Here is a 72,089-nt window from a genome sequence, read left to right as displayed (position 1 = left end):
GCAGAAAGCAATGGCAAACCACTTCAATAGTATGCCAAGTGTCATCACGGACCAATCCAATGGCGGAGAGAATGCCCTCTTAGAGCCTGCTACCTGAAGGAGGAGGTGGAATGTCCGGGTAATGACTACATATCATTACCACATAATTAACTACACATATTGCATTAAAGCTTTGTGTTATTTGCGCTGTGATCACTTGAATGCAAGACACACATTAGGTCATGAAACTGCAGCAGAAAACCTTGAGAATGCAGTGCTATCATTATTATTGCTTCATTATATTACAGTGCATTGAAATATTAATTTTGTGATAATGCAGTAAAGACTTTGTTATCTTTCTTGTTTCTCAATCCTTAGTTCAAAGCTCCGTGTTTTGTTAATATGAACCCTGTTTATCTGGTCCTTGTGACCTTCCATGGGCTAATAAAATAACAATCTTCAGGTTCAGTTATACTTCTGAAATAGATAAACAGGTGATAGGTTTTGGAGTTAGAAATTTAAACTGGCTCCATAACAATTAACTTTAACGTTAAACTTCTTAGGCACGTCAACAACAGGTTCCAAAGCGTATTGACAGCTCACAAAATACTTTTTGAACTGTTGCCACTGCTTCATTGCAGGAAAACGCAGCAAGCAGTTCCCACAAACAGCAAGGTGCCAATGATCAGATCATCTGGATGCCAGGGAGAATGCCCCTGTTAGGGGAGATTTTTCAATCCATCTGCAAGAACAAATGGTTACTTCTGTTTTTTTCCAAGTGGATGACAACTCTAAGCCCTGCCTCAGTACTGCACTGGGTGTGTAAGCCTGCATTTCATGCTCAAGCCTCTGGAGTGGGACTTGATCCATAGCCTTACACACGGACATACAAATTAGGAGAAGGAGTAGGCCACTCGGCCCCTTGAGCCTGCTCCTCCATTCGGTAAGATCGTGGCTTAATCTTCAACCCCACGTTCCTGCCGACCCCCGATGACCTTTCACCCCCTTGTTGATCAAGAATCGATCTCGCTCAGCCTTAAAAAATTCAGAGACTCTGCTTCCGCTGCCCTTCGAGGAAGAGATTTCCAGAGACTCACAACCCACTGAGAGAAAACATTTGTCCTCAGGTCTCTGTCTTAAATGAGCAACACCTCTGACCCCTAGTTTTGGATTCTCTGACAGGAGGAAAGCTTCAGACTGAAGAAGCAAGAGTCCGATCCACTTCAACTACAGCTGAGGGCTGGACTTAAAACAGACTTATAAAATACTTAGAATTGAGTTTTTGAGTGGTTATGTGCATTTGTTGACACTTTTCTGATTTTCTCTCCGCCATATAAAATAATATTCAAAGCTTTAAATGTTACCCACACACTCCAGAGCAATTTGTGGGTGGAAAGCAAATTCGCTGACACAGTACATCTGAATTGGCTATAATAAAGTACCAAGGTATTTTTATTTGGTAAAAAGGTATGGGTCTATCACATTAGGGTTACAAAATGACAACAGAGCAGAGAAAACAGGAGAAATGATGCCACTGGAGAGACTTCTCACAGCATGCTTGCTGTTAATAAAGAGAAATAACAACAAACATTTTATTCTTATTCAAAGTGAAACATGCAGAGATGAGCCATTCATTCAGCAGGGAGCTGAAAGGTAGGCATGTTGCTGATCCAAGTGGCACATTCTATAAAATGGTGTTGACTGATTGCACTATAGTTTCTGAAGCAGCCAAATGTGAGGGGAACTCAAACTGACAGCAACAACCTCACTGTGTACATGTGCAGTCCAACAGCTTGCATTTGTAAAATGCCCCAAGGTGCGACAATATTCTGAGGTCAATGGGCGGCACAGTAGCATGGCGGTTAGCACTGCTGCTTCACAGCGCCAGGGCCCGGGTTCGATTCCCGGCTTGGGTCATTGTGCGGAGTCTGCACATTCTCCCCGCGTCTGGGTGGGCTTCCTCCGGGTGCTCCGGTATCCTCCCACAGTCCAAAGATGTGCGGGCTGGATGGGTTGGTCACGCTGAATTGCCCCATGGTACCCAAAGGTTAGGTGGGGTTGCTGGGTCACAAGGATAGGGTGGGGACGTGGGCTTAGGTAGCCCCGCTTCACCTTGGTCCCTGATTGGTTAGGTGGGTCATGTGACCCTCTTGGCAGATCGGCTCATAGAAGGGACGAACGCCACCCAAGGGATGAGGGTTTCTAGTTCTTGGATGTCCACTTTAATTCAACTCGTTTAGATTTGCCTCAGGTGCAGCAGGATTTCTGCTCAGAACCTGCACTTTCATCCAGGATCAGTTTTTGGATCCACCATGCAGTATTCCTGGGAGCCATCACCATTTATGCTACTCTCACGAGGTCACTTTTATGATTCTGTTTTATATAAAAATGTATTTTGAATGATTATGAAGTAAGGATAATTAGAAAACTAAAGAAACTGCCATTGTTCTGTTGGAGCAGAGAAGGCTGAATGAAGATTTGATAAAGATGTTCAAAACCAGGAAGGAATTTGATAGGACAAAGAATGATAAACTGTTTTCTCTGACAGAAGGGCTGCTCACCATTATGTTCTATTTCAGAAAGCCAGGCAGTGTGGATTGGAAACGGAGCTGGCTCTTTACGCAATCTACAAACCCTAATCGCCGCAGTGTTGTAACCTCAATGGAGGACCCGGGACCAGGACTGTCCGATTTCCCTACTTCCCTTGACCCCCCCGAAATATGAACTTCCCCTTAAAGGCAGGCAGGACTTCCCCTTTAAGGGGTGAGGTTTCCCCTTTACAAGGAGAGTCCAGCTGTATAAAAACCCCGGCCTAGCTACAGGTTGGGGAAGAAGACCGTGAGGGGAGTATTGTAACTGTATCGGAATAAACCTTGGGCGGGTTTCTCCGGTCGCCAACGCCGAAAACGTGTTTGGTGATCGGCCGGAGAATCCCCGTTTGCGCTGAAATCGGGGGCGGCGCCGCTTTTGCGATGCTTTGCCCCCTCAAGTATACCGCACGCCATCAGGGCGGCCTCACAACGTCACCTAAGGCCCTCCGCCAACGCTCTGCCCGCGAAGGGCCGAGTTCCTGACAGCGTGGAACACATATCCTGTTTTGTTCATGAACACAGCGTGGCGGCTGTGGACTGAGTCCAGCGCTATCGGGGGTGGGGGGGGGAGCCGTTCCACGGGCAGGTGGTCTTTGATGGGGGGCTAGGGACATTGGTGTGGGGGGGGGGGGGTGGTACGGGGATGGCGAGCCTGGTCACAGGGGGGCAGTTTTTGGCAGGCCGGGTCCACGCCGGGCCGGCACCATGCTCGCGTGCGCATGCGCGGCCACGGACCTGGCCATTCTGGCTGTATCCGGCGGTATGTGCCTGCTAGCCCCCCTCCCCCCCACCCACCAGACAGAGGATCGGTGCAACTTGTGCGCTGTTTTTTCGGGCGTAAAATGCCACTGTTCCCACGCCGGCGTCAGGACTTAGTCTTCACATCGGAAAATCCAGCCCCTTGTTCTTTCATTTCTACCATCGTCTCTGCGTTCTGTTTATCCTGAATTCAACACACAGTTTTGGCCTGTTTCAATTCATACAGGAGGTGAAGTCACCCCTCAGTAAATGCCCACCACCTGAATAGAATTAAACATTTAATTAATATACAATTAACCCAAAAGGTATCAATTTAAGTTATTTAGCAAAGGAGCCAGAGTAGACATGAGGACAGTATTTTTCCTGCATAAATTGCTATGGTTTGACAGGACGGTGAAAGTACACTCAGTAGGGGCAGCACGGTAGCATGGTGGTTAGCATAAATGCTTCACAGCTCCAGGGTTCCAGTTTCGATTCCCGGCTGGGTCACTGTCTGTGCGGAGTCTGCACGTCCTCCCCGTGTGTGCGTGGGTTTCCTCCGGGTGCTCCGGTTACCTCCCACAGTCCAAAGATGTGCGGGTTAGGTGGATTGGCTATGCTAAATTGCCCGTAGTGTCCTAAAAAGTAAAGGTTGTTGGGTTACGGTATAGGGTGGATACGTGGGTTTGAGTAGGGTGATCATTGTTCGGCACAACATTGAGGGCCGAAGGGCCTGTTCTGTGCTGTACTGTTCTAAAGTTCTAAAGTTCTAGTGACCTTCAAAGGGATTTGGATAAATGCTTGAAGGAGGAAAATTTGCAGGGCTCTTGGGAAAGAACAGGCCAGTGGAACTAATTGGTGACTCTTTAAAGAGTATGAGGTCAATGGACCGAATGGCCTCTTTTGCTTCTCTGATTCTACATCATACAACACAGAAGGTAGCCATTCAGCCTGTCTTGTCAGTTTTGACCCTGTGACAGAGCCATCCAATTTGTTCCAGTCCACTGCTCTTCTCCCCCAAAACCCTGAAAATCAGACTGTTTGTATGGCAAAATGTCTCTGAGCTAGCCTTCAAAAGGGCTATGGTTACTGGAGGTGACAACCCTTTGCCCACTGAACGAAAACATAAACCTCCCCCCGTCCTCCGCCAAAAGAAAAAATCTCTCCCCTCCAAAAATCAGTTTCTGGGATTGCTTTCAAACGATGACAAGGAACTCTTTGGAATGGAATGGTGCGCCTGATAGATTCATTGTCACTTCCTAAGTGTCTGCGATGATCAGCCAGCTCTGAGGACTCTACTCAAACATTAGCCGTTGTTAATGTAGATGGCAAACTTACCACATCACCCCCCCCACCCCCCTCCCCCAACCCCCCGTCCCCCGTACACAGCAGCTGTGATCCTTTTTTTCAAAAAACAACCTTTAAAATCAAATCAAAGTGTCAATAGATTGCTAACACAGAAGTATAGGTTTGATTCCTTGAACAGCAGATAACATAGATTCTTCAGGGACAGCGCAATGAACACTGTCTGGTCCACTTAATGGCTTCAGACCTGGACAATAGACATGAGGAGACAGGAGTTTTTTTTATAAAGGTAGATAGAGAGAAACTGTTTCCACTGCCTGGAGGGTCAGGACCACTCTCTTGTTTAATATCCGTACAGTCTGGATATCCCCAGTGTGAATTATCCATTGGTAAGAATGCATTACTGAGCAGCAGGTTGACCTGGCTGTTGCATTCTCCTCTCTGATTAAAGTATCAGTGGGGGGCAATGGGTGGACTCTCATCTGAATGGACATGCACACAGTGCAGCGCACAGTTAACTAAAAGTATCAATGGGGGAGCTCAGCCCCGTGTTTTGCACAGCCTGAAGCATGTTGGAATTCTTAGTCACCCCCTGCACGTCGATGTGACCACATGTGCGGGAAGTGGCGCTGGTTAAACCAGCTTGAGAGCCGGGTTTCGGAACTTGCGCGGAGGCCAGAGACACAGCGGTGCATCCGCGGGGCAGAGAGACTTGTGGACAGTACCTTTTTTAGACACCCTGCAGTTTAAGGAAGTGCAGTCAGAGAGGGAATGGGTGACCCCCCCCCCCCCTCCCCAGTCAGAAGATAGAGGGCCAGCAGATAGCCAGGAAGGCCGCTTAGCTGCACAAGGAGAGAGGAGTAAGAGTGGAAGAAGCAAGAGGGAAGTGGATTAGAAATTTAAAAAGGAAATAGTTGCCTGGGGGTGGGCAAGAGTAGGGGGGGGGGGGGGGTGAGGATAATTGTAGACAGCACTTTCAAGGGGTTAGCACATGCACAATGGGCCTAATGGTCACCTGGGTTGTATGATTCTATGATTCTACCTTGCCATTTGCAACTCCATGATTTTCATTCTGTTCATTTCAAAGGAACTTATTCTCCAGCTGGTGACGATGACAGTTCACTTTGTGAGTTAACATAGAATGTGTTGTGCCCCTTTATTGGAGGACAGCTTGGAAATAATCAACCAAAGAATAGTTCCCACCAGGTGAGGATGAAATATTTAGTAGCTACTGCGTCACTCCATTTAGTGCAATGATGCTGCTCATTTTAGATGGTATTATCAACACTAACATTTGGAGGGAGAGGATGTTACTAGTGATCAGAAACTGAACTGACCCAGCCAAATAAATGCTGTGGCTACAAGAGCAGGTCAGAAACTGGGAATTCTAAGGTGAGTGACTCACCTCCGGACGCCCCAAAGCCTGTCCACCATCTACAAGGCAGATGTCAAGATGGGAATGGAATACTGCCCACTTGCCTGGATGAGTGCAGCTCCAACAACGCTCAAGTAGCTCGACACCATCCAGGATACAGCAGCCCGCTTGATCACCCCATTCAGCACCTTGAACATTCACTCCCTCCATCACCAATGCACAAAAGCAGGAGTGTGTAACACACACCTCCTTCCACAGCACCTTCCAAACTCATGACCTCTATCACCTGAAGGACAAGGGCAATGGGTGCCTGGGAACGCCACCACCTACAAATTCCCCTCAAAGTCTCAAACCATCCTGACTTGTGACTATATTGTTGTTCCTTCATTGTCACTTGATCAAAATCCTGGAACTGGTATCTTAACAGCACTATGGGTGTACCTACAGCACATGGACTTCAGTGTTTCAAGATGGCGGCTCACCACCATCATCTCAAAGGGCAATTAGAGATGGGGAACAAATGCTGGCTGCCAGCAATATCCATACCCCATGAAAGAATTAAAAAAAAACTCCTGGCTCACAACAAATGGCAGGCAAATTCCCCAAATGTGGAAATTCAATCAAGTTTAGATATGTTAATGCCAGGAGTGGTTCAAAACCCATCAATCCATATTTTAGTAGGGTGAGGACCAAAGGAGAATGTTTGGCCTAGTAGGTCAAAAGTTTCTTCACAAGACATCACTACACCATGCCATAAATATTGCACATGTGTATCCCATGTTATAAATCACAGAAAGAGGGCAGCACGGTGGTACCGTGGATAGCAGTGCTTCCTCACGCACCAAGGTCCCAGGTTCGATCCCGGCTCTGGGTCACTGTCCGTGTGGAGTTTGCACATTCTCCCCGTGTTTGCGTGGGTTTCACCCCACAACCCAAAGATGTGCAGGGTAGGTGCATTGGCCACGTTAAATTGCCCCTTAATTGGAAGAAATTAATTGGGTACTCTAAATTTAAAAAAAAGAAATCACAGAAAGTTCAAAGTTTGCAATCATTATTTCTTTAAGTGGAATTAACATAATAAGGTGCAAATTCCTTCCCCTGCCTAATCTTCCCCTATGCATATTGCTCAGGCAACATTTAATGCTGAGACGGTCGAGACAAAAGCCTACTCCACTCAGGTCTTCTGCCTTGAAGAAAATGTCTTGACACTTTAAGTTAAAATGTACATACAAATTGCTGGCGTTTAGACTGCAGGCATTAAAAGAGAAATAAAATCATTAATCAGGCAGATTCATTCAGTGGAGTTGAGTCTCTTCCAGAGAGATGCTTCCTCCGGTTCGTCTTCAATGGCAATGTCTCCTTCTTCAGCATCACTCACTAATGACTATGATTGACACCAAAGAAATTTAGCGTCACTGGCCACGGGTTCCATGAGTTCTTGCATGGCATCTCCGACTGCACTCTTGGTTGGTGTTTCTGGGGGACGAGATTGATCATGGGAGGAAATATCATGTGGTCAGCAAAGGACCAGGATTAATTTGTCAACTTGCTTTGGGACATCACCACCAGAAATGACCAAACATTGTAGACGTGCCCTTGGGAATTTAATGGCCTGCACACATTTCTACTTCAGGATTCTATGCCATTGTTGGCCTTTTCTGATGGTTCTGCAGGTGGGTTTATTTTTGAGGTCACCAATCTTGGCTTCTGTCTTCCTCCTCAAAAAGCTGAGAAGGCCTTGTTTCTCGCAAGAGATGTGTCTCACCTGGAAAGTAAGGAATACATTTTACAAAATGTTTTGATAGCAGCCTCCCACACACCCTCTGATCATCTAGAGTAAAGTAAAAAGAATAGCATTGTCTACTGATGCACAGATGATGCAATGACTACAATCAAAAGCATCTGGAAAGTTGGGGAGCGCCATAAGCTGCCTTTTCCAGTTGGTGTTGGATAAGTAATTGAAGGGACATCTGGAACCTCAGCAATAATGTCTGATACTTATACCCAGGAGAAGCCTAATGACTGCATGACCATTTTCACCTGCACAGACTGAATGTTTATCCTTGGCCTCAAATCTGGCTGGGCCCAGGCATCACGAGGATTACATCCCTGTCAAAGAACAGCCTCGCACCAGCCAGAACTGACTGGACCATTGATAAGTGTTGGGGGATTTAACAGATTGTTTATTTTAAAAAGGTACAGGTGTGATGTGAAGGAAAGGGGAATGCACTCTATTAAATCCACCCTTTGTCTGGATGTTAGTTGTTAGATTGAATTCTAGCGAATCGCTGAAGTGGTTAGGACAATTCAGGATGGACAAAAATACCAGAGATGCCTTAGGAATGCACCGAGAAAGTGTTGGTAATTTAAGTGAAACAATTTTGAGTTCAATAAAACAAATGGCTATTTGGAGAGCCTGTGTTTGATATCAACTCAATAAGTTCACTGTAAAAATAGCACCGTGGATGACACATCGACACCACCAGCTCCTATGCTAGCTAAACTGCTGGCCTATGTGTTCTCTTGCTTCTGGTCCAACTCCTCCGGCATTGTCAGACCTAATGCTGCTGCATCCGCAGGAAATCTTGTCCCTCTGCCAATATCATCCGCTTTGCTTACCACGAGAGCACCGCCTGCTCAGCTATAGTCTTGATGCCAACGTGAAGTGTTAGTGTTGCATCTGTGCAGCAACATCTCTTAGAAACATTAACTGGTAGCAGGAGTAAGCCATTTGGCCACTCAAGCTTTCTGTTTCTGCTCTTCCATCTCAATTCCATCTTTCCGCACTATCCCCCTATCCTTTCATTCCCCTAGTAGCTAAAAACCCATCAGTCTCCGTCTTGAATGTATTCATGTTCCTGTATACATATTCATGTATGTATCAGCTGGAGGTTTAGGAAAAGTGACAACAATGCATTGGTTTTATTAGTTAAATTAATGCTTAATGTGCAAACTTACTATGCATTTAACACACTCGATTTCTGCACCAGCTCAAGTACTCACAGAAAATCTGGGCCCTTTAAAGAGTTAATTCTGTAGTTACTGATTGCCCCCTTTCAAATGTGAGAGACCTGCTGACAAAGCATTCTATTTAGTTAATAATCAATAGACTGTCAAGGAATAATTGGACTTGGGAATGTATTATTTCAGTGTATTCCAGTGGACAGTGCTCAAATACAGCTCAAAGCTGTGTAGTTTTCATTGGTAACAGCAGACTAACTAACTTTAAAACTCCAGCCTGAACATTGGTGATATGGAAATTATTTCACTATCGGGTACACATCCCCCATGGACCTTGCTGGTTATTTATTGCAAAATGCTATTAAATGTGGAAGGTTGGGGAGGGGAGAACCTTACTGCAAGCACACTGTCCCAAAATAAGCTTGCATTAAAGAAAGAACCTGCATTTATTTAGTATCTGCCCTAGCTTCAGGATTTTGCAAGTTGCTGGTGCAGTCACTAATGTTGAGGGGCATGGCCGCCAACATGTATGCAGCAGGATCCCACAATGAGCAATGAGATAAGTGACCTGATAATCTGCTTCAGTAATGTTAGTCATCGGGAAACTGTTGGCGAGGACACCAGGAAAACTCCATGGCACTTTGTTGAATAGTTTATGTTCACCAGAGGGACTGGATAGGAGCATTGTTTAATGTCTTGTTTGAAGCACATCACCTCCCTTGGGACAGTATTGAGATGATAGTGTGGATTGTGTCTGGATGTTGATATTACATTCATTTTGAGATTTTCTATAGGGCAGGATGCTCGAGATTTTCTGATTGTAGATCTCTTCAGCGCAGCACATGGACACATCTGCTGGCCACATTTATGGTTGAATTTCACCTAAATGGTGTCATTTGATTTGTACACCTTTAGAACCCACCTAACTCTACATTACAAATAGCACTCAAAGCTCACAATACATAAGAACATAAGAAGTAGGAGTAGGCCATTCAGCCCTTTAATCACACGCCGCAATTCAATGAGATCATGGCTGATCTTCTACTTCAACTTTCCTGCACTATCACCATATCCCTTAATGCTTTTAATATGGAGAAATCTATTGACCTCAGTCTTGAACCTACACAACGACTGAGCCTCCATACTCCTCTGATGCGGAGAATCCCAAAGACCACCGCCTCCTGAGTAAAGAAATTCCTTCTCATCTCAGTCCTAAGTGGCCTGATCCGTATTCTGAGTCTGTGCCCATCGGTCCTAGATACCCCTCAGCCATCTACCCTGTCGAGCCCTGTAAGAATTTTGTACGTTTGAATGAGATATTCTCCCATTCTTCGATACACCAGAGACTAAAAGCAGTCTATTTAATCTTTTTTCATTTCAGGATTAGTTTGGTGAACCTCGGTTGCACTCTTTATTATTCGTAACTCCAAGCGCAAACACAGGTACACCTGGAGAAATCTGAGCATTTGTTATATTTATAAATGATGGGACCAATTAAATGGGAAGTGCCCCAGTTGGAGGAATAAAAATTCAGAAAGCTTTTGGAGAGCCTTAAACACGCTCTGAACACATCAGCAACCTTTGTCATGGCTGAAGGGGCAGGGGTTTAGGAAGTGACAGGTCAAGGCGAAGAGATAGGGAACAGGCATGAGTCTGTAGATCAATGTGAGAGCAGCCAAATCCTGTTTCATTGTTACTGAATTCAAAGTGGTGCTGGAGGTGGGAATTATGAGATGGACTCTGATTTGTCTCACTCCATGGCACCATGTCCCATGTCAGTGCTGCAACATGTCTGCCAGTGGTTTCAGCCAAATTCCATGTCCTATGACCAATACCCGCTTCATATGCAAGCCTTTTTCTAAGCGGCCATATGCCTTGACCGACAGTGACATAGCTCAGTATCTGCTCCTCTGCGCATCCAAACCCTGGGAAAGCATCCTCATTTAGAGTTGAATTTCCCAGAGTCTGCAGAAATGGATGCTGACTACATGATCCAAAGATGTGCAGGTTAGGTGGATTGGGCGTGCTAAAAAGAAAATTTCCCCTTTGTGTCCAAAGACGTGCAGGTTAGGCAAGGTTACAGGGATAGGGCCGGGGAGTGGGCCTGGGCCTAGGTAGGGTGTTCCTTTGGAGTGTCGATGCAGACCCGATGGGCCGAATGGCCTCCTTCTGCACTGTATGGACTCTATGGATTCCATGTGGGTGCAGCCAACCAGGAAAGGCTGACAGCACAGAAAAGGTTCTTCGGTCCATCGCATTTGTGCCGGTCAAAAGCAACACCAAACTATTCTAATCCCATTTTCCAGCACTTGGCCCATAACCTTGAATGACTTGACATCGCAAGTGCACATCTAAATACTTCTTAAATGGTATGAGGATCTCTGTCTCCACCACCTTTTCAGGCAGCGTGTTCCAGACTCCCACCACATTCTGGGTGAAAAAGGTTCACCTCACATCCCGCTAAACCTCCTGCCCCTTACCTTAAATCTATGCCCCCTGGTCATTGATCCCCCCACCAAGGAAGAAAGTCTCTTCCTTTCTACTCTATCTATGCCCCTTATAGTTTTATACATCTCAATCATGTCTCCCCTCACTCTCGCTGCTCCAAGGAAAATAACCCCCGTCTATCCAATCTCTCTTCATAGCTAAAACACTCCAGCCCAGGCAACATCCTGGTAAATTTCCTCAGAACCCTTTCCAGTGCTATCACACCCATCCTATAATGTGGATTCCAGAACTGCACTCAATACTCTAGCTGGAGCCCAACCGATGTTTTATACAGCTCCAGCATAACCTCCTTGCTCTTGAACTCTACGCCTCAGCTAATAAAGGCAAGTGCACCACATGTGTGATCTGTTTTATGTTTGGTTATGCCCCCGTGACGCATTTTGAGATGTTATCTGTATTAAAGTAATTCTATAAATGCAAATTATTGTTGAAGATGCACTTTTGGGGTGGGATTTAACTAATTGGAACAAAGTCCCCGAGCGAGCACATTTAGCTGCGTGTTTCCCAGTGCTCACAGTGCCGAGAAACACATGGCTATAAAACAGCACTTGCGTTAGATAGGGGGCCTCAGCGGGGAATGTGCGGCCGGGATGGGATACCATTTTTAAATGGCATCCTGATCTCTGGAGCCTCCGAAGCGATCCCTGACCCCTCCAAGCCCCAATGCATTATGGGAAAGCCCCCCCCCCCACTTCCTCCTCAAACACCCGCACAGGGCAATCCCAGATGGATCATTACCGTGCATAAATGCCAGCTAATTTCCAGCTCCATACCTGCATTTGGGTACTCTACAACATGCATCTTCAACAATAATTTCTTCCCTACCTTTCTTGTTTTTTAATTAGTGTCTCTTCCCCTCTTTAGGTCATCTGCCACCCCACAATGCAACATTGTGCATTACGACTTGGTCGATGGAGGACACAGCTGCACCCCTGGTCTCTGTTTCTGTCACTCTTCCAGCAAATCTCAGGAGTATATGAAGAAGTGTTACTTCAGCTGGGGGCCTCCTTTCCTACCCACCGGCCCCTGTAGCCCTGCGCCATGTTGCGTCGGGGCCGGCGCGTTGAAGGAGGCCACTGCGCTGTCCTTGTTGGCACCGGTGCAACTGCGCATGCGTGGATCCCGCGGCGCACAGTTCACGCTGGGATCTGCAGCTGGAGCAGCGTGAACCGCTCCAGCGCGTGCTGGTCCCCTGTAGGGGCCAGAATTAGACGTGGGAGCTGCCCGTTCACGCCGCCGTAAAACGCGGCGGTGTTTACGACGGCGTGGACACTCTGCCGCGGGATTGGAGAATCCCGCCCAAGATTTCTCCAGTTCTGTGAACAAATGTGCTGCTGATCAGAAACGTCATGAAAGAAAATTTCTATCTATCTAATCCCAAAATATCACAAAGTGCTTTACAGCCAATTAATTACTCTTTGGAGTGTAGTCACCATTGTAATGCAGAGACCATGACGGCCAATTTGAGTACAGAAAGGCCCCACAAAGAGTAATGGAATATAAAGCGAGAGAGTTTTTCTTTAGTTCTTGGTTGAGGGATAAATGTTGACTAGGGGAACTTCGCTATTCTGCTTCGAATAGTGCCAAGGAATCTTTTAAATCCACTTTAGAGGGTAGGTGGAATCTCAATTTACCTTTCATCTGGAATTGTCACCTCTGACATTGCAGCATCCTCCAAAGTTAATGTTCAAATCAACAGGGTCTATTGCTTTGTTAAAATATAACCAGATTAGAACTAAAAATACATCAGATATGCAGCCATTAACCCAAATAGAGGAAATATGAAGCTATTAACTTCAAATTCCAAGTACACAAAGCATACAACCATTAATCCCACATCTAATCATGTACAACACATAGTCATTGATTTCAAGTTATATCAAGAGCACCTAGTCATTATCCCAAATATATAAAACCTGCAATCATTAAGATCAAACACAAAAAATATGCAATAATTAATCCTTTCACCGATTTACAGTTACTTTCAAATTGAGTACACAATTTCACACTTATCTGTGCGTTTCTTCTATGAACAAGAGGGATGATATATCTCTATGAATCATCTTGGATAGTTTACACCAATTGGGTGGATGCATTTAAATAAAATAACTTCATGGTGATGCTCACTTCAGCCTCATTTGTGTTCAGCAGAAGTTGCATCTGTTACTCAATGGATGTCTCGGATTGCTGTGGGCTGTGGCGATGATGAAAGTAAATTTGAAACTAGATTGCTTCAGGTTTGACTGCAATGCTGATGAGGCATTCGCCACAGCACCACAAATGTTGGCAGCGGGTTCTTCCAATTGACCAGCTATGTGCTTCCAAACTCTCAGGAGAAACGCCGAGTAGAGGGGTACCCAAAAGAAAGCCCATGGAATTAGGGCCAGTCAGAGAGCTTCCACTAACCATGGGAGCTACGACAACAGGCTGAAAGTATAGAGCGGGATTCTCTGTTAGCCAATGGCGAAATCACAGCAGGCAGCGGTTTGATGCCAAATCACGATTCTCTGTCACTTCGAAAACGGCATCATTGCGTGTCACTCTGCGCATACTTTAAACACCGTTTGCATATCATTAGTGGGCCCACCCGCGATTCTCCCCCTCCGATGGGCCGAGTTCCCGAGCGCATGGTCCACGTGTGCTTTTAAAAATCATGAACCTGGCGTGGTGGCTGCTGAGAGCCGGGGGGGGGGGAGGGGGGGGGGGGGGGTACGGACCATGTCCAACATCGCCATAGTTTGCCGACAGTCGTGCAACTGGCCGGGGGGGCTTCTGCCGGGGCTGGGGGGAGTAGCGAAATGTGGCCAGGGGGTGGGTTCTGAGGTCGGGGTGGACGGACATGGAGCACCATTGCCGCAGCCGGCAAGGCAGTCATACAGCTGCCCACGCCGCTAACAGCCCACTTTAAACCTAGTGCCAGAGGTCGTATAGGTATCCCCCCCAGGGCATATGCCTGGGTGCCCTCTGGCCTCAGCTGATGCATCAGCTGAATGGGCACAACTAGTGCTATCCTTTTGGCTTCTGGTGTGGTGTGGGGAGTGTTCATCTGCAGCTTGTAAGCCTCCTGAGTGTCAATCACGGACCCGGCCAATCACGCACCGTTTTTCATGGGAATCAACTGTGTTCCACGCGGCACCAGTGCTAGCCCCTCAACGGTAACGGAATCTGTCCAGGTGCGGCGCCGGTCCTTCTGTTGTAAAAGTCCACGGATTCTCCGTTAGCGCCAGAACTTAGTCTCAGAAACGGAGAATTCCGCCGTAGTGCTTCTTGAGAAGTTTTCATGCTTCCCCGCGATGTCCAGGTTTAAACCTAATGTTCTGTTTACTGATACCCAGTGGTTTCTGATTTCTGTAGCAGAGACCACATTCCAGCCCTTTCTAGTGCAGGAAATCCCAATGCTTCTGGCTTTAGGCAGGAGAGACACATTTCATTTGAGCTGCTCCTGTTCATTGCCAAGGCAGAATGTGAGGGAGAGAAAATATAAGCTTTCTTCTGTTCAACTTTGATCATATTGTCCTGTGGTTCTAGTCTCTTGATCATAGTTTTCAGTAGGGGGGGGGGGGGAAGTCAGGGTGTGGAAAGTGCACAACACCTTAGGAAAGAGGGGGTGGGGGGGGGGGGGGATTCAGCGCAGGTTCGCCACAGTGGTACCTGCTTTTGGAGGGTTGAAATATGTCGATAGGCTGCATAGCTTTTCTACTGACTTTTCTACCTTGAAAATGGAAGATTGAAGGGGAAACTGATTGAGATGTTTAAAAAGCAAACAGAAAGGACAGATTGCAAGAAACTGTTTTCCTCTGGTGGGGGAACTTGGGAACTCCAAAATGCTATGGATTCTGGGATCATTGGAGTCTTCGGGTTTGATATTGATGGATGTTTGTTGGGTCATTGTATCAAGCGACATGAAGCAACAGTGGGTAAAATGGATTTGAGGTGCCGATCCGCCATGATCTAATTGAATTGTGCAGCAGGCCTGTGGGACCGGATGGCCAACTCCTGTTCCTGTGGTTAAACTTATGGGCGGCACCGTAGCACAGTGGGTAGCACTGTTGCTTCATGGCTCCAAGGTCCCAGGTTCGATTCCCGGCTTGGGTCACTGTCTGTGTGGAGTCTGCACTTTTTCCCCGTGTCTGCGTGGGTTTCCTCCGGGCGCTCCGGTTTCCTCCCACAAGTGCTGCTAGGTGAATTGGATATTCTGAATTCTCCCTCAGTGTACCCAAACAGGTGCCGTAATGTGGCGACTAGGGGCTTTTCACAGTAACTTCATTGTAGTTATAATGTAAGACTACTTGTGACAATAAAGATTATTATTATTATTATGGTGTAGGCCTATTGACACTTCAGCCTTGATATGAAATACACATTGGTACACATTGTGAAAAGTGACAGTAAAGTAAAGGTAAAGTCGCCATAGTCCCATGTGACCATAGCTGTTTTTCCCTCTTTGAGAGTGGTAGCTGAGTGATGGTGATTTAACCTGATGATCACCACGCCTCAGGCGAGGGACAAGGTTGAGCAGGCGGAGCCTTCATGACTGACCTAAATCTGTACTGGGATTGAACCCGCATCTGCTGGCAAACCAGCTGTCCAGCCAACTGTGCTAAAAGTGACAATATAACTGCAGCAAGGTAGCATACGTGGCTAGCACTGTGGCTTCACAGCGGCAGGGTCCCAGGTTCGATTCCCCACTGGGTCACTGTCTGTGCGGAGTCTGCACCTTCTCCCCGTGTCTGCATGGATTTCCTCCGGGTGCTCCGGTTTCCTCCCACAGTCCAAAGATGTGCAGGTTAGGTGGATTGGCCATGCTAAATTGCCCTTAGTGTCCAAAAAAGTTAGGAGGGGTTATTGGGTTATGGGGATAGGGGGGGAAGTAAGGACTTAAGTGGGTCAGTGCAGACTCGATGGGCCGAATGGCCTCCTTCTGCACTGTATGTTCTATGTTCTAACTTCTGTCGATATGATGCAAGTTGCCCCATTAACACTGCTCACATTGAGACTGCAAGTGTGATTCTAGACTGCTATTCAGCTGTAGTTAAAATATGCCAGGATACAAAAAATGTTTTTTAAAGACACTTAGAATAGTGTTAAAATTTAGATGGCCACATTGCGCCGCCCTAACTTCAAAGATCAGTACCGGAAACAGCAGAGCTCTGCACAGGCGTCTAAACAATTTAGCAACAATTGTTCAAATGCCAATCTTAACCACAAGATACCTGACAGTGGTGGATGCCGAATAACTGCAGCCAAATATACCGGGGTTGAACTTTTATTTTCACTGCTTGGGCAAAGTGATTAGGCGAGCAGATTGCCCTCCTGTTCTCGAACTTTTGTTTCAGTGGAGTGAATCACAGAGCAACAGATTTGTTATGGCGCAAAAGGAGGCCATTTGGCCCATCATGTGCGCTGGCTTTCCACATGAGCATTATGACATGGTGCCATTCTCCTGCCGTTTCCCTGTAACCCTTACAAGTTGTTTCTGTTCAAATATGGGCGGCATGGTAGCACAGTGGTTAGCACTGTTGCTTCACAGTGCCCGGGTCTCAGGTTCGATTCCTGGCTTGTGTCACTGTCTGCATGTTCTCCTCGTATCTGCATGGGTTTCCTCCGGGTGCTCCGGTTTCCTTCCACAAGTCCCAAAAAACATGCTGTTAGGTGAATTGGACATTCTGAATTCTCCCTCTGTGTACCCGAACAGGCGCCGGACTGTGGCTACTAGGGGCTTTTCACAGTAACTTCATTGCAGTGTTAATGTAAGCCTACTGGTGACAATAAAAATTATTAAAAGTCCAAAGATGTGCGGGTTAGGTGGATTGGCTATGCTAAATTGCCCTTAGTGTCCTAAAAAATAAGGTTAATGGGGGGGTTGTTGGGTTACTGGTATAGGGTGGATACGTTGACTTGAGTAGGGTGATCATTGCTCGGCACAACATTGAGGCCCGAAGGGCCTGTTCTGTGCTGTACTGTTCTATGTTCTAAATTAAGTTATTAATTAACGCCGTCTTGAATGCCTCGGTCCACCACACTTCCAGGCAGTGCGTTCCAGACCCAAACCATCCGTTGCGTGAATAAAGCTTTATCCCGCATCACATTTGCTTCTTCTGCAAATCACTTTAAATCTGTATCCCCTCGTTCTCGATCCTTTTACGAGTGGAAATGGTTTCTCCCTATCTACTCTATCCAGCCCCCTCATGGTTTTGAACATCTCTATCAAATCTCAATCTCGTCTTCGCTTCTTCTCTCCAAGGAGAACAGTTCTTGATTAGAACACCGTCAGGGTTTATATTGGGCCGACAGACCACTATGCCAGATTACCATCCAGATTATGAAGGTGAAAATCTATTTAATTGATCTTGATATAACCAACTCTGAGTTGCCAAAGACACATTTTAGCTTCCTTTTACGGAATAAAAGATTTTAAAAAAATAACTATGAATCTGTTTGTGACAAAGAGACAAGCATTATACAAAAGTGCCGCCTTTGTGGTGTAGTTCAGAGAGGGTGGTGTTGCATTACCACTCCATTCCTCAAAGGCAGCACTTTTTTTTTCTTCCCTTCTGTAAATCATTTATGGATAACAAATGCTTAAATTAAAAGTGGTGAGGATGTAAGAAATTCTTCTGCTCCTTTGAGAGCAAATGGCTACCCACACAATATGTAACCGTTAAATTAAGATAATTGTGTAACTGGCTCTTTGTGCTGGTGACTGGTGCGTTCACCACATAACCTGTCAGTTAGTGCCCTGAAGTCATAGTCACAGTTGTCATCCGATTCTTTGAAAAGGCTTTTTCTCTCTTGTTGCCTCTGGTCAGTATTCGACTGCTCCCCTGGAATTCCCAGACCAAAGAAATGGAAATGGTATTCCCATGTCTTGATATATATATATATATAAAATATATATGTCTTTTTTTTTAAAGAGCTGAAGTGAGCATTATAGTCAGTTGTTCTGCTGTGATTGATACTACACCATGTAGGTGTAATGAAACGGAGGCTGTCTGCTTTGCACCTGTGATTTATGAGGGCTAAACTTGAGATGAGAAAAGGCCCCATGCAGGGAGCCACATCTTTTCCCACAAAGCAGAAATGGTCATCCATCACACACTGTGCAAGAGTCCAACACCGGACGGCTCATCAGACGAGCCAACGCTCTCTTTGTTGTGACTTCTAACAAGTGTTGGTTCAGCAGAAGTGTATTTAGACCGACGGACCTTTCTCAACAGATTGGTAGTGGGTCATTGATTCTTGCTGCTGCTGCAGAGTATGGGGCAGGAGCCCGGGGGTTATTATTCATGCAATATTAATGGAAGTAATGACTGGTGCTTGAACTATTTTGATCCTGCCTAGACTTCACTCAAGGCCATTTAAATGAGAAAAAAAAACACGATTCCAGTATTTTTAAACAGGTGTTGATTTTGGACTTCAGCTCCCTACCTATTGGTCCCAGTCTTTCACAAGACAATAAATCACTGCACACGAACACAACTAAATCCTGCTGTGAGGTGATCACGAGAATTGAGCATTTTCTCTCTTTGTGCTTTTGGAGTAAATGAGATACACAGGTTAATTGAACACAATTAAAAGGCAGTGGTAGATCATTTTCTCCCCAGAATATTGGATTATTATTTTTCTTTCTGTCTAAGTTTCTCCTTATGACAAATAATAAAAACCTGCAGACAGAACAGCATCACAATTTGATCCCAGACTTTGGCCAATGCTCCTGTTGATCATGAGAGAGCCTTTGGATAACTCACGTTTCCCTCCCAGTGGAGCCTAAATCAGTCTTCTTATGCCTACATGAAGCATGAGACTCGGATTGGTAAATCACCTTGTTGGGAATTGAAGGCACATTCCTGTTATGTTCTATCATTGCCTCTTGGAACAGGGTTAATGCACCAGAGCACCGTGGAGGAAATGCATCAACAACCTGTATCGTACCAGAAATGTGTCCACTGCTCCCTTTCGCAACCTGCTCCGAGGACATAAGTGACAGGGACCAAGGAATAACTAGCCCTCTGATTTTCCACCAGGCCCCGGTTGACTTATCTACAAATCAGTATGGCCAAATGGCCTTCTGCCAAAATACAGGACATTGCTACTCCAAGATATCAGCTATTGCATCCAGAAGATGATGATTCCTACACTCTGGCGCTGAGAGGGAGAACGGGGAGAACGGTTATTGCAAACTGTATATGGCAGCAAGCCAGGGCTGAATAGCGTGCCGGAATTGATAAAACATTAGATGGAGCGGTTCCATTATCTTTGATGATCAGGAAGTCTTTATGCAAAATTTTCTCTTAGGAGATTGAAGAGTCTGATTTTGCAGGGCAAGGGGTCATGTGTTTCAATAACGAAACGACAGCCTAAGAAATGAGACCGGCCGAAACTAGTAAATTTGTCAGCAACACTGAAGACTGGTCAGGACGTTGTAGCGCTTTTAAAATTCATCTGACAATTTGATTAATTTATAGAGTACTTCATTGTCAATCCATGCAGTGCACACTTCGTACTATGTACTGGCTCACACTCGGTTTAAATGGCAATTTAATGGAACAGGTGGAGGACAATTTTACAAGGGGGAAAATTCAGTCATGGTATGAGGTATGGCTAAATTGATTTAATTGTGGGGAACAAAATGGGCCAATGGCTTTTTCCCCCATCGCTGCATTTGTCTCACGTTAACTTCTGTTTTAATCATTGTTTAGTAACTCTGTGAAACTTCAGCCCTCCTCCAACTGGAAGGATCCTCGATTTTCATCGCTCCATTACTGGTGGCCAGGCCCTCAGCTACCTAATACCTCGGCTCGAGCATCACCTTCCTAAACCTTCCCACCTCTACCTCTGTGTCCTGCTTTAAGATTCTCCTGTGAAGCCTCTTCGAATCATAGAACCATAGAATTCCAACAGTGCAGAAGGAGGCCATTCGGCCCATTGAATCAGCCTGACCCTCTGAAAGAGCACTCCACCCAAGCCCACTTGCCCGCCCCTTAACCTACACGTCCCTGGATGCTAAGGGGTAATTTAGCCCGGCCAACCCACCTAACCTGCACACCTTTGGACCGTGGGATGAAACCGGAGCACCTGGAGGAAACCCACGCAGACATGGGGAGAGGACCCGTGGGCACAGCCTTAGAATTTGAGGGGGTAAATTCAGAACAGAAATGCGGAGACATTTCTTCAGCCAGAGAGTGGTGGGCCTGTGGAATTCATTGCCGCGGAGTGCAGTGGAGGCCGGGACGCTAAATGGCTTCAAGGCAGAGATAGATCAATTCTTGATGTCGCGAGGAATTAAGGGCTACGGGGAGAATGCTGGTAGGTGGAGTTGAAATGCCCATCAGCCATGATTGAATGGCGGAGTGGACTCGATGGGCCGAATGGCCTTACTTCCACTCCTATGTCTTATGATCTTATGGTCTTAATATGGAAACTCTGCATAGACAGTCACCCAAGGTCAGAATCGAACCCGGTCTCTGGCGCTGTGAGGCAACAGTGCTAGCCACTGTGCCACTGAGCGCCTACAAATTCCATGGAAAGTTTTACTATGCTAAAGGAACTATACAAATGGACGTTGTTATTGTATATCCCTGAAATATGCTGGTGTGTCACTCACCAAAAGCCAGGAGAGCAATCACAGGTTAAAATGGAAATGTAACATGAGAGTTAAGATCATATAACCGCTGCCCAATATTAAATTTTTTATTACTTGGAAAACAGATGGCATAATAATGTAACGAAAGATCATTGGAAAGAGTTGAGATGGTTCCTGCAGCTGGTTCAGGTACTCACTGAGGACATAAATAAAACTAGTTCCTGGGATTCCAAGGGTTGGCATGTTCCAAGAAACCTGACATTGAAAACAGACATCAAGACGTACTTTACTCAGTCAGGCCCATAGCTGCCATTTATTTCAATGCTATATTAGAGAGCACTAGACAATGTGATTACAGCATTGCTAACAGTGATGAATGAACAAGATGCAGTCTATTAAATACTGGCCGACTAACTGCACATCAGCCCTTCAAATCTCAATCCAGAAACCTTTATTCACAGAGGGCAGTGGAATCAGCAAGGTAAGTTATAGAAATTAAACTGGGAAAGATTTGAATTTGGCCAAATACTTGATTAAATGTAATACTCGGTGGATCATTGAATATGCTGTACATATATGTCCATGTGTTTGTAGATATCAATTAATGCATGCGCATTGACGCACTGGAGTTTTTTCCTCCCCTGAGGCACATTGCAAAGTCGCCCGCTTGATTGCTCCCCCTTCCACAAAGATTCTGCCCCTCCACCACTGACAAACAGTGTGCACCATCTACAAAATGCACTGCAGGAACTTCCCAAGTCTCCATAGGCAGCACCTTCCAAACCCACAACCACTTCCATCTAGAAGGCAAGGGCAGCAGATACCTGGGAGCACCACCACCTGGAGATTCCCCTCCAAGTCGGTTGCCATCCTGATTTGGAAATATATCGCCATTCCTTCACTGTTGCTGGGTTAAAATCCTGGAATTCTCTTCTGTACAGCACCTTTGGTGTACCTGCACCTCAGGGACTGCAGAGGTTGAAGAAGGCAGATCTCTACCACCTTCGCAAGGGCAACTGGGGGATGGACAGTAAAAACGTATAGTACCTGTACGTTGCCTTGTGCCATCCACATCCCAGAAATGATTATTTTTAATTTAAAGTACCCAATTCTTTTTTTTTTCCCAATTAAGGGGAAATTTAGCATGGCCAATCCACCTACCCTGCACGTTTCCAGGTAGTGGGGGTGAGACCCACACAGACACGAGGAGAATGCGCAAACTGCACACAGACAGTGACCCGGGGCTAGGATTGAACCCGGATCCTCGGTGGCATGAGGCAGCAGTGCTAACCACTGTGCCGCCCGGCATGAATTCATTTCTCAAACATGTCTTTTGGGGTTGCTCGGCTGAAGATTGACTTCAGGTGGCCAATAGCCCCCCTGATCCCCAGTGCCTCACAAGTGAGAATCTCAGGGCACTGGAGATATTTTCAAGTGAACTAACCTTAACGTTAGCGAGTGAGGCCAGCTCATCTCTAGATGTGTATGCGTGGGATGTCTCAACATCGGCGGCAGTGCAGCAGAAAACGAGACTGTGCTTTTCGCTCCATTCTGTTGACTAATTGACCAATGAGGGGAACTTTGCCTGCTTTTCTCCAACCTCTAATCTCGGTATCTACCTTGTGGCCTGTCTCTGATTGGGCTCAAAAGTTCAAGCTTTCAGCCAATCAGGAGGCACACCATTGAGGACTCAATATGTCATCGGAGTGACAGGTTAAACATGTGAAACTTATGGGGCAGGATTTTCCGGTCGCCGACGCCGAAATCGCTTTTGGCGATCGGCCGGAGAATCCCCTTTTAGGACAAAATCGGGGTTGGCGCCTCTTTCGTGATGCTCCGCCCTCCCCAAAGTGGCGTACTCTAGGAGTACACCACATGCCATATCGGTGGTCTCAGGACGTTGCCTGAGCCCCACCCCCCCGATGCTCTGCATCCGACCGGCCGAGTTCCCGACGGCGTGGGTCTCTATTGGTATTACCTGTCGGGAACACGACGTGGCGGCTGCTCACTCAATCCAGCACCACCACCGACAGGGGTAAACTGATCTGCGGGCAGGGGGCACTTTGGCCGGGGCAGGGGACACTGTTGGCGGGTAGGTCCGGGGTTCATGAGACAGCCAAAGGGGGGGACACTATTTTGCAGGCCGGGTCCACGCACGGCCGGTGACATGTTGCACGGCGTGGCCGCTGCAGGCCGACGCATGCACGGCCATGGACCCGGCAATTCTCCAGACCGTATCAGCAGCTAGAGCCGGGTGCTCTATGCTGCCTTCCTGCTAGCCCCCAGCCAAACAGATGATCGGTGGTCAGTTGCACCGAATTTTCGGTCGTAAAAGGCCACCGTTCCCACGTCGGTGTCAGGAGACTGCCTGAGAATCGGAGAATCCAGCCCTTGGGCTGGCCGGCAAATGGAAAGCAGGTTGAGATAATTGTCAGCCATCCATCCTTGGAGCAGAAAGTCTACGTTCTCTGACTGGGAGACAGGAAAACCCCTGAAAGGTAAAACAAACACCCACAGCTTCGTTTCAAGAATATCATTTTCTCCTTTCACTTGTGTCTGCACTTCATGATGTCTAGGCACTATTATTAAAGTTTTGGCTGCATTCTGTATGATCACGAAAGGAGATCTTGTTCTACTCCCCAAGTTTTGGATTTATTGAGCATAAAAATAACTTATTTGGTAAGGCTACATGCCGCAACTAGTTATTCTGGCACTGAACTCTGAGGGTTAGTCAGATATTAGCTTTAGAAATGATGACATTAATTACACTCAGAAACATATTTAATTGTATTAATGGCTCAAAGAGCATTTTTCCATCAGTGGGTAAGCTTACTGTGTACTGGGCTACAATTATATGGTCCGCCACTGACTGGTTTGGAGTGGGGGTGGGGGGGTGGGTTGCTGAGTTCATAACTGCAGCGCATGGTCTGCCTGCCACCCAATCACCCGGCCCAACACATATCCCATTTTACGGGCGTGCTGGAGGTATTGTGCAACCTGCCCAGCCTTGGGCCTATTGAGGCCCTTAAGTGCCAATTAATGGCCACTTGGGTGTCTCTTCTCACAGCATTGGAGGCCCACAACAGGTTAGTAGCCTGGCTGCTTTTGTTGGGTCAGCTGGTGTCAGGCAAGGGGGCTGCCATCAGAGACACAACCCCCCCCCAACCCCCACAAAGTTAACACAGCCCCTTTTAACACCACCGCTCCACCCCCCACCCAGACTCTGATACCCAGCCCTCTATACCCCAACATCACCACCCTGGGGCTTGTCTGGCTGGACTGACCTGAAGTTCAGCCTCTCTCATCGCCTCCCATTCAGTGACTAGCTGTAGTCCCAGGCGTACCATTCGAACTTGGCATTGCCCGAGTCTACAGAGCTGCCGGACAGTCAGATTGGCTGGCAGCTCTCTAAGCCAGGACCCCCCTCCCGAGCGAGGGGAGGAAGTCCCATCTCCAGCCAATTAAGGCTCCACAGGGTGTTCAATGGCTGCAGGGCTGTCAGGATTGGCCAGGTACATTCCCCGCTGACTCGTCAGGCGGCAGGGAAGTAAATGAAGCCATTCGAAAAGTTATCTCCTGGTACCCAAGTGCAGACTTTCCAATTGAAAGAATATTTTATGTGGTTCAAGGTTTAACTCAGAACCAAAGATTTCTTTCAATAAAAAATTTAGAGTACCCAATTATTTTTTTCCAATTAAGGGGCAATATTAGCGTGGCCAATCCACCTACCCTGCGCATCTTTGGGTTGTGGGGGTGAGACCCACGCAGACACGGGGAGAATGTGCAAACTCCACAGAGACAGTGACCCGGGTTCGATCCCGGGTCTTCAATGCTGTAAGGCAGCAGTGCTAACCACTGCGCCGCCCTACAGCCTCACTAAGTGCCAAAGATGAGGCATTAGAGAATCTTCTAGGAATTCCAGAACAGCTTAGGGCTTCCAGAAGATTAGGCTTGTCACAAACCCTTAATTTATTCTGTTTAACACAATCTGATGTAAGTGTATAAATAAATATTAAAAACTACAGGTAATTTGTTCAGAAATGTTGGTGCCACCCTGAAAATGAAAACTTGTTCGAAGATCTAAGAGGGCCTCATCACAGAGTTTCCAGTAATTAAATTGGAAACCGTTTCCACCTACCAGTTGAGGCATGCATGTTCGCACCCACATCGTGATTACAGTAAGGAACCACAACCTTTCGTCATCTGGACATGTTAGCAATAGTCTTTACTCTGTCCCCGAGCACATACAAATATCACAGTAATCCTTACTATATTTATGTGCTGACATCATAAGGTGCATTAAAATAAAAACAACATACTGCGTGCAGATGCTGCAAATCTGAAATAAAAACAGAAAATGCTGAGAAAACCGCAGGTCTGAGAGCATCTGTGGAGAAACGAGCAGGGTTAATGTTTTGAATCCGTATGGCCTCTTCAGAGCTGAAGAGGGGCAGAAAGGTCATGGATTATATATGATGTGGAGATGCCGGCGTTGGACTGGGGTGAGCCCAGTAAGAAGTCTTACAACACCAGGTTAAAGTCCAACATGTTTGTTTCAAACACTAGCTTTCGGAGCACTGCTCCTTCCTCAGGTGAATGAAGCGGTATGTTCCAGAAACATATGTATAGACAAATTCAAAGATGCCAGACGATGCTTTGAATGCCAGCATTTGCAGGTAATGAAGTCTTTCCAGATCCAGAGATAGGGGTTACCCCAGGTTAAAGAGGTGTGAATTGTCTCAAGCCAGGACAGTTGGTAGGATTTTGCACGCCCAGGCCAGATGGTGGGGGATGAATGTAATGCAACTTCAAGTTCCGCGCACATGAGTACGGCCTCAACCGGGACCAGGGATTCATGTCGATTACATTCAAAGCAAAACAAGTTACTGACGGTCCATTGGGGGGAGGAGCGGTGGTGGAGGAAAAAACATCAAAATGAGGGAAGGAATTCATGGTCCGGCATTGCTGAACACGACTGACCCTCTCGAGTTCTGAAGGAGAGTCACGAGGACTCAAAACATTACCTCTGTTTCTCGCTCTGGGTTCTGCCAGAACTGCTGAGACTTTCCAGCATTTTCTGTTTCCATTTCTTAACGTGCGTTGTCAGGTATGGACACAGGTACGCCTAACATGCCAACATCTAGCTCTGCGCACAGCAATAGGCAATTGTGAAAGCAGTAAGCTGACAGGAACTCTGCTAAAGGAAATCCTCACCACTGGTATCGGTTCACCAGCTTAGTCACAGGGATTTCTGCATTCCCCTCGGGTTTACCAGGAACAGTGAATCAGGAGTGCTTCACTTCATCCAGGAAAGTACTTAGTGCTAAAAGCATCAGCAAACAACATGCAGAAGAGCACATGACGCAACACACAGTGCACTGTGCAGGCAAAACACATTCGACCCATGCAGCGCATTATTTGACGCGCTTGATAAATTTCATATATTGTTAATACTTATGATAAGCCCCAGGTGAGCTTCCCAAAATTGCTCGTCCAGGCAAGACCCCTCGTTTTGTCATTGGCTGGTTGGGATACCCCCCCCCCCCCCCCCCCCCCACCCCCAACCCCACCCAATTTGTTAAAAACCCAGGTGAGAAGGCTCCGTGTCTTTATTCAACCCTAACCCTCTGCTGGGAGAAAAAAAGCTCCCTTTCCCTATGGTATAATTTCCAGACCCATAGTTATGTTTAAAAAGGAACCAATTTAATGATAATCGCTTATTGTCACAAGTAGGCTTCAATGAAGTTACTGTGAAAAGCCCCTAGTCGCCACATTCCGGCGCCTGTTCGCGGAGGCCGGTATGGGAATTGAACCCGCACTGCTCGCATTGCTCTGCATTACAAGCCAGCTGTTTAGCCCACTGTGCAAAATCAGCCCCGTACCTGGCTTTCTTGAGTTAAGTTAGAGTCTGTTTATTAACTAATAAAGAGGTATGGAGAGATGATAAAACACACACATCTATATTCATAGAAATGAGAATTGAGTCCAATAGTAAGTAAATAGCGATTTTTAAAAAAGTTATATGGAACAGTTCTTGTTTTGCAAGGAGAAGATGATGAGTGTTGTGGCCACTACAGATTGATTTCAGTGTAGCTGACTTCGGCTAGTGAACAGTCCTTTTTTTCAGTTGAAGTGTTCTGTTGTTTGGTAGAGAGATTTCAGTTCTTTTTCCAGCTGCTATCCTTCTGCTGAGAAAGAGAGTTATTAGATGTTTCTTGCAAAAGGAGGTTATCTTTGCAAGGGTCCGACTTTGGTAACTGTGGGTGGAATATTACCAAAAAGTGGCAAAGTGTCCGTCCCGGCGAAAAAAGTCTGCTGGCTGGTCAACTTTCACAGTCAGAGAGAGAGTGTTTTTAGACATTCTTGAAAAGGGTGGTTATTTTTGCAAGGGTCCGGCATTGGTAACTGTGGGCGGAATATTACTATAAAATGGCAAAGTTCCAGTCCCAGCAAAAATATTGTCAGCGGGATTTCTCAAGGACTCATGAACTTTTGAGAAAAAAAAGTGATTAGGCATAGTTACGCCATCATTCTGGCGAGGCGGGGACTCTTAGAGCTGGTAACTGGCTTTAAACAGATTGGGGCACCAGTGTTAAAGGGCACCCTGACCAGCAATGCGGCTGAATGGCACACAGGCCACATCTCAGAGGTCCCACGGCTCTTCTCCTCACAGTCATCACCCGCAGATCCCCCCCATCCTCCCTCTAACAGCCAGCACTTGCAGATCCATCTGCACCCCACCCAACCATCATTGTTGGCAGGCTCCGACCCACAGATTCACTCCCCACCACCAACAATCATCCCCCCCCGCCCCCACTAATTGCCAGCAGATCACACCCCACTCCCGACATTCATCGGCAGTGGACACTCTCGTCCCGAATGTCACTGCCGACAGATATTTCCCCATCTCCCTGCTCACAGTAATCCCCAGCAGACCGACCCTGTGAATGTCTGCTCTACCAACCGCCCCCCCCCCCCCCTCCTCCGGCCCACCACATATATAAGCATCCTCCCAATGGCAGTCCCACTTGGGTCCCATCCTGGCACTGCCCCCAGGCAAAGCTTCTGCCAGGTTGGCACTGCCACATTGGCAATACCAGGTTGGCATTGCCAGCCTGTGCCAAAGGCAGTGCCCAGGCATGTCCCTCTACTCCCCTGAGGAGCTATACATACATACCTCTGCACCTCAGAGGGATGCCCTCGACTGCCTCACGCCTGGCCAAATTTGGTGTAAATGACGCCAGCGTGAGAGGCTGGTGGTTTAGTGAGTATGAGAAGTGCATTTATTGACAATGACTAGATGTGTGATATCATTGAACACCTTTCTACACTGCTCCTTCATCCTCAGGACCAGACTCTAGGCAATGGCTCTCTTTGGCACCAGCTTCCACTGCCTCTGAAGACATACAAAGAGAGCCTCTTGGTGCTATTATGGCCTCGATCTGTCCATCCAAAGTCATTACCACTGTCTTCGTAACAGTTTTGGTGAATTTTGGAGCCCTATCCCTTATCTGCATCTAATAGGTTCTGTTGATGGATGTTAAATATCTTGATTTTGAGGTTATAAGGTGCTGTATTTATACTCAGATCTCTATATAAAAGAGTCAGACAGCTCTGGGAGAGATTGTGCTAGAGTGTAGAAAGACAAGCAATAAACAGTCTCCACCAAAGCATCCTAGTCTCTGTATCTTCTTCACCATCAGGGTAGGGAATTTCTCTGATACTCCGGCTGCATTTCCCTTCACATTTCTGTTTCAGTTGTTTCCAGACTTGAGTGTTCCAGTGCAGCTTCCATTTAAGAGGGACAGACCGCCTTTAAGAACTGGAATGTAGCTGGAACTTGTGCCTTGTAAATTCTGAGCACCCCCCCCCCCCCCCTCCCCCGCCCCAGTTGTGCTCTCAGCCACACAGCGGCACAGGTCATACCGAACGGTATACCAGAATCGTGGTAATGAGGAGGAAACATGAAATTGGCGTGCGGCCTACCTCCAACAGAGCAGGTGTGGGCTGGTCCCAGATAGTAACACGCACAGCCAATTAATGGCGCAGATTAATATTTAGCTCCTACACTACAAATTATTGTTTTTGAACAGTGCAACAAGTTGAATAATTAAATGAATTTTTTTCCCCCCAAAGAGATCATCTGTGACCCTACATTCCCCCAACCTCACCTTGCTTGTTGCTTGCGTTTTTTCTGCATTTCCAGGTAATCTTTCTTCACAAATCTAAGTGTTATAGCATCACTACATTGCAAGGAGTTGATGGGAGATAATTCAGTCATCGCAATTAGTGTTGCAATTTTATCAACACGTCTCACCATGTCCCTCCATAACTAATTCGTCGAAAGTGCTTTGCAAAGGGTGTATAAATCAATATACCCTTTCTTTTCTGAATGCATGTTGAAACTAGTGAACACTACTCCAGCACAAATGGTGACACCTACTTTATGCTAAGTCGTTAAAAGGTTTTTATTGTATTAATAGCAATTGCCAGCAAGCTCAAGCATGTAGTCTTCTGCTTCTTTATTTAAATTTGCTACTGATGCGGTTAAGCCTTCCGGTGAAGGATTTTTCCAGTAATTGTTTCAAGCTACTCAACAAACTTAAAATTAGTCAGCTGACCCCACACATTAGCGCTAGGTAATGCCAGCAGAGAATTTTGCACTGGATCGAGAACAAATTCAAGGCCATCTTTATGTTCTGAACTGCAATGGACATCTTAAGGAGCTGGCCCACAATTTTAATATACCCTTCTGGGCAGACACAGGCTCCTGAGCCTGGAGGAAGGCGCATGTGATTAAAGCTTCCACTTTTATTTCAAGTATTATTATTAACTACCAACTGGCGGAATGCCATTCACCACACCTTTAAAAGCACTGAACACTGTCATCTCCACCTTCCGCTTTATGCCAACCAGTTTTACCCATTAAGCATTCTGCTTAATTGGTAGCACAGTAGTTAGACTTTGCTTCACAGCACCAGGGTCCCAGGTTCGATTCCCAGCTTGGGTCATTGTCTGTGCGGAGTCTGCACGTTCCCTCAGTGTCTGCGTGGGTTTCCTCTGGGTGCTCCGACTTTCTCCCACAAGTACCGAAGGACGTACTGTTAGGTAATTTGGACACTCCTAATTCTCCCTCTGTGTACCCAAACAGGCGCTAGAATGTGACGACTTGGGGTTTTTCACATTAACTTCATTGCAATATTAGTGTAATTCTACTTGTGACAATAAAGATTATTATTATAATAATTCCGTGTGCTTTTATCTTGGTACAATTCAGGGGCTGGTTTAGCACTGGGCTAAATCACTGGCTTTGAAAGCAGACCAAGGCAGGCCAGCAGCACGGTTCAATTCCCGTACCAGCCTCCCCGAACAGGCGCCAGAATGTGGCGACTAGGGGCTTCTCACAGTAACTTCATTTGAAGCCTACTTGTGACAATAAGCGATTTTCATTTCATTTCTTACGTGTTGCTTTCTCAAATAATTTTTAAAATCTGTTTAAAAATTACATCCACTACATTTCCTTTATCTATCCTCTTTACTGAATTTTGCAAGATCGGTCAGTCTTCACCCAGCCTTTACAAATGTATGCTGAATGACCTTAACCCAGACGCTTAATAATTCCACCCTGTATTTCACACTTTACAATTTTACTGACAACTAAGACAAAACAAAGTACTCTTGAATTTCCTGGCCTCTCTTTGTCTTGTTTGACAAGGAATATCACACTAGTCAACCTATAGTCCTCTGGCATCGTTTGCCTGTCCATGGAGTTTGGGAAAATTAAGATTAGAATTCCACGCTGCCGGAAAGTCAGAATGGCAGAAATTGTATCGACCGGACCCCTCCAGGTGAAATGGCGATGGATTTTCTTAGGCTCAACCTGGTTCACATTATCCTTGTACACCCTGGCAGGATAATTCACTGGAGAGTCTTCATCAGTGGTCAAGGAAAAGTGATACTGTAGGGCCGGGGGCTTGTGACATGATGTAAGGGATGGGTTAATTCTGCCCACTGTGAGGATTCTTGGCAGCCTTCCAGGGCCAGGATGTTGACCAGGACATAAAGCACCAGGTATTCAGACTCAGGCGTTCTCATATATCTTGCTGACTTTCCCAGCCACTTATCTCTCCCAGACTTATTTACAACACTGTATAAATATGAGGCCTTTTTGCTCGTTCGTTGGACTTCACCTTGGACCTGAGTCGCGACAGGTGTCAGGAGCTGAATCTCAAAGACGCCGTCGACTCCGGGATCCCTGGCGGATTGACGGGCGAGAGATTCTTATGTTGTATTCTTAGCTTATATTATTCTTCCATTATATTCTTCTATCGTATTATTGTTATCAATAAAATAGAGTAGGTGGACTTCTGCCGTTGTTCTCTTAATCACATTGTGTCCGAACCACAAAGACCCTTGGAGTAATCCAAGGCACATGGGCAGATGAGGAGGGAAAACAATTCATGTGTATTCTAAAAATCATTGTTGTAGAATTGGGTTCAGGAGCTTCAGGGGAAAGCAAGTCCTAACATTGTAGTAGCTGTAGCAGGGAACAAGGCTGATCTTGCTAACAAGAGAGCAGTAGAGTTCCAGAAAGCACAGTCCTAAGCAGGTGCCAACAGCTTATTATTCATGGAGACATCTGCAAATAATTCAATTAATGTGAATATTTTTGGCAACAACAAAGAAATTCCTTAAGAATAAGCCTCAGAATGCAGGACCAAACAGTGGAAGGAGCAGAGGAGTAGATCTTCATGAACCCACCCAACAGACTAAGAGCCAGTGCTGTAGTAACTAGGCCTGTTTCTAATGCAATTCCATTTCCAAGTATCCACCTCGCTCCTGCTTTGCAATGGAAAACCTGGTGTTAAAAGATGACCCTCAACACTTTCAAAATTTAGAGCCGAAGCATATAGTTACATTTCTAATACCAAGATTTATGTCTTAAGAACTTGTAGAATGTATTTGGTCACTTGGTCATCAGTTGCACTCCTTGGTGCGAGCATTTGACATTTAAATCCCCTCCATGCCATAGAAACACTGGGGATGTCAGAAATGAGCTGGCATTCCTTGCCCCCAGCCTTATTTTGAAAACTGCAACATCTGATGTGATTCCATTAGTGCGCTGTTTGAATTTGCCCGCTCATATCAACGGCTGTAGAAATAACAGAAATGATGCTGTTTGGGGGCGAGTTTGGTATGATATGGCAGCTCTTCCTTCCTGTCCATCCCAGAGTCTTCAAAATCCAAGAGGAAAATGCTAGTTCTCTCATGTTATTTCTCCAATATCTTTTTCAGAAGCCACCAGGTCCTTGTGCTTCGTTTATCTCGAGCTTGAGTAACTTCTTCACTACCACTTCCCTCAACTAACAATGAACACACACCTCAACTGTGGATTTCTGATATACACCTGATGTGGTGCTTATGTAACACATCTGTGTTTCCGCACATTTTCAGATCAGCTCACCTCCTACATATATTAGACATTCCAAACCTAACTTGGCCCTTATTCCTCTTACTGGAATGTGTCTAAAGAGGGCAATTTCAACACAGAAAGATGTGAGGTAGTTCATTTTCGTCGGAAGAATGGGGAATCACTTATTACTTGGAAGATACAGGTACAAGGTTGGAGGAGCCAAAGGATCATGGGGTGCATGGAGTGTGGGGAGGCGATGGCATAGTGGTATTATCACTGGATTAGTAAACTAGAGACCCCGGGTAATGCTCTGGGGGCCCAGGTTCAAATCCCGCCAATTCAGATGGTGACATTTGAATTCAACAAAAATCTGGAATTTAAAGACTAATAATGACCGTGGAACCATTGTCGATTGCCGTAAAAACCTGGTTCAGTAGTGCCCTTTAGGGAAGGAGATCTGCCATCCTTACCTGGTCTGGCCTACATGTGACTCCAGATCCACAGCAATGTGGTTGACTCTTAACTGCCCCCTTCAAGGGCAATTAAGGATGGGCAATAAATGCTGGTCCAGCCAGCGACACCCACATCCCATGAACTAATAAAGAAAATAAATTGATCACTAAAACTTCTGCCATGTGTCAGCAAGATCGTAAAAAAAACTAGTGTTTCAGTTTTATTCCTCGAGTGTTAGAATTGAAAAGTAGACAAATTATGCTCAACCTGTATTGAACCTTGGTTAGACTTTTAAGATCCTGAAGGGTAATGACAGGCGGGTGTTTCCTCTTGTCGGAGAATCCAGAGCTAGGGGGCCGCTGTTTAAAAATAAGGGGTCGCTCGTTTAAAAGGGGCTTTTCACAGTAACTTCATTGAAGCCTACTCGTGACAATAAGCGATTTTCATTTTCATTTTTTTATTTTCAAGATGTAGATGAGAAGAATTTATTACTCTCAGAGGGTCGTGAATCTCTGGATCTCTCTTCCTCAAAAGGCAGTGAAAGTCTTTGAGTATTTTTAAAGCTGAGTGAGGAAGATTCTTGATGAACAAGGGGGTGAAATATTATCTGGAGTGGACAGGAGTTTGGGGTTGAAGTTGCAATCAGGTCAACCATGATCTTATTGAATGGCGGAGCTGGCTCGAGGCGCCAACTGGCTTATTCTTGCTTCCAATTCATATGGTCGTATGACCACATTTAGAGCACAACGGGCAGTTCTGGTTGGCCTATAATAAAAAGGATTTGGAAACACTGGAGAGGGTGCAGTGAAGATTCACAAGGAATATGTCAGAAGTGTGTCAATGTGCACATTCAGGAAAGGATTGACAGTCTGGGTCGCTTCATTCTTGGCAATAGACGGCTGAGGGGCGACCTAATAGAAGTCTTCAAAATTGTGAAAGATTTTGCTGGAGCGGGCACAGAATGTTTCTTCTTGTGAGGAAGAGGTAACTGGAGGTCATCAACAGAAATCCGAGAGGGAATTCAGAAGAAACCTCTTCTCCCAAAGAGTGGTGGGCGTGTGGAATGCACTGCCAAGGGGAGTGGTTGATGCCAATTGTATAGATGCATTGAATAGTGTAGGCACGTTTAGACAAGCATATGAAGGAGAAGGGATTAGATGGTTATGAAGGGAGATTTAGATGAGAAAGGATCGGAGGAGGCTAAAGTGGAGCATAAACAATAGCATGGGCGGCACAGTGGCACAGTGGCTAGCACTGCTGCCTCACAGCTCCTGGGTCCCGGGTTCAATTCCAACCTTGGGTGACTGTCCGTGTGGCGTTTGTATGTTCTCCCTGTGTCTCCGTGAGTTTCCTCCGGGTGCTCCGGTTTCCTTTCACAGTCCTAAAATATACAGGTTAGGTGGACTGGCCATGCTAAATTGCCTCTTGGTATCCAAAAGGTTAGGTGGGGTTACTAGGTCATGGGGAAAGGGTGGGGGGGGGGGGGGGGGGGGGGGGGGGGGTGGCGAGGTAGGGTGTTTTCTCCAAGGGCCGATGAAGACTCGGTGGGCTGAATGGCCTCCTTCTGGACTGTCGGGTTCTATGACTGACTGGGCAGAATGGTTTGTTCCTGCTCCCTGTATCCTGTATGATTCCCTTTACGCAATTATTAATTTTGTTCTCCTGGTATTTTGCTTTTATTCTGTCATTGTCCTGCTTTTTTACATTTTCCCTTTTGATTTGATTTGATTAGATTCATTGTCACATGTACCCGAAGGACGGTGAAAAGTATTTTGGTAACATCTCGATACACTTATGTTTATCCTCGCTTACATTTTTGTCTGCCTTAAGGTGTAATGTCCTTCCTTGCTCCTCCATTGAACACCAATCTCTTTCTGCCCCTGGTTCGTACCCTTGCTTCCCTTCTTTAAAATGGTTCCCATTGTTGATCGATGGGTTCTATTTGCACATCTCACCTGCAATTTAATTGTGGCAAGGTCCCTTTTAGCTTTGCTATAATTTGCTCTTTGTTTTGGCGACCAAGAATTTATTTTCCCCTTTCCATATTCCTACACGCGTGGGTTGACCTTTATTGAGCGTCAGTGAGTTTGGACTGAGTGAAACGGACTGTCCAGAGCCAGCCTCGTTATACCTGAGCCATTATTGGGCTCTGACTTCATCAACATGATTTGGGTGGCTGGAGGGGTGGGGGGGAGGAGTCAGTGGGCAGCTTGCCACCGGGGGGGGGGGGGGGGGGGGGGGGGGCGATTGAGAAATCTACAGGCCACCATAAGAGATAAAGGTCAGCAGTGCAAGGGGGAGAAGATGGGGATGGTCCCATGAATTATTGTTGTGAAGGCAGCACACAAGAACCTTTAGAGCCCCCAAAACCTCCACTTCCCACGAACCACCCACCCTCTCCCCGAAGGAGTTCCACAAGCTCCACAAATTGCAGCTGACGGTCTCCGCAATCTGATATGTGAGCAGCTTAGTGCTTTCTTTGGGGCTGGCCTGCTTGAAAATTATACAAAGTGCATAAATGGGAGGACTAATGTTGAAACATTGCCTAATCGCCTTGTGGCCATTATTTGCAAATTGTCAAATTTATTTTTAAAAATGATTAGAATTTAAAATTGTGTACTTTCTCTACTTTGTGCACCATGCACTATTGCAGCGACTACCATCTTACTGGGTAATGTTAGCAATCAGATTCCTGGGTCACCGCCCCTGGTGAGCACAACGCACATGCTGTAGCCCATCAGGTGGAGGCAGAGACCCCCGAGGGAGCGGACAGTTGGAGGGCTGGCCAATCACAGAAAACAGCTGTTGCCCAGACAGATGTGACACTTCTGGAAAGGATGATCCTGTCACTGATGCAGATGCAGAAGCAGAGCCAGAATTTATCGGAGGTTGGGGGGGAGGAGGTGTCAGCAATTTTCCAGCACCTGCAAGTACAGCTGGAAAGGTCCAGCCACAGGAGATGATACTGACAATGCGTGGCAGCCATACCAACACTGAAAGGGTGAAGTCTACAGTGGAAGGCCTGGGGCAATATATCAGGGATATGTATCAGGATGGCAAAGGCTTGGGGCACACTGTTGTTCATGGGCTGAGGCGCAGGGCACGAGGGCCCAGTCACAGACGGACATGTCCCAGGCTCACAGGGATATTGCTGCGGCACTCCTGAGCTTAGCCCATTCAGAAAGGGTCATGGCTGAGGGCATCAAGAGCATTGGCTGGGCACTGACTGACCTTTGCCAGTCACAGAGGGGTACATCGGAGGTACTGAGGGACATGACCAGTCTCAGTGCGCCATGGCTGAGGGCATGGAGACCATGCTTCAGACAAGGGTAGGCCTCCAGAACTGGCGGCATCAGGTGACAGTGGGGCCTCTGGAGCTCCATCACTCCAGCCTCCCCTCTGTCCCATAGAGCAACCCAGGGGGACAGCGAGGACCTCAAGGGAGGAGGAAGTGATTGGGCCCAACCCGGGCCTCCCACAGGGGAGGCACTGGAACACGTCCAACCCAATGGATTCACCCCCATCTGACACTGACGCATCTGCTGGGCAGCAGACAGAACAGGCTGACACGTTGTCACCTGTGTCACTGAAAGTGAACTGGGTATATCTAAGCGCTGGCCCTCCAGAGGATGAACGCCTAAGGGCATCACAGGGCAAAGGATGAGGCAAGGAGCAGGCTGCCGCCACCTCTGATGTGTTGTCTGGGATTACACATAGAAGAAGTGGTAGACTGTGAAAGACTAGAAAGACAGATGACACTTCAGTTGGCACTGGTTTAGTAGAGAGTAGATAGTAAGGGGAAGAGCACACATGTTGTAAATATTCACCATTCACCACTTTTGCTCCACTTTTGCTCTAACCTTTGTCTCATGATGTGAAGGATGGGCTGACGTGGGACATTGTGCACTGGCTGGGGTTGGTGGGTGGGGGGGGGGGGGGTGCAGGCCGCCCATGACACATAAACATCCCACATGGTAACACCCTCACCGAGATGTGGCAGGGCTTGGGGGCAGCAGTGTGAGCCCACCTTGTATTAAGGCACCCCCAGCGAGTGAGCCCTAACCGTTCACAATCACCTGCACCAACCCCAGCCCCCCCCCCCACCCTTACCCCCACAACATATTTGGGCCCATGAGGAAGAATCGGCAGCACGCATGCAGGGGTTATCCAGCCGGACCGTGTTGTGTTATCTTAAAGACAGGAGTCAGACTTTGTCAGACAATGAGGAGCAGCAGAGCTCATCTCACAGCGTACCGTCATCATCCCCCTCCATCCCCGTGGCCAAGACCCGTTAATATTGCCAACCCAGAGCCAACACCCTGTTGAGAGGAGAAGGGAGAGGTGTGGTTATAGGAACGAGTGGAAGGCCCATGGGAATGTAGGGTGAAGGATTAAGGGAGAGAGAAGGGGTAGAATAACAAAGAAAAACGGAAGAGGTTGGCGGACAAAGGGAGAGGGAAGGGCTGCGAGACCCAAGGGATTTTGTATGTGTGTGGGAGGTTCTGAAGTCGGAGGAAGGGGGGAAGAGGTGAGACAGGATGGCAGAGCTGCCACTGGCCAGTCCTCCTAGTTGGTAAATAGGGAAGCGATGATGTTGTCCCATGTGCAGCGGCCCTGAATCACACGTTGAGACGCTTTCCCTGCCAGCTCAGGCTCCATGCCCAGGTCTTCCTGGAAACCAACCTCGTCCTCCTCACCAGTTGAGACCTGTCGTTCTTTCTCTTCCCCCAGCATGTTGACCCCGCATCGGACCCGATTGTGGGTCTGACGCCCATTCTCCGCCCCCCGCGCCGAGCACGATTTCGGCTCGGAGAATCCTGCCCCCGATACCGGTGTGGGGCAATGGGGAATCCACCCCGTTGTGTGATGTATTCTATTGGAAATCCTCAGGAGGTGACTCGCAATTTTGAGCCAGAAAATAAAGTTTGTCAGTGCCTGGGGGAATCGTGAGAGGTATTCCTGTGGGATGAATGTGACCTTTTCAATGCTTACAGAGTTCTGTACACCTGGTTACTGAGTCAATTCAAGTTTGATCTCCAGTCTCTAAAAAATGAGCTGATCTCAGCATTATCAACTTGCTGTTAACAATTTTGCTGTTCAACTTGCATTGCAAAATGGGCTGGATTCTCCACCAGAGTAAAATCGCTCCTAGTCCCCCCTGGTGCAGGGAGTGCCACCCAGGAGTGATTTACTCCCCTTCTCCATGCAAATTTATGCACGGAGGGGAACTTGGGGGATTCTTTCGGAATCCTGGTGTTGGGCAAAAAACTCGGAGCCATTTGCATGCCCCTGCCGACGTGGGGCCTGTAGCTCAGTGCTGCCACCACTGGTGGACCGAAGTATCGGAACGGGAAAGGCATCCATTTTAGCCCCACGCTAAATTCCCGCTGCATCGGATCCCCGCTACCGGTAGTGGACAGCGGAGGATCGAACGCATTATCTCATATCTGTCTCCACATTGAATTGCAGCGAGCACCTATCTTGTCCATGCCTCCAGCCTATCTATTTATTTTGACAGTGTGCACAATCGTTGCTGACTTTTGCCTCAGCAACTTATAGAATATAACTCACCACAGGATCGCTGTCATCCTCACCTCTGCTTACTATCTTCCAATTAATTTTCTGCATTTGCCCATATCCTGGTTAATTTCATGAGCCATTATCCTGGCATGATTCTCTGACAAGGTAGATTATCAATTGCTTTTAAATTTTTATTAAAAACTCTGCGCCATCTAACGGAAAGGTTTCTCAGTGTCATTTGTGGCGAATTTGCTGGGCGGGCTTCCCGTTGGTTCTGCCGGCGAGTTCCCTGCCACTATCTAACCACACTTAGTCACTTTTTTGGGCCCTGGGAAGTTTCTCACCGGTTTAGCCCACACTTAGGGCGGGATTTTCCCGCCGCGTCCGCTCAGCAACCGGAGAATCCTGCCCAATGTCAATGGGGTTCTCCATTTCTACGCGGTGTGGTAGTCACCACTGATGTATATATTGTATATAGAGGATGTCGGCGTAGGTGTTTTGTGGTAAGGCCCCTGTACTACAGGTACGGGGGTAGTTCCCTGCCTGCTGGCTCCGCCCAGTAGACGGAGTATAAATATGTGTGCTCCCAGTACAGCAGCCACTTCGCAAGCTCCTGTAGGGGGCCACACATCTTAGTGTAATAAAGACTCAATTGCATCCAACTCTCGTCTTTGTGTAATTAATCATGCATCAATTTATTACACTGAGTTTTCAGAAGATGGACCTCCGCATCAAGCCAGATTGCCTGCAGCTGGATCCGCAATCAGACAACGGCAAAAAGGATTTTCAACATTGGCTAGCCTGTTTCGAAGCATACATGGGGTCTGCGCCACACCCAATTCCTGAAGCTCTGAAGATTCAGATCCTCTACATGCGACTGAGCTCCAACGTCTTTCCACTTATCCAGGACGCGCTGACCTACACAGATGACTTGGCGCTACTGAAGGAAAACTACGCTCAGCGGACTAACACGCTCCACGCCAGGCACATCCTCTCCACTCGTCGTCAACCTCCCGGTGAGTCAGTGCAAGATTTCTGGCGTGCCCTGATTCCCCTAGTTAGAGACTGTGACTGTCAGGCCATCACGGCCACGGAACACTCGAACCTGCTCATGAGAGACGCTTTTGTCACAGGAATAGGGTTCGATTACATCCGACAGCGCCTCTTAGAAGGGGCCACGCTCGACCTTGCGGAGACGAAAAAGCTAGCACTCTCGCTTATGGTTGATTCGTGCGACATCCAGGCCTACGCCCCTGGCCGTGCGGCCCACCCCCCCCCCCCCCCCCGCGCATCGTGGACTCCGCAGACGGCCGCCCATTGTGGACCTCACCGGCGACCCCCTCCCCCCCTCAGCCAACCCCACGCCTATGCCGCGCGGCAGCCAACCAACCCTGGGGGTCCCAAATGTTACTTCTGTGGGCAGCCAAAACACCCCCGACAGCGTTGCCCGGCCAGGAGCACCCTTTGCAAGGCCTGTGGGAAAAAGGGATACTTTGCTGCGGTGTGCCAGGCCTGTGCAGTCGCCGCTATTGTTCCGACTCCCCCCACGTGCGGCCTGTGGGTGCTGCCATCTTGTTCTCCCCAGGATCATCGAGGCGCCGCCATCTTGTCTTACCCACGACACGCGCGGCCCGTGGGCGCCGCCATCTTACCAGGACCCATGCCCTCCCGGGCACCTCATCGCCTGTCACCATCGACGACCAGCTGCGTCTCGCCTCGGTCACGATCGACCAGTCTTGCCCGCACAACCTGTCAACTGCTTCTACCAATTTGAAGATTAATGGGCACGCGATCTCCTGTCTGCTGGACTCCGGGAGCACCGAGAGCTTCATTCATCACAATACGGTAAGGCGTTGCTCCCTCGCGGTACACCCCATCAACCAGAGAATCTCCCTGGCCTCCGGCTCCCACTCCGTGGCGATCCAGGGGTACTGCATAGCCACTCGCACTGTCCAGGGCATGGAGTTCAGCGGCTTCCGCCTTTACGTCCTCCCCAACCTCTGCGTTGCCCTGCTACTCGGCCTGGACTTCCAGTGCAACCTCCAGAGCCTAACACTGAAATTCGGCAGGCCCCTACCACCCCTTACTGTGTGCGGCCTCGCGACCCTAAAGGTCGACCCACCTTCCCTATTTGCAAACCTAACTCCGGATTGCAAAACCGTCGCCACCAGGAGCAGACAGTCCAGGGCATAGGACAGGACCTTCATCAGGTCTAAAGTCCAGCGACTGCTTCAGGAAGGCATTATCGAGGCCAGCAACAGCCCCTGGAGAGCCCAAGTGGTAGTGGTGAAAACTGGGGAGAAACACAGGATGGTCATGGACTACAGCCGGACCATCAACCGGTACACGCAGCCCGACGCGTACCCCCTCCCACGCATATCTGATATGGTCAATCAGAGTGCACAGTACCAGGTCTTCTCAACTGTGGACCTGAAATCCGCCTACCACCAGCTCCCCATCCGTAAGGCGAACCGCCCATACGCTGCTTTCGAAGCAGATGGTCGCCTTTACCACTTTCTCAGGGTTCCCTTTGGCGTCACCAACGGGGTCTCGATTTTCCAACGGGAAATGGACCGAATGGTTGACCAGTACGGACTGCAGGCCACCTTCCCGTGCCTGGACAATGTCACCATCTGCGGCCACGATCAGCAGGACCACGACGCCAATCTTGCCAAATTTCTTCACACCGCCACTCTCCTCAACCTAACTTATAACAAGGAGGGGTGCGTATTCAGCATGAACCGCTTAGCCATCCTCGCCTACGTGGTCCAGAACGGAGTTCTGGGGCCCGATCCCGACCCCATGCGCCCCCTTATGGAGCTTCCCCTCCCCCACTGTCCCAAGACCCTCAAACCATGCCTGGGGTTCTTCTCATATTACGCCCAGTGTGTCCCAAACTATGGGGACAAGGCCTGTCCACTCATTCAATCCACTCTGTTTCCCCTGACGGCCAAGGCTCACCAGGCCTTCAACCACATCAAGGCCGACATCGCCAAGGCCGCGATGCACGCAGTCGACGAGACGTTACCATTTCAAGTCGAGAGTGACGCATCAGACGTCGCTCTAGCCACCACCCTCAACCAGGCAGGCATACCCGTGGCATTTTTCTCACAAACTACACGCCTCCAGAATTTGCCAATCCTCCGTCGAAAAAGAGGCCCAAGCCATCGTTGAAGCTGTGCGGCATTGGAGGCATTACCTGGCCGGCAGGAGATTCACTCTTCTCACTGACCAATGGTCGGTAGCCTTCATGTTCAACAACACAGCGGGCCAAGATCAAAAACGATAAAATCTTGAGGTGGAGGATCGAGCTCTCCACCTACAACTACGAGATTTTGTATCGCTCCGGTAAGCTCAACAAGCCCCCCGATGCCCTATCCCGAGGTACATGTGCCAGCACACAAGTGGACCGACTCCGGATTCTGCACGACAACCTCTGTCACCCGGGGGTCACATGTTTTCACCATTTCATCAAGGCTCGCAATCTGCCCTACTCCATCGAGGAAGTCAGGGCTATCACCAGAGACGGCCAGGTCTGTGCAGAGTGCAAACCACACTTCTACCGGCCAGACCGTGCGCGCCTGGTGAAGGCCTCCCACCCCTTTGAACGCCTCAACGTGGACTTCAAAGGGCCCCTCCCCTACACCGACCGTGACACGTACTTCCTCAGTGTGGTCGATGAGTATTCCAGATTCCCCTTCGCCATCCCGTGCCCTGACATGACGTCTGCCACCGTCATCAAAGCCCTCAACACCATCTTCGCTCTGTTCGGCTTCCCCGCCTACGTCCACAGCGACAGGGGATCCTCATTCATGAGTGATGAGCTGCGTCAGTTCCTGCTCAACAGGGGCATTGCCTCCAGCAGGATGACCAGCTATAACCCCCGGGGAAACGGACAGGTGGAGAGGGAGACTGGGACGGTCTGGAGGGCCGTCCAGCTGGCCCTACGGTCCAGAAATCTCCCGGCCTCCCGCTGGCAGGAGGTCCTTCCCGACGCCCTGCACTCCATTCGGTCACTCCAGTGCACCGCGACTAATGAAACACCCCATGAACATCTCTTTAACTTCCCTAGGAAGTCCACCTCCGGGGTGTCGCTCCCGACTTGGCTCGCAGCTCCAGGACCCGTACTCCTCCCTAAACACATACGGCTCCACAAGGCGGACCCGTTGGTTGAGAGGGTACAGCTGTTTCACACCAACCCACAGTACACCTAAGTAGCATACCTCGACGGCTGCCAAGATACTGTCTCCCTCAGGGGCCTGGCACCAGCTGGTTTCCCCACACACACCCCCTCCAACCAAGCGCCACCCTCCCCTCTCCCAGCACACCCCACCGCAGACCCCGTTCCGGGACAATCTGTCCTCCCCTTGCCCAGACCCGAGGATGAAGAGGATTTCGACACGCTCCCGGAGTAACCGAAGACCAAACCGACACTGGAATCACTGCCAGCACTGCGGCGCTCCCAACGGCAGATCAAGGCTCCGGACCGACTGAATCTGTAACATGACCTGGACTTTTAAAACACCATCCCTCTGTACATAATTTTCCCCTCCACCCTGCTGGACTCAATGCTTTTTGCTCTCTGTACTTTGAAAAGTCTACCTGTATATAGTTCTCCACCACCCCCGCCGGACTCAATCTTAACAGGGGGTGAATGTGGTAGTCACCACTGATGTATATATTGTATATAGAGGATGCTGGTCTAGGTGTTTTATGGTAAGGCCCTGTACTACAGGTACGGGGGTAGTTCCCTGCCTGCTGGCTCCGCCCAGTAGACGGAGTATAAATATGTGTGCTCCCAGTACAGCAGCCATTTCGTCAGCTGCTGTAGGGGGCCACACATCTTAGTGTAATAAAGCCTCGATTGCATCCAACTCTCGTCTTTGTGTAATTGATCGTGCATCACGCGGCTTGTCCGTGGCGTTCTTGCGGAGGGCGGGGCGGGAGAATTCAGCCCTTAGAATTTTTTTCTTCACTGGGGAGCTGAACTCAGAGCTTGAACTGCCATTTTGAAAGGGTGCCCTGATCTCTGAGTAAGCATATCGGTCACCCACACCAATGGGCAATGCCCATCATACATGGGCATTACCCCACATCTCCCAAGTGAGGACACCCAGCTATGGCGACCCTGGAGCATCCCCTCTTCAGGCTCCCACACCCCCCTTACAGGCCCCCCTTTCCAGGACCTCCGCTTGTAACCCCCCCCCCCCAACATCCCAAAGGATCATTCACCTGAGGAAGGAGCAGTGCTCCGAAAGCTAGTGTTTGGAACAAACCTGTTGGACTTTAACCTGGTGTTGTAAGACTTCTTACTGTGCTTAACCCAAGGACTAATAGTTTTACTGCATATAACACACTCAAGTATTTTTACCAATAACTGAAATAAGACAAAGTGCCCTGTAATTTCCTGGCTTATCTTCGTCTCCTTTGATGCGGGAAGTTATATTTGTCAATCTCCTGTCTTAATTCAACACTGGCATCTACCCAGCAATGTGGAAAACTGGCCAGGTATGTCCTGTCCACAGGAGAAATCCAATCCACCCCATCAGGCCATTCTCAGTCATTAACAAAGTGATAGAAGGTATGGTCAACAGTGCTATCAAGTTGCACTTACTCAGCAATAACCTTTTCATCATTGCTCAGCTCAGTTTGGAGTCTACTTCGACCACTCAGCTCCAGATCTTATTCCAGCAGTGGTCGAGACATGGACAGAAGAGCTGAATTCCAGAGGTGAGGTTAGAGTGACTGCACTGCCCTTGACATCACACATTTTGACTGAGTGTAGCATCAGAGCCTTAGCAAAATTGATCTCCGGAGGCAATTGTCCTGATTAGAATTGTGTGAAAACGTGGAACGATGGTTGTGGTTGTTTCGAGCAAGCAGCTTAGCCCTTGGACATCTCTGCAGGCACTCCGCACAGTAGTGCCCTAGGTCCGAATATCTTCAGTTACTTCACAAATGATCTTCTGTCCATCATAAGGTCAGAAGTGGCGATATTCACTGGCACAGTTTTTGGTTCCATTTGCAACTTCCCAGTCAATGAAACAGCCTGTGACCACATGGAGCATGACACGAACAGCATTCAGTCTTGGTCTGATAAGTGATAAAGGACAGTACTACACAACTGTCTCCAATAAGAGAGAATATGGGGCAGCACGGTGGCGCAGTGGTTAGCATTACTGCCTCATGACGCCGAGATCCCAGGTTCGATCCCGGCTCTGGGTCACTGTCCGTGTGAAGTTTGCATGTTCTCCCCGTGTCTGCGTGGGTTTCACCCCCAGAACCCAAAGATGTGCAGGGTAGGTGGATTGGCCATGCTAAATTACCACTAGATTGGAAAAAAATGAATTGAGTACTCTAAATTTATATATTAAAAGAAGAGAGAATCGAACCATCTCCCTCGACATTCAATGGCAATATGATCACTGAATCCCCTCTATTAAAATCAAAGGGTAGCCTCTGACAGAATTGAACTGGGCTAGCCAAAGAAGTGACAATAACAGGACAGAGACTATAGCTGGAATTTTCCAGCCTCCCACGATGGGTTTTCCCGCCACGGAGGCAGCTCAACATTGACCGCTAGTGCGATCATCTGGAGTCACCAAAGTCTCTGCCGTTTTGCATACCTCACCTGTCTGGGGAACCCGTGGTAGAAGTCTACATCAGCAGGATTGGAAGATCCCACCACTGGGAAGGGATGGAAAATCCTACCTAATGAATTCCTTGGTGAGCAAATCAACTCCTGATTCCCCAAAGATTTTGTTTTATTTACAAGGCATACGTCAGGAGTAAGGCATTTATTTACTCTTCACTTACCAGAATGAACGTAGCTCCAAAAACACTCAAGAAGCTCGCCACCATCCAGAACAAAGCAACCTGCTTAATCGACAACTCATGCACCACCTTAAACCTTAATTCCCTTGAGCGCTGGCACAGAGTGGCAGTGTGTATACCATCTACAGAATCACTACGGCATCATACCAAGGCTCCCAAACCCTCGACTTCTACCACCAGGAAGGACAAGAACTGCATTGATGTGGGAACACCACCACTTGCAAGTTTCCCTCTAACCATCAGGTTACGTGGTCACCCTAAGTTGTACAGCTGTGCTACCCTCAACCTGCCCTACACGCCACTCCCCCCTTACCTCCCCGCACACCACAGCCCCTTTAAGATGGTGTAATCCACACTGCACCCCTGATGATGTAGTCCACACTGCATTGTCCCCATCAGTGACTGGCACCCAGCCTGTGATGTGGCGAGCCTCTATTCTCGACAACCATCCCTGCCAGAAGAGGTGCAGGTGGTTGCTGCAACGGGCCTGAATGATAAGCTCTGTGGCTTCTGTCCTGTTTCTCCCAGTGGGGTCTATTGTGGGTCTCCTCGCTGAGTGAGTCTTGTGCTCTCCCACCAGGAGGCTGGCAAGTGGTTGTGTGGTGGAGATGTTCATACTGTGCAGCCATTCATCTCCATACTAAGATCCTGGTGTGCGGGGAGGCCCAAAAGATGAAGGTGAGTGTGTGTTTGCTGGGACCTTAGCTGCAGTGTTACATGGACCTGGGTTTTACACATAGCTTGTGACAAGGAGCTGATCAGGGTTCCTGGCTGGAGACAGGGTGGATGGGGTCAGGGGTGCCCACCGGCAGGAGTGGAGACATTTCCTGATCCTCAGGGGTGGGCTAGCTGATAGTGTTAGTGGAGTGTTAGTGAGGCTTTTACCCTGAGACAGGCTTTGTGCCATGGAGGGCTCCAGTGGCAGTGGTGCATGTGTCCTTTGTTTGGGGTGAGCTCTGCTAATCCCCTGCCTCCTCTGCTGTGGGGCTGCATTTCTGAGGAATGTCCTGAGGAGTGCCAACACCTGGTGGGCTGGTGATTGCTCATGGCCACGCCCATCCCCTTGATGATACTGCTGGGATAAGTATATTTCTAGAGGGGATGGGCTGGGTGGGTTTCCACATGACCATAGGCCCTCAGAGCATTCGCAGGATACTGTCAGCAGTCTCAACAGTCAGGAACCTGTAAGTTGCAGCGAGGGAATGGAATCCTGAGTGGAACACCCCGAGTCCATACACTTGTCACCAAGCGGGTCCCTGCTACACCCTGAGGTCCAGACTTACACCCCCGGCAAGCCCAATGTATTTCCGAAGTTTGCTTACCTCTTTGCTCCCACTCCAAAGCCATGGCGCCTGGGCCCTGTTTGTCAATCCTTGGATCAAATCACACCCGTGTGACCCCCGGCTGAAAGAGCTGGAGCATCATGGGGGAAGAGCGCGGAGAACTGGGATTCCAGCTCATTAATCATATTTAAAGTAAGAAGTCTTACAACACCAGGTTAAAGTCCAACAGGTTTGTTTCAAACACGAGCTTTCGGAGCACGGCTCCTTCTTCATTGTATTTAAAGGCATACAATACATGGTTTCGCATTGCGCAGCCGGCATTGGGAGGTGTAGCTCGCTGTCGTCGGCCGCCGCCTATTCCGTTTTTCGGCCAATGCTCCGCCGGATCGGGAAACCCGATACTGGTGCCTGTGCAATGGGGAATTCACCCGATTGTGTGACGCATTTTACTGGAAACCCTCAGGAGGTGACTCACAATTCTGAGCAAGGACACTAACTTTGTCAGCGCCCGGGGGAAGCGTGAGAGGTTTTCCTGTGGGAAAACGTGACCTTTTCAATGCTTACTGAGTTCTATGCACCGAGTCAGTGAGTCATTTCAAGTTTGATCTTCAGTCTATGAAACAATGAGCTGATCTCAGCAATATCAACTTGCTGTTGACAATTTTGCTGTTCAGCGTGCACTCCAAAATAGGCTGGATTCTCCTTTCTGGAGGCTAAGTGCCCCCACCTGAGTAAGATCGCTCCTGGTCCCCACTGGCCCTGAAAGCGCTGCCCAGGAGCAATTCATTCCCCTTCTCCATGCAGATTTATGCACGGAAAGGGAGCTTGCGGGATTCTTCACACCCATTCTTTCCTCCCTGCTTTCAGCTGAGCCCTCAGGTCCTTGACATTTGTATGCTTCAATTTGAGTAACTTAGTCACCAGCACTCCCCTCAACTAATCATCTCCGGCAACTGTTCAACACGCACCTCAGCTATGCATTTACGGTATCTACCTGCAAACCAAGGTGAGGCACGTAAGTGAATAGTGGCAGAATCGGACAGAGTCAGCATAAATGTACGAGAGGGAAATCATGCTTGACAAATCTGCTGGAATTCTTCAATTCAGTAGCAGAGTTGATGAGCGGTAGCCAGTGGATGTGGTTTATTTGGACTTGCAGAAGGCTTTTGACAAAGTCCCATCTCAGAGATTAGTGTGTAAAATTCAAGTGCATGGGATTGGGAGTTGTGTATTGAGATGGTTTTAACACTGGTCAGCAGACAGGAAACAAAGAATAGAAACAAATAATGGGTCGAAAGGGAAAATGCTGGAAAATCTCAGCAAGTCTGGCAGCATCTGTAGGGAGAGAAAAGAGCTAACGTTTCGAGTCCGATGACTCTTTGTCAAAGCTGGGTCGTTCTCTAGATGGCAGGCATTGACTAGTGGGGTACTGCAGGGATCGGTACTGGGATCCCAGTTATTCACAATATATATCAAAGATTTGGATGAAGAAAGTAAATGTAATATCTCCAAATTTGCAGATGACACAAAGTTGAGTAGGAGAGACAGCTGTGAGGAGGATGCAAAGATGCTTCAGTGTGATTTGGACAAGCTGAGTGATTGGGCAAATGCATAGCAGATGCTGTATAATGTGAATAAATGTGAGGTTATCCACTTTGGTAGCAAAAACAGGAAGGCAAATTATTATCTAAATGGCTATAAATTGAGAGAGGGGAATGTGCAATGAGACCTGGGTGTCCTCATCCACCAATCGCTGAAGGTAGCAAAAACAGGAGGGAAGATTATTATCTGAATGGCTATATATTGAAAGGGAATGTGCAATGAAACCTGTTTGTCCTCATACGCCAGTTGCTGAACGTAAGTAGGTGCAGCATGCGATAATGTAGGCAAATGGTATGTTGGCCTTCATAGCGAGAGGATTTAACTCCAAGAGCTGGGATATTTTGCTGTAATTATGTAAGTGAGACCAAGCTGGAATATTGTGTGCAGTTTTGGTCTTATGATCTGAGGAAAAATGTTCTTGCTATAGAGGGAGCGCAGTGAAGGTTTATCAGACTGAATCCTGAGATGGCGGGACTGACATATGAGGAGAGATTGAGTCCATTAAGATTATATTCGCTGGGGTTTAGAACAATGAGTGGGGATCTCATAGAAACCTATAAAATTCTAACAGGACTGGACAGGATAGATGCAGGAAGTATCTTCCCGATGATGTGGGAGTCCAGAACCACGGATCACAGTCTGATGATACGGGCTAGACCATTTGAAAAATGAAAATCGCTTATTGTCACGAGTAGGCTTCAATGAAGTTACTGTGAAAAGGCCCTAGTCGCCACATTCCGGCGCCTGTCCGGGGAGGCTGCTAAGATGAGGAGAACTTTCTTCACCCAGAAAGTGGGGAGCCTGTTTAATGCACTACCACAGAAAGTGGTTGAGGCCAATGAATTGTATGTTTTCGATAATGAGTTAGATACAGCTCTCAAGGGGAAAAGGGATCAAATAATATGGGGGTGGGGGGGAAGACAGGATCAGATTATTGACTTGGATGATCAGCTATGGTCATAACGCATGGTGGAGCAGGCTCGAGGGGCCGAATGGCTGACTGCCGTCCTATTATTCTATGTGTCCAATGTATCACTCTTTCCTCACACTTCCAGACTTCTCACCTCCCACATTCATTAGATATTCAAAACCTAACTTGGCTCTTATTCATCTCACTATAAATGTGTCTGAAGGAAGCTTTGATGCTCTTGCCCACTTTTGTATTTTGCTTCTATTCTGTCATTCTCCCACTTTGCTGTTTTATTGACTCTGTTCGTGACTTTCTGATACCGTTGATGTTCGTCCTAGCTTTATTTTTGTCAGCATGATGCTTTTTTTAAATCTCTGGAACTTGATTTAATCTCAGTGTTCTTCCATGGAACTTCGAGCTCTTTCGACCCTTGCTGGGAAGCATTTGGCTTGCATCCGTCCCTTCTCTTGTTGAAATATAGATCCCCCACAGGAGGTTAATATGGAAAATTAAAGCACATGGGATAGAAGGCAACATGCTGTAATTATGAACCACGCCGATGTTAAATGTGAAGGTATCCCAAAACCCAGAAGGGTAACTTGGAACACCGGTTTGTAGTGGTGTATGTCTTCTTTCTAGTTTACTGTGAGGAATGGTGTATAAGCCTGTGAGAAACAGCCCAGTGCAGTCATTGTGTGAATAATTAATAAAGAATATTTATTCACTTAAAAGAAAGCCAAAACACAAAGGACAAGATTAATTAAAAAGGCTATGACACTTACGTATGCTGATGGCTTAATAAGCAAACTTTTCCATAAATTCTCCCTTGGCCCCCCAACTAGCTACATTTACCTGAACTCAGAGACACCCCAAACAACATCCAATTTTAAGTAATTTTATGAGCTAAATCCAGCAAGTAATTACCACAACCAGGTTAAGCTGGCAATGTCTGGGAATAGTCTTCAGGATCAGCAAAGGCGGAAAATGGAGTATAGTAGTCAATTCTAGTCGCCACACTTCCAGAAGGACGTGGAGGCTTTCGAGAGGGTGCAGAAGAGATTTACCAGGATGTTGCCTGGTATGGAGGGCATTAGCTATGAGGAGAGGTTGAATAATCTTGGTTTGTTCTCACTAAAACAAAGGAGTTTGAGGGGTGACCTGATAGAGGTCTACAAAATTATGAGGGACATAGACAGAATGGATAGTCAGAGACTTTTTACCAGGGTAGAGGGGTCAATTACGAGGGAGCATAGGTTTAAGGTGTGAGGGGCAAGGTTTAGAGGAGATGTACGAGGCAGGTTTTTTACACAGAGGGTAGTGGGTGCCTAGAACTCACTGCCGGAGGAGGTGGTGGAGGCAGGGACAATAGTGACGTTTAAGGGGCATCCTGACAAACACATGGGGCGGGATTTTTCACAAATCGTCAGGGCGGGAAAAAACGATGCAAACCCTGGCGGGAACTGCTCCGGCATCAAATGTGCGGAATCCTCCGCACCTGCGGGGGCTAGGGCGCCGCCAGAGTGGTTTGCGCTGCACCGGCTGGTGGGAAGGGGCTTGGCGCCACGCCAACAGGCGCCGAAGGGCCCCCGCCGGCCGGTGCGAGTTGGCGTATGTGCAGGAGTGCCAGAGTCTGCTGGCATCATCCCCGCGCATGGGCGGGGGGGGGGGGGCGGGTCATCTCCACGTCGGCCATCGCGCATCGGCACAACACTGACGCAGAGGAATAGAGTGACTCCACGGCACAGGCCCGCCTGCGGAGTGGTGGGCCCCAATTGCGGGCCAGGCCACCGTGGGGGCACTCCCCAGGGCCAGATCGGCCCGTGCCCCCCCCGAGGACCTCGGAGGCCGCCCACGGAGCTGGGTCCCGCTGGGAGGGACCAACCTTGATTTACGCCGGCGGGACCCTCGTTAAACAAGCGGGACTTTGGCCCATCGCGGCCCGGACAATTCGGATGGCCCCGGGGCCCATTGCGAGACGCTGGTCCCCGCCATTCTCTGAGGTGGGTGGCGCGATTCACGCCAGGGCGATTTTTGAGGGGCCGGAGAATTCGGAGGACGGCGGGGGCATGATTCACGCCGACTCCCGGCGATTCTCCGACCTGGTGGGAGGTCGGAGAATCCCGCCCATGAATAGGATGAGAATAGAGGGATACGGATCCCGGAAGTGTAGAAGATTTTAGTTTCGACAGGCGCCATGATCGGCACGGGCTTGGAGGGCGAAGGGCCTGTTCCTGTGCTGTACCTTTCTTTGTTCTTTGTATGGCTGCTTCTTTTGGGAGATTATGACTGGAATTCCAGGCTATTGGTCTTCTTTCCCCCCCCCCCCTCCCCACTCTGCATTGCACCCACACCTGTGGGTTTCCCAGCGGTGTGGCACGGCTTCAATGGGAATGCCCAGTGACAAGCAGCAGGAGTAAAGAATCCCGCCACCAGCGAATGGAGCACTGCCACTTTGAAGTTACTGCCTCTATAGCCCCATTGTTGTCTCTAATCACGTATGTAAAATACTTGTTTTCCACCGATAGGCGAATTTGCATCTTGTCATCTCTCCAGATGCTGCTCTGATCAACTCCTCATTTTATTTTGTTCTTTAGTCTCAATTTTCCCCCAATTCCTAACACTGTCATCGATTGAGGTTTGGCTAGCAGTCAGAAAACAGACAGTAGGGGTAAGTGGGTCATTCTCGCATTGGCAGGCTGTGGCTAATGGGCTACCACAAGGATCAGTACTTGGGCCTCAGTTGTTCACAATATATATCAACGATTGGGATGTGGGGACCAAATGTAATATTTTGAAGTTTGCGAATGGCGCAAAGCTAGGCAGGAATATGCGTTGTGAGGAAGATGTAAAGCGGCTACAGAAGGTTTTGGACAAACTCAGTGGGCAACAACATGGCAAATGGAACATAATGTGGAAAAATGTGAGGTAATCCACTTCAGTAGAAGGAACAGATGTACAGAGTATTTCCCAAATAAAAAGAAATTAGAAAGTGTAGATGTACAAAGGCGTACAAGATAGGGTGTCCTTTTCCATAAATCAGTGAAGGCTAACATGCAGGTGCAGCAAGCTATTAGGAAGGCTAATGAAGGCCTTTATCGCAAGAGGATCCGAGTACAGGAGTAGTGAAGATTTGCTTCAGTTGTACAGATGCTTGGTTAGATCACACCTGGAGTCCTGTGTGCAGTTTTGGTTCCCTTACCTCAGAAAGGATATTATTGCCATAGAGGAGTGCAACAAAGGTTCACCAGACTTGTTCCAGACATGGCGGGACTGTCTTATGAAGACAGATTGAGGAAGCTGGGCCTGTAGGGCGTATTCTCCAGTCCCCCCAAGCCAGGTGTTTAGTGGAGGGATTCTATACTCCCGCTGCTTGTCAATGGGCGGGATTCCGATTGAAGTCACTCCACACTGCCGGAAACCCATGGGCGGGGTTTTGCTGCCGGTGGGTGGGAACAGAGAATCCCAACAGCCGGAAATTCCGGCCATATTCTCTGCTGTTTGTACAGTACGTAACTGAGGAACTGCTGTGGCCTTCTGTCCTTAAAATAATTATTTGCTGTACAGGGTTCTGCTCTACACTGTACTGCACAGTACCTGTCTGTGAGGATACTGTTGTAAACTTGGTGTTTCAAAGCGGTCTCAGCAAGGAACAAGCCTGAAGGCAAGGCAGCAATTTTTAAAAATATAAATTTAGAGCACCCAATTAATTTTTTCCAATTAAGGGGCAATATAGCATATTCAATACACCTACCTTGCCCATCTTTGGGTTTGTGGGGGCGAAACCCACGCAAACACAGGGAGAATGTGCAAACTCCACACGGACAGCGACCCAGAGCCGGGATGGAACCTGGGACTTTGGCGCTGTGAGACTGCAGGGCTAACCACTGTGCCATTGTGCTACCCTTCACGGCAGCAATTTTAAAGTCACTTATGGTGCTGTTCTCTGTTGTGTTTGGTGCCTTGTACCTTCTGAGGTAATTCACCAAACACGTCGAAATGTCCAAGCCAGGATCCATTTATTGTGTCTTGTGTGGTAAGATAGCAATCTGAAAGAGACCACGTATATCATGGAGTCTTGCTACTCCTCTGGAACTTCCACCTCGAACTGACCAATGATATGTATGCCTTCTCAAGATGGCCGGATGTGGCTCCCTTTATATCCGGGTGCCAGGTCACATGACCTCGGTCTGGAGACCACATAGTGTGTCTGTACCGCCACCTGCTGGTTGGAGGTTGCACACCATCCAACTATGATGTCCAGCATTTTCTGTTTTTGTTGTAGATTCCATGTAGCCCATCGGCTTATCACACATTCTCCGAACTGTATGGTGCAGTGCTTCAATTTTTATTTGGATTTTCCAGGCAGAATTTGTCCTCAGGAACCTACCTCTAGCTTTAACGTTGATTCCTATGGGAAACCATGCTTCACTTAAAGGGATAAAAGCAAATGACTGTGGATTCTGGAATCTGAAACATAAACAGAAAATGCTGGACAACCTCAGCAGGCTTGACAGCTTTTGTGGAGCGAGAACGGACTTAACGTTCCAAGTCTGGGTGACTCTTTGTCAAAGCAAATTCCAGCTTTGACAAAGAGTAATCCAGCCTTGAAATGGTAGCTCCCTTCTCTCTCCACCGATGCTGTCAGACCTGCTGACGTAGTCCGGTATTTTCTCGTTTTTGCTTCACATAAAGGGGTTTCACTTAAAGTGTCAATTTTCAGGAGCGCAACCATCCCTTTAAGAGAGAACTCCCTGTATCTTCCATTACTGATCTATTTGCTGAACAATTTGCATAACTTACCAGCTGTTACACCCCTCACGAGGACCACGGGACAACCATTGTGATCTTCCCCTAGGGCTCATGGAGTAGGAACTTCCTAGATAGGGTGCGGAGGCAACCCAGCTGGAGCTTGTTACAGATTTACCGAAAAGCCGGCCCAAGAAAGTCAAGACAGTCAAGAAAACTCAACAACGTCTCTACTTCGTACGGAAGTTAAAGAAATTCGACATGTCTGTATCGACTCTCACAAACTTCTACAGATGTGCCCGAGAGAGCATCCTATCCGGCTGCATTACTGCTTGGTATGGCAACTACTCGGTCCAAGATCGCAAGAAATTGCAGAGTGTGGTGAACTCAGCCCAGCGCATCACACAAGCTTCCCACCCCCACATTGATTCTGTCTATACCTTCCACTGCCTCAGGAAGGCAGACAGCATTGTCAGAGACACCTCACACACAGGCTTTTCCCTCTTCCAGACCCTTCCATCAGGCAGAAGATAGAGAAGTCTGAAGACCCGCACATCCCAAGATAGGAACAGCTTCTTTTCCACAACTACCAGACTCCTCAACGACTCTCCCTCGGACTGATCTGTTCTCTGTAAGAACACTATTAGTGATGCCCTCTGCTGCTCTTATTTGGCCTTGTTTTGCACTGTAACAAGTTCTGCACTGTAATCAATCACTATTTGTTGATGTACCAGTTGTCAATGTACTCTGTTGATTATTCTTTTGTCTACTATGTACGTATTGTGTACGTTCCCTTGGCCGCAGAAAAATACTTTTCACTGTACTTCGGTGCATGGGACAATAAATATCGATCAATCAATCAACCAAAGTAGGGCCTGGTGTGGTTAGTTCTCCCAGAAAGGACTGTACTACTGTACTGGGAGCGGGTTGCTGCCTTGAGCAGACTACTGTTTATAATTAAATAAATCTCTATTCTTCTACCACTGGCTTCTTCAAGCTACATGCACAGTTGTGAATTTTGTTATAACCCGCACGGGTCTTGCAGGTAGGGATGATGAAATACCACGTGAATCTGAGCTCCCTCAATAAGGGGACAGGGGACCTTTATCAATACTTGGCTTTGTCGGCCAGTAAGGCAGCGACTAGAGAAGATCCAGTACGGAGCTGCTGGAGCTGTACATAATACTGTAGTGATTTTAAAATAAAATAAGTTTTGTTTCGACCTACTCAGTGTGGACTCTTTGTTGCCCTGACAAAATCTTTTCTCTCATTTGCTTTATTGCCAGCCAAGACTTTTATCCTTTCCAATATACAGGTGCACATCAGGGTTGATTTTTATCATCTGCCCAAAATGGGATCCCTGGTTTGCACATGTAAGCGGCATCACACCTTTCTTTTTGGCTGCCTTGCTCAACATTTACATGGATGTGGAGAAATGGATGAACAAGCAATTACACTCATCTCATAGAATTCATAGAATTTACAGTGCAGAAGGAGGCCATTCGGCCCATCGAGTCTGCACCGGCTCTTGGAAAGAGCACCCCACCCAAGGTCAACACATCCACCCTATCCCCATAACCCAGTAAACCCACCGAACACTAAGGGCAATTTTGGACACTAAGGGCAATTTAGCATGGCCAATCCACCTAACCTGCACATCTTTTGGATTGTTGGAGGAAACCGGAGCACCCGGAGGAAACCCACACACACACGGGGAGAACGTGCAGACTCCGCACAGACAGTGACCCAAGCCGGGAATCGAACCTGGGATCCTGGAGCTGTGAAGCAATTGTGCTAACCACTGTGCTACCGTGCTGCCCGCTCTAATGTGCCTAACCTCATTGTGGCCATTGTCTGCAAATGTTGCCTGAGCTTTAGAATGTTTTCTCACATCTCACAATCTTTAAGGACTGTTTAAAAGTTCTGAGCATTGAAACTTTCAAACACCCATCAAATGGGAACATGATACGATTAGCATGTGGTCCTTTACCGAAGCCACAAAGTTTGCTGATCTAAGAAAATGAAAAGGGTAAGTTCATGGGAGGTGTACATCTTTGGGTGGGGTTCGGATGCGTTGTTGGTGCAGTGCACTGAAAGCTTTACTTCATTGTGACATAAGATTCCCTCGAGTTGTTTTTTTTAGATCTATAAGCCACCGCATGTCAACAAGTTTTGACAACATCTCACGTTAAACGCCACACAAAAAGAATCTAAATTTTAAAAAACGCAAAAAAATAAAGTAATGGGTTAAACTGAAGTACAATCTGCTTGAGCAAACACCAGTGAGGCAAGATCGAGACAGAGATTGTGCAACAGTTTCTTTCAAAGTTATTCATTAATCTTTAAAAGCTTGGAGTTTTTAATTAATTCTGATTCGACAGCATGTACTATCTTGAACATGAGTCATTCCAGAGATCTCTCATTTGTAATTGATTGAAGTCTAACATGTAATGATGTTTTCCTCCAAGAACAGAAACTCAGATGCACATGCATGGCTCTTGCCAAAGGCTGAGAGGCTGCCATTCTAGATATTTTTTAAACAAAACTCACAGCTTCACAAACTTCTCTTCTGACAGCTGTCACTTTGCTTTTGTTTTATGCTGGAAACCACTGCTTAAATGGTGTGGGAGCGATGGAATGCTGAATTAACAGACGATCAACAGCTCTGTGCACTTTGATTCCTCTCTTAAAACCAGGGATTATGTTGTAAATGCGTTCTTAAGTTTCATTTTAAAGCGATCCCTTATTTTTATTATTCTATTTCCTCTTTATGTCTCAGTGGGAATATAAGAAAGTAGGACTTGGATTTATGCCGTGCTTCTGTGGGTTCGGCATCTCCCCTGAAGCGCTTTTCAACCAACGAGGTGTTTTTCAAGTGCAATCGCTGGGAGGTAAGAAAAGGAGCAGCCAATTTGCACACAGCAAACCCCCACGAATAGCAGTGATATAATGAGCAGATAATCTGCTTCAGTGATGCTGATTGAGAGATAGGTATTGGCCAGGCCACACATGCAGTACACAGCTCTTGGGTGGCATAGAACATACAGAGCAGAAGTAGGCCATTCGGCCCATCAGGTCTGTACCGACCCACTTAAGCCCTCAATTCCACCCTATCCCTCTAACCCAATAACCCCTCCGTACCTTTTTTGGTCATTAAGGATTTAGCGTGGCCAATTTACCTAACCTGCACGTCTTTGGACTGTGGGAGCACCCGGAGGAAACCCACGCAGACACGAGGAGAACGTGCAGACTCCACACAGACATTGACCCAGCAGGGAATCGAACCTGGGACCCTGGCGCTGTGAAGCCACAGTGCTAATCACTTGTGCTACCGTGCTGCCCTGCAGTGAGGTCAAGAAACACTGAACACACGTACGTTCACGTGCACAACACACACAGAAAATAAAATGACTTGGTGCGCAGCAAATATTAATAAAAGCCCCTGACTCTCAGTGCAATTTGTATTCTTTTTTAAAAAGTTTTTTTTATTCTCCTTCTTTTTCTCATTTTCTCCCAAATTTACACCCAACAATAAACAGTAATCAGTAACAAAAGGGCTGGTAAGGGGTTGGTTTAGCACAGGGCTAAAGAGCTGGCTTTTAAAAAAGCAGACCAAGGCAGGCCAGCAGCATGGTTCAATTCCCGTACCAGCCGCCCCAAACGGGCGCCTACGTGTGACAATAAGCGATTTTCATTTTCATATGTAATCAATCCCCATATCAATAACAACGATCCCATCCTCCCACCAAACCCCCAAACATTAGCCCGCATGTTCTCATAGAGTTATCATAGAATTTACAGTGCAGAAGGAGGCCATTCGGCCCATCAAGTCTGCACCGGCTCTTGGAAAGAGCACCCTACCCAAGGTCAACACCTCCACCCTATCCCCATAATCCAGTAACCCCACCCAATTCTAAGGGCAATTTTGGACACTGAGGGCAATTTATCATGGCCAATCCACCTAACCTGCACATCTTTGGACTGTGGGAGGAAACAGGAGCACTCGGAGGAAACCCACGCACACACGGGGAGGATGTGCAGACTCCGCACAGACAGTGACCCAAGCCGGAATCGATCCTGGGACCCTGGAGCTGTGAAGCAATTGTGCTATCCACAATGCTACCGTGCTACCCGTGTTAACATAAACAAATGACAAAAGGGAATCAGGAATCACCAATAGTCACCATTAACACATACAGTCCTTCTCTCCCCAACCCTCCTAGCCCCCAACCTGCCTAATGTTCGATGTGATCCAATTCTCGAAATTGCTAATGAATAATGCCCATGAATTGTAGAACCCCTCCATCCTTTTTCATGAGACAAGAATTGAAGCAGATCCCCCGCCACGCCAGGGCACAGGGTGGAGAGGTTGATCTCCACCCTAACAGGATCCGCCTTCAGGTGATCAACGAGGCGAAGGCTACAACATCTGCCTCCACGCCCGTTTCCAACCCCTTTTTTTTGCCTTTTGACTTTTATTTTTGAATTTTTAAAAAACTTTTTTTTTACTTTGCCAGAAAGGGAATACAGAGCTTCCCAGTAGAGCCGGCTTGCACATTGCTGGAGGAGGTGCTGACAACAGGTAGACTGGAGAAGGGGGTAGTATTGGCGGTTTACGGGGCTATTTTGGAGGAGGAGAAGGCACCGCTAGAAGGGATCATGGCAAAGTGGGAGGAAGAGTTGGGAGAGGGTATGGAGGAGGGGTTCTGGTGTGAGGTGCTCTGGAGGGTGAACGCCTCCACCTCGTGTATGAGGTTGGGGCTGATACAGCTTAAGGTGGAGTATAGAACACACCTTACACGGGTGAGGATGAGCCAGCTCTTTGAGGGGGCAGAAGATGTATGTGAACATTGCACGGGGGGGTGGGGGGGGGGGGGGGGGGGGAGGGGGGGGGGGGGGGGAGCCACGTTCATATGTTTTGGTCCTGTCCAAAGGTGGAGGATTACTGGAAGTAGATATTTAGGGTAATTTCTAACTTGGTGCACGTGAAACTGGACCCGGGCCCTCGGGAGGCCATATTCGGGGTGCAATTTGTATTCCGCCGTTGAAGACAAAACTGAGTCCGATTGTTTAAATCCAAACTACGCAGTTTTGTTGGAATAAAGACTAAAAACAAGGAGATAGGAGAGATGGCAGAGTCATCCCACACACGAACCCTTTTAAAATGAATGCAACTATAAACCAGTCTGCACTTTGCTCCAGATGCTCCATGATAAGTTTAAGCCCCCTTTTTCTTCCATCCATTGCTTCCTATCTCCTGTTTGTTGCCCAGGAATGAACAACTCTTCAATGTGGATCGCACAATAATAATTGTGTCAACATTTAATGAGGGGGCTGTCCTACGTGTTACTTAAGCATTTGCCTTACCCCACAGAAGTGTCAAAGCCACGAGTGTGCCACACCTCCTGCATCGCTACATAAACCAGCATCTGTCCCACCTTCTTGACAGAATCTAGAGAAGGACCAGTGAAAATCCGGCATCACCTCTATTCAAGAAGGCCGGCCACCTCTTGATCCATTCAGGCACATAACAGGCCAAAGTCAGGTCTTCCTCTGGGATCAAGGACCCCAGGAATGGTAGTCCCACACACCCTAGTGCTGCTGGTCACTCAGCAGCTAGCTGCTCTTCTGTACTCAGCAACATTACTGGGGGGGTGGTCTGCTGCTGGCGCAAAACCCACCCAATGCCTCAGATTGAGGAGGAACCCAAGTACAGGTGAATGATAGGTGTCACAGTTAAGGGACGCAGTGTCTGCAGCAAGGGCAAAGGGGTGTCTTTTTGTGTGCCCTTCTTTCCTGATGCTGAATCCTTCGCTCAAGAACTGAGTACCTTTGAAGAAAGGACCCAGCTGGGAGTCCACAAGCAAACAAGCCTCTGGTAGAGGATAAATTGCCACTTAAGGATCTCAAATTACAAAGGGATGAGAAGGCCAGCAGTCAAAATCTGTCAGAGCCTCTGAAGAAGAAGGGAGAGGAGATGGACATCTGCTGCTCCTCTTTGCCACTTCCAGTACCTACGGGTTGGATCGGGGTGTGTGTGTGTGTGTGTGTGTGTGTGTGGGGGGTTTGGGGGGGGGGGGGGGGGGGGGTGAGCGGGGGGGGGGGGGGGGGTGTGGTATATAGCGTCTCAGGCAATGTCGTTTCCAAGATGACTGTCAGGGGGACACCGCCGGTGCTTGATCCCTGTCAAGATTGCTGTCAGAGGCCTCAGATGCCTGGGTCTGCAAGTCATAGTCTGAATCCACCACCTCTCACATCTGTAGGGGCCCATGCTCCCAGGCTGGGTCCTTTTGCGTCCAGTTGCGTATCTGAGTGACGGTGATCGGCAAGGTGTCCATGAATTTGAGCATCAAAACAACTTTGTCAGCCCTTGGTGGGGGGTGGGAGGCGTGGCGGCAGCGGGAACCTTCACAGCGTGTCCACATTTGCAATTTGCGAGATGGTCGATGCTCGAAGACGTACTCATAGGCTGTTAGCGACAGGGCCCATCGCTGTATCCAGGTGGACACTATTGACGGGGTCACCTTATCTTCTTTCGAAAGCGCTAGTAATGGTTAATGTTCCGTCACAATAGTGAATCAACACCCATACACGTATTGGTGAAATTTCTTCACCGTAAATACGACGGCCAAACCTTCTTTTTCAATGTGGGTGTGATTGCACTCTCCAGTGGCCAAAGTCCTTGACGCATAATCTATTGGCCTTTCCCTACCATCAGCCATGTGGTGGGATAACACTGCTCCAATTCCATAACACAAGGCGTTGCATGTAACCAACTGGGATTGGAGGAATGGTAATGTGTCACTAGCCCTGACGGCATTAGCTGCTGCTTCACCCTGGCGAAGGCCTTCTCCTGAGGCACTCTCCACACACTTTCTTGGTGTTTCTTAGCAATGTGTGTAGTGGGGCAAGGATGGCTGCAAGGCCAGGAATACATTTGCCATAGTAGTTTACAACACCCAAGAATGATCACACTCTGTCGCGTTTTATGGTGTGGGGCTTGCATTATTGCTCACACCTTCTCAACCGGATGTAGTCCATCCCAATCCTCGCAATAGCCCAATTATGTATCTTTCTTGGCGTAGTAAATGCACTTTCCCCTCGTGAGATGGACGCCAGTTTCGGAAAACCGGTGGAAGAGCTCCTGCAAGTTGCTCAGGTGCTCCCTTTCCGTGTCTCCAGTGACCAGGACATCATCCGGGTAGACGGTCACAAGCAGTAACCCTCCCAGATGTTCTCCATAATACGCTGAAATATCACACAAGCTGCCGATACTCCAAATGACAATCTTGTGTATTCATAGAGGCCCCTCTGGGTATTAATGGTTATATACTGCCTGGAATTGGCATCCAGCTCCAGCTGGAGATAGACGTGGCTCATGTTGAGATGTAAAAGGAATGATCCCTGGTCAACTTCGAGTATAGCTCTTCTAAATGTCCAGACTGGAGTCCTTGTTTACGGTCAATTTATAAGCACAGGCGTATGGTTTTGTCAGGTTTTAGTACTGGGACTACCAGTGATGCCCAATCAGCAAACTCACCAGCCCAGTACCCTGATCGAAATTCCAACCTACAGGTGGACATTTTTAAAGGGTGGGTTTGCCAAGCCAGTGAATCTCCAGACGCAGCAAACCCAACCGGAAACGAAAACTTGCACCTGTATTATAGTTAACAACTTTATCATTTTTACGTAGGTAATTTTTGGCTGTAGTTTTGTAATAAACTAACCTCCTTTGTTTCAGAATAATGTCCGACTGCTGAGTTATTTTTACATTGGACAAATCAGAAAACACACACACATGCACCAATTTGAGGAAATCCTTTTGAAAAGGGTGTGGAAGTTGGGGTTTCAAGTCCAGGATTATGCCCATTGTAGAACGAGACAGAGCCAAACTTGGACTAAAAGCTAGGATTGAATCCATCAGGAAAAGCACCTAATCTTGGACTACAGAGAAATTGGAAGTAGAAGGGAAGCAGAATCCAAATTGTTTGGAAATAAACAGGAAACTCCAGCAGCAAGGTTTATTTTAAACTAAAAAGTACCAACAATATATTAAGGCAGCAACTTTGGATGCTCACGAGTTTATCAATCAGGAGGGTTTGAATTGGCAAATGTTAGCATCCTTCGAAATAGAACAACTAAAACGCATTGTAAATCGGTGGGACATACGATCTCCAGTCAGAGTCAGGAATTCCCGAAAATGCAAACTGAGTATTTTGAATTCGGTCCAGAGTGAGACTAGGCTGAGGGAGAAGCTGAATCGGAATCAGATCGGGTGATTTTAGCCACAATGGAGCTGGAATTGTGGCTAGAATTTCAGGGGGGGAAAAGGGGAAAAGCACCAAGTTCAGAAAGAAAGAGATGGAAGTCTAGGCCAAGAAAAGGAGTTTCAAGATCAGAAAGAAAGGAACAGAGAGAGGAGAATGAGAGAGTGGGGGGGGGAAATTGCCCGCTGCAAGCTCAGAGATATAGAGACAAAAGTCAGCTACGGTAAATCTCACTCTGCCTAACGACAGCCAAAACTCCAAAATGGGCCTCCGAGCACTCAAGTTATCCAAATGTGTTCGCCAATTTGAAGTGGGAGGTATAGAATCCTTCTTTGCTGCTTTCAAAAATGTGGCAGGTCAGTTACATTTGCCCCAGAAAGTATGGACACTCATGATCCCAGGTCAGTGAATAGGAAAAGCCCAAGGGAACTTCTCCAAGGGAACTGGACCCTGAAGTGACTGCTGATCACAAACAACCTGGGGATGCAATCTTGAGTGCCTATTAACTCATGCCAGAAACATAGCATCAAAAATTCTGGAAATCATGGAAGAAACCCATCCAAATGTAGCTGGAATTTTGATGCATGCTTGAAAGACAGGTATCGGAATTCCCGATCAGGCGGTGAATGGTGGGCCGGTCGCCCGAGAATCAGGATTGGCGCAGGGCACCAGACCCATTGCAATGCCACAATGTTTATAAACACTCTTGCAATGATTGATAGCTCCTCACCACGTCAAAGGAGCCAAGTGCTTTCTGCTGTGAGAAAAGAGGAAGTGAAATCACTTAGCTCCTTTGAAAATAAATAATGCAGAAGGTAGAGTTGGACCTGGACTGGCTGTTTTCATTGTGAGATACTAAGGCCATATCCAGAAACACACTGTCGTTTCCTCCCACAAGTCCCGAAAGACGTGCTTGAAGATGGGAAAAAAGGTGAGGGCGATGACAAATCCCTGCTTGGCTCCAGTCTTGACTGCAGAGGTTTCTGTCTTATTTCCATCGGTGAGGACAGTAGCCGACATCTTCGCGTGGTGGAGTCAGAGGATGCTGATGAATTTCTCTGGAAAGCCAGCCTTTGACAAGATTTTCCATAACAATTCCTGATTGAGTCAAAAGCCTTATTTAGATTGCTGAAGGCCACATAGAGCATTTGATGTTTCTCCTGCATTCCCCTTGAAGCTGTCGAGCATTGAAAATCATGGCTGGGATTCTCCGAAATCTCGGCCAAGTGTTCACGTCGGCGCCAAAACTGGCGCGAGCGACGCTGGTGTCTATGGGCCTCCAGGCCAAGTAATTCTCCTCTTCTTCGGGGTTTACAACGGTGCCGGAGTGCTGTGCGCTGCTGCTCCGGCGCTGAAATCTAGCCCTACACGGCCAGCGTGGGTCCCGCATGCGCGCCACGGCTATCTCCGTGCCGCGCATGCGCGTGGGTGCCGTCTCCGTGCCAGCCCCCGGGCAACATGGCGGAGCCCTACAAGGGCCCGGCACGGAGGAACATAGTCCTCCCCCGCAGAATGAGCGCGCCCGCTGATCGGTGGCTCCCCGATCGTGGGCCTGGCCACTGTGGAGGCCCACCCCGGAGTCGGATCCCGCCCCCACCCCCCGACCAGGACGGCCCCCGCAGCCAGAACACCGAGGTCCCGTCTGGTGGGATCACATGTAAACCACGCTGGCGGGAGTGCGGAGAATTGCCGCAGGGGCCGCTTTAAACGGCCGCCAACCGGCTCTGCGGCGATCACATGGGTGCGATTGGCGCTGATTCTCCAGTCGCCGCCAATTCCCTGACCCGACGTGGGCCTGGAGAATCCGGGCCCATGTTTATTGTTCCACAGTTAGGTCGAAAACGATACTTTCCGGATGGACTTCTTCAGAGTACAGGGAGAAGGCAGCTAATGAGGATTCGGGCAGTGATCTCCCTGGTGATGGAGAGTAGGGAGATTCCTTGGTAACTCCCACAGTCTGTTTTGTCTCCTTTCTTGAAGATGGTGGCAATGAAGGCATCAGTGAAGTTGGCAGGGATTTCTTGGACTGAATTCTCTCGCACTTGGCGCGATGACCTGATGCCGGCTCCAAGACGAGCGCGACCCACTCCGGCACGGGCCACCCGGAAGTTGCAGAATCCTCCGCACTTCCGGGGGCTCGGCCGGCGCCGGTGGGGTTGGCACCGCGCCAAACGCCACCGAAGGGCTGCTGTGAGCTGGTGCGAGTTGGCGCATGCGAAGAACCACCAGCGCGTTCTGGCGCATGCGAAGAACCACCGGCGTGGTTCCTGCGCATGCGCAGGGGGTTTCTTCTCTGCACCGGCCTTGGCGGAGCCTTACAGAGGCTGGCGCGGAGGGAAAGAGTGCCCCCACGGCACAGGCCAACCCACAGATCAGTGGGCCCCGATCGCAGGCCAGGCCACCGTGGGCCGGATCCCTCCGCACTCCCCCCCCGAAGACTCTGCTAGCCGTCCTCCAAGCCAGGTCCCGCCGAGATGGACCATGTCCTTTTCACGCCGGCAGGACTGGCCAAAAACGAGTGGCTGCTCAGCCCAACGGGGCCCGGAGAATTGCCAGGGGGGCCGCTGCCAACGACCTCCGACCGGCGCGGCGAGATCCCCGCCCGAAGACCGGTACCGGAGAATTCGGCAGCCGGCGCCAGAGTGGCGGGGCAGGATTCACGCCGCAGCCCCCCCCCCCCCCGGTGATTCTCCAACCCGGCAGGGGGTCGGAGACTCCCGCCCCTTCTCTTTCCCTGATTTTCAGGTCAAGTGATCTCTTCTCCATGTTTGAAAATCTCTCCTGGAATCCCATCCACTCCTTCTTCATGTGTTTAAGGATGGCTTCAACTTCATCCACACTTGATGGGAGTCCAAGGTTATCTTTGATGTGGGGTTGGGGGATTCCCTTGAACATGTCCTCATCTGTGGTTGTATCACAGCTTTAGAGTTCTTTGAAGTGTTCTCTCCACCGAAGGCTGCTGTTTTCTCTGTCTCTCAAGAGGGTTCTGTCCTTACTATGCACCGGTTTGAGGCTTTTGATGTTGTGTCCATATATTACCTTGGTGGCACTGAAGAAGCCTGGGTGCCGTGCTTGTCAGTGAGGAGTTGCAGCTCCTCAGCTTTCTCAGTCCACCATTGATTAGGGGCAGCACGGTAGCATGGTGATTAGCATAAATGCTTCACAGCTCCAGGGTCCCAGGTTCGATTCCCGGCTGGGTCACTGTCTGTGCGGAGTCTGCACGTCCTCCCCGTGTGTGCGTAGGTTTCCTCCGGGTGCTCCGGTTTCCTCCCACAGTCCAAAGATGTGCAGGTTAGGTGGATTGGCCATGCTAAATTGCCCGTAGTGTCCTAAAAAGTAAGGTTAAGGGGGGGGGGGGGTGTTGGGTTACGGGTATAGGGTGGATACGTGGGTTTGAGTTGGGTGATCATGGTTCGGCACAACATCGAGGGCCGAAGGGCCTGTTCTGTGCTGTACTGTTCTATGTTCTATGATTCTTAACATCCCTAGATCTTTTTTGTCCCCCTGGTTTTTGCTGATTAATGAGTTTTCTTCTTTGCCTTGATGGTGATGTTGTTTTCCCAGGCACAGAGAACGCTTCTCATTGATGAAATCTTGGATGGTGTGGTCATTCTCGTTAGAGCAGACTTGATGTTTCCTGGCGTTGAAGCCAATAGCTTGGCCTTGGCTTGAGATGATGGCTGTCATCAGCTCATTCCAGCTTTTCTCCTCTGCATTAGAATGTCCGCTTTGGAGATTTTGGCAAAGACATTGTTGGGGGTTTGCTAGGTTCTCCAGTCCCACATTAACCCTTGCTATGCCAAATACCTTAATACTGCAAGAATTGTAGCTCTTCCCTTTATAAATAACAACTCCTGCTCAAATCAACTGCCTGGGACTCACTGAGTATCATCCAAGCCAATTGTACCCTTGAAGAAGGAAACAGCCAGGCAAAGGTGGGCATCTCTCCCATTGTTTCAAACCCAATAAGCTGGTGACCCAGGTTTAACTTTGCTCCTCGAGGCTCTACAATTGAAACTGTTATGAAACTGCTCCAAAAGAAATTATTTTTTCATTCAGATGCTGATGGGTCCACTGTGTAGCCCGGTATCTTCTGTTTGTATTTCCCTTTACTTGAGCACCACGTAGACTGAAATTAAAATCGATGGCTTGTGAGCAGAGATCCTGTTCCACTAGGCATAGATTCCAGTGCAATACACCAAATGTTTTACTTTGAATGCCTGTTTTGTAGATATTTATGAACAGATAGTAAATCATATCTGTAGCATGTCTACTTCTGTTTCTGCTCGATTGAATTTTATGTACAGCAGTCTGAATGCCTTGCAATAAAGAACAGAGCCCATGCAAAACTCACTGTGAATTAGGAAGACGTATGAAACGCTTGTGTTCTTTAAATTCATTTTTCAGGATGTAGGCATCACTGGCTAGGGCAGCATTTATTGCCCATCAGTAATTGCCCTTGAGAAGGTGGTGGTGAGCTTCCTTCCTGAACCACTGCAGTCCCCGAGGTGCAGGGACACCCATAGTGCTGTTTGGGAGGGATTTCCAGGATTTGACCCTGTGACATTTCCAAGTCAAGATGGTGGGTGGCTTCAGGAGAACTTCCATGTGGTCATGTTCCCGGCTGAAATTCTCCGGCCATTGGGATTCTCTTTTCCCGCAGGCAGCACACCCCTACCCGTGGGATTCCCAGCAGCGTGGGATAGCTTCAATGGGAAGTCCTATTGGCAAGCGGTGGGATGAGAGAACTGCCAGTGAATGACACGCCTGCGGGAAACACACAGCTGGGGAACTGGAGAATCCTCCCACCCCCCCCCCCCCCTCCAGATGTCTGCTGCCCTTGTCCTTCACAATGGTGGTGGCCGTGGCTTTGGAAGGTGCTGCCTAAGGAGCCTTGGTGAGTTCTTGCAGTGCATCTTGTAGATGGTACACACTGCTGCAACTGTGCAACTGTGATGGAGGGAGTGAATGTTTCTGTGGGAGGAATGCCAATCAAAAGAGCTGGCTTCTGCTGGATTGTAGCAATCTTCTTAGGTGTTGTTGGAGCTGCACTTAACCAGGCAAGTGGGGAGTATTCTATCACACCCCTGACTGGTGCCTTGGAGATGGTGGGCAGGCTTTGAGAATCAGGAGGTGAATTACTTGCCGCAGCATTCCGAGCCGCTGACCTGGTCTTGTAGCCACAGTATTTAAATAGCTAATCTAGCTCAGTTTCTGGTCAAAGGTCACCCCCAGGCTGTTGATAGTGGGGGATTCAGCAGTTGTAATTCCATTGACTGTCATGGGGTGATGGTTAGATTCTCTGTTATTATAGATGGTCATTACCTGGCACTTGTGTGGCGCAAATGTTACTTGCCATTTTTCAGCCCAAGCTTGGATATTGTCCAGGTCTTGATGCATTTGGATATGGACTGCTTCAGTATCTGAGAAGTTGCAAATGGTGCTGAACATTGTACAATCATCAATGAATATCCCTGCTTCTGACCTTATGATGGAAGGAAGGTCATTGATAAAGTAGCTGAAGATGGTTGAGCCTCAGACACTACCCTGAGGAACCCCTGCATGGATGTCCTGGAACTGAGAAATTTGATCTCCAACCACTACAACCATCTTCCTTTGTGCTAGGTATGATTCTAATCAGCATAAGCTTTTCCCCCTGATTCCCATTGACTCCAGTTTAGCTGGGGCTCCTTGATGCCATACTCAGTTAAATGCGGCCTTGATGTCATGAACAGGCACCCTCATCTCCCCTCTGGAATTCAGCTCTTTTGTCAATGTTTGAAGTGAAGATGTAATGAATTGATTGACCCTGGCGGAACCCAAACTAAGTGTCCATGAGCAGGTTATTACTGAGGAAGTGCCACTTGATAGCACTGTTGATAATCCCTTCCATCACCTTACTGATGATCGGGAGTAGGCTAATGGGGCGATAAGTGGCTGGGTTGGATTAGTCCTGTTCATTGTGTAAAGGACATACCTGGGCAATTTACCACATGACCGGGTAGATGCCAGTATTGTAGCTGTGTTCAAACATATTGGCTCGGGGTGTGGCGAGTTCTGGAGCACAGGTCATCAGTACTGTTGTCGGAACATTGTCAGGGCCCATAGCCTTTGCAGTAACCAGTGACTTTAGCTGTCTCTTGTTATCATGTGGAGTGAATCGAATTGGTTGAAGACTGACATCTATGGTTCTGGGGACCTGCAGAGGAGGCTGAAATGGATCATCCACTCAGCACTTCTGGTTGAAGATTGTTGCAAAGTCTTCAACCTTATATTTTACACTGATGTACTGGGCTTCCCCTTCATTGTTCCACTGCCATTCATGCTTGGATGTGACAGGACAGCAGAGCCTAGATCTGATCTATTGGTTATGGAATCCCTTTGCTTTGTTTATTACTTGCTGCTTATGCTATTTGGTATACAAGTAGCCCTGTGTTTAGCTTTATCTTCAGACATGCCTATTGTTGCTTTTGGCATATTCTCCTGCATTGTTCATTGAGCCAGGTTTGATCCCCTCGCTTGGTAGTGATGATAGATTGGAAGATATGCTGATCCATGAGGTTACCGACTGGAGGGCGGTAAATTTGTGTATTTAGTATTTAATATTTTCAGTAGAAATCTAGCAGCAGGGACCATATAGTTAAGTGTAACTTCATTTAATAAGAAGTTAAAAGTATTTATTCGTAATTAATTAATTAGTCTTAGAAATGTCAGTCAGTGGGGTAAAGTGCTTCATCTGTGAGATGTGGGAAATCTGTGATGCTTCCAGCGTTCCGGACAACTACATCTGCAGGAAGTGTACCCAATTGCAGCTCCTCACAGACCACATGGATTGGTCGCAGCATCAGTTGTATGCACTTAGGAGCATGCAGGTGGCAGAAAACATCATAAACAGGAGTGTTAGAGATGTGGTACACCCAAGATGCAGGTAGATAGATGAGTGACCACTAGAAAAAGGAAAATAGTCAATGCAGGAATACCCTGTGGCTGGCCCCCTCTCTAACACGTATATCATTTTGGATATTGTTGGGGGGATGGTGTGTCAGGGGAAAATAACAGCAGCAGTCAGAGCTGTGGCACCGTAGTTGGTTCTGTTGTGCAGCAGGTGAACTTAGAGCTTTGATTAGTACTTGGAACTATGGTTTTGTTGCTATTACAGAGACTTGGTTAAGGGAGGGACAGGATTGGCAGCTAAATGGTCCAGGATTTAGATGCTTCAGTCAGGATAGAGGGGGATGTAAAAGGGGTGGGGAGTTGCATTACTGGCTAAGGAGAATATCACAGCTGTACTGAGGGAGGACACCTCGGAGGGCTCATGCGGCAAGGCAATCTGGGTAGAACTCAGCAATAGGGCGGGTGCAATCGCAATTTTGGGGGTTTGCTACAGACCTCCTAACAGCCAACAGGAAATAGAGGAGAAGGAATGTAGACAGATTTGGAAAGATCTAAAACAAACAGGGATGTTGTGGTGGATGATTTTAACTTCCCCTATATTGACTGGGACTCACTTAGTGCCAGAGGCTGGGATGGGGCAGCATTTGTAAGGAGTTTCCAGGAGGGTTTCTTGAACCAATATGCAAATAGTCAAACTAGGGAAGGGTTGGACCTGGACCTGGTATTGAGGAATGAACTCAGCCAGGTGATAAAAGTTTCAGTAGGGGAGCATTTCGGGAACAGTGACCATAATTCTGTAAGTTCTAAGGTACTTGTGGGTAAGGATAAGAGTAGTCCTCAGGTGAAGATGATAAATTGGGGGAAGGCTCATTAAAACAATATTAGGCAGGAACTGAAGAATTTAGATGGGGAGGGGTGTTTGAAGGTAAATCAACATCTGATATGTGGGAGTCTTTTAAACATAAGATTAGAATTCAGGACCAGTGGGCGGCATGGTGGCGCAGTGGTTAGCACTGCTGCCTCACGGTGCCGAGAACCCATGTTTGACCCTGGCAGCGGGTCACTGTCTGTATGGAGTTTGCACATTCTCCCCATATCTGCATGGGTCTGACCCCCACAACCCAAAATGATGTGCAGGGTAGGTAGATTGGCTATGCTAAATTGCCCCTGAATTGAAAAAAGAGAATTGGGTACTTTAAATTTAGGTTCAGGACCGACATGTCCTGAAGACGAAGGATAAGTGTGGCAAGATTTGGGAATATTGGATATCGAGGGATATTGTGAGCCAGTCAAAAAGAGTGGAATACTCTGCTGGGCGAGGTGGTGGAAGCAGATAGCGACGTTTAGGAGGCATCTTGACGAATCAATGAAAGGGATGGCAATAGAGGTATACGGATCCCAGAGGAGCAGAAGGTTTTAGTTTAGTCAGGCATAATGATCGGTGCAGGCTTGGAGGCCCAAGGGCCTGTTCCTGTGCTGTACTATTCATTGTTACAGATTGTGGTTGAGTACAATTCTGCTGCTGCTGATGGCGCACAGCGCTTCCTGGATGCCTAGTCTTGAGTTGCGAGATCTGTTCGAAATATATCCCATTTAGCACGGTGGCAGTACCACAAAACACGATGGAGGTTTTCCTCAATATGAATCGCAGAATAGAATCATAGAATCACTAAAGTGCAGGAGGAGACCTGTTATCGGCACGGTGGCGCAGTGGTTAGCACTGCTGCCTCACTGTGCCGAGGACGCGGGTTCAATCCTGGCCCCGGATCATTGTCCATGTGGAGTTTGTACATTCTCCTCGTGTTTGCGTGGGTTTCACCCCCACAACCAAAGGTGTGCAGGGTAGATGGATTGGCCACACGGAATTGCCCCTTCATTGGAAAAGAAACAATTGGATACTCTACGTTTATTTTACAAAAGTGCAGGAGGAGGCCATTCAGCCCTTCAAGTCTGCACCGATCCTCTGAAAGAGAACCACCCTCCACAGGTTCATGCTGGCAAGGTTGGGGAAGTGCCAGACAAAGTGCAGTTCAATAAACCCTCAATGGCAGAACAGGCAAAAGGAGTCTGTGGGCGCATTTCAACTGAAATATTTCTATGTCCGGTTTAGGGTGTGTTTAGTGGGGTGTTTCTCTGTACTATCCAACGGCACTTTGCCGATTCTTTGGGCCTCGGTGATGAACGCCCCATTGAGGCCGCAAGTACTTCATTTTCTGCAGGAAGATTACTTGCGGATTGAGGCGGATCTTTTGACAGCGTGGTCTCCGGACCCCCACACTTAACCCAACTTACAATTTCTGGGATCCAAGAGCCCCCCCCCCACCCACTCCCCCACCACTAATGGGCAAGGCACCCCTGCACTTGACCCCTGGCACAGACAACCTGGCACTTGGGCACCTTAGCACTGCCAGTCTGGCACCCTGGAAGTGCATCTGCCAGCCTGGTAGCACCACCCAGGTACCCTGGCAGTGCCAGGATAGCACTGCCAGGGTGCCCAGGTGGCAGTACCAAGGTGCCAGGCTGGCAGTGCCAAAAAGACCAGGTGCCAGCGGGAGTGCCAGGGTACCACCCTGCCCAATGGCTGACCATCTGGAGGTCTTCAATGGCCTGGGAGACCCTCCCCCAGATGCCATTACGACTGGTCCATGTTTGTGGATCAGTACTAAACGGTGCCCTGGCAAGGCTTCCCAGGCTTGGCCGGGTGCTGGGTGAATCCAGTGAATGCATATTTAAATGTGCCTGATGGCGCACTTAAATATGCTGCTCTGGATCTCACCCAGCGAGAGCAGAATCCAGATCGTGGCGTCTCGTGAGACTGTGCTAACTTTTTCGGGCATGACAAGGCGATTGAATCATGCCCTGTGTCTCACCAGCTCTGATTGTAGTAGAAAGCTACAGTAGCAAGGTGATTGCAGTCATTATAGTTCAACATATCACAGAAATCTGGCCACCAACCCATTGGGATTGTATGGACAATAAGGCCGCCCCAAGGTCTCCACCTTAAACAAAGTGACACGCAGGCTTCTACCAGGGCCCATTTTCAAAGTTCTTTGTTGATGGAGAATTGGTGACTGAGACAGTGTTGTGGACCAAGGAATCCCTCGTCAAGAATCTGCACGCAAGTGAC

This window comes from Scyliorhinus canicula, chromosome 7 (assembly GCF_902713615.1).
Source record: "Scyliorhinus canicula chromosome 7, sScyCan1.1, whole genome shotgun sequence".
Classification (NCBI taxonomy): domain Eukaryota; kingdom Metazoa; phylum Chordata; class Chondrichthyes; order Carcharhiniformes; family Scyliorhinidae; genus Scyliorhinus; species Scyliorhinus canicula.
Note: the sequence above shows the minus strand (reverse complement) of the source record.